Source organism: Pristis pectinata, chromosome 12 (genome assembly GCF_009764475.1).
Source record: "Pristis pectinata isolate sPriPec2 chromosome 12, sPriPec2.1.pri, whole genome shotgun sequence".
NCBI classification, from domain to species: domain Eukaryota; kingdom Metazoa; phylum Chordata; class Chondrichthyes; order Rhinopristiformes; family Pristidae; genus Pristis; species Pristis pectinata.
Genome location: NC_067416.1, coordinates 55,135,017 through 55,207,105, shown reverse-complemented (window position 1 = coordinate 55,207,105; position 72,089 = coordinate 55,135,017). Strand labels below are relative to the sequence as shown.

The 72,089-nt window shown below is 43.4% G+C and overlaps 1 protein-coding gene, 1 non-coding gene and 2 gene segments (V, D, J or C); all 4 read left to right on the top strand.

Moving 5' to 3' along the window:
- The first annotated feature begins 5,981 nt into the window (after window positions 1-5,981).
- On the top strand, window positions 5,982-6,463 carry LOC127576481 (T cell receptor alpha variable 9-2-like). The segment is given in 2 exon segments: window positions 5,982-6,027; window positions 6,114-6,463. Coding segments are annotated over 2 exon segments (396 nt in total).
- Window positions 6,464-26,939: 20,476 nt separating this feature from the next.
- Window positions 26,940-27,022, top strand: trnal-uaa (transfer RNA leucine (anticodon UAA)). The gene has a single exon. It is a non-coding gene; the product is annotated as a tRNA-Leu (tRNA).
- A 17,845-nt stretch (window positions 27,023-44,867) lies between these two features.
- Window positions 44,868-50,442, top strand: LOC127576480 (immunoglobulin kappa light chain-like). Its single transcript, XM_052026966.1, has 4 exons — window positions 44,868-45,024; window positions 47,017-47,293; window positions 48,064-48,164; window positions 50,063-50,442. Exons 1-4 carry the CDS (start codon window positions 44,868-44,870, stop codon window positions 50,440-50,442), a joined length of 915 nt encoding a protein of 304 aa, XP_051882926.1.
- A 13,429-nt stretch (window positions 50,443-63,871) lies between these two features.
- Window positions 63,872-64,488, top strand: LOC127576479 (T cell receptor alpha variable 12-3-like). The segment is given in 2 exon segments: window positions 63,872-63,930; window positions 64,055-64,488. Coding segments are annotated over 2 exon segments (480 nt in total).
- Window positions 64,489-72,089: the final 7,601 nt, after the last annotated feature.

The window sequence follows — 72,089 nt, the reverse complement described above, 5'->3', positions numbered from 1 at the left end:
CAGATTCAGAGAGAAATATGTTGGAACACCTGATCCTTCTCATCATCATATCATTTCTAAGCAAGATTATTTTCTCAGTGAAAAAAAATCGTAGCTTCTCCTAAATGGTTGAACTCTGATTTATATTGCTCGAATAATAATTAGGTTGCTGATGTTGCGAATTATATCAATGCTGCCAATTTCTTTATATTATATTGTGCTGGAGCCTTCAGGAGACAGAGGAACAGTTTGAAGCTGAAATGATGTTTGAAGAGGAATATAATGCTTCGCTAAAGTGCGCATTGAAAACCAGGGATACAAGCCCAAACTTTTACAGTACAAACATCCCCTCGGACAGTCTCCACAGTACCTGCTTCAGGTTATAGGAAAGAAAGTGTTCAGAGAGAAGGGCAACACAGTTCGATTCTCTGCCAGATTCACTAAAGCTACCAAGATTGCCGTGCTGACGATCCCGGAGGTTGTGATTTCCTACTCAGCCCTGCACCTCTGTGCCATGGGATTCACAACGCGCAGAAATGCGGCGGACTCAAACAAAACCCCATTCTTATTAATTCCATGAGCCCTCTGCAGAGGGCGCTCATACGCAAGAAACATAAATACCTCAGAAAAAGTGGAAAAAGTGTGCGGGGAGGAATCCTTTCGCTGCTCTAGTAATAACTTGTATCACAGATTAGTGAATGTACAGGATGATTTTAGAGATGTGATGTATGTTTAAAAACGTCCAGTAGCAGCACACAAATATGTACATGTTGAACTTTACTAGTGGCCTGAAATATCCCGTTGCCTCGATCTTGTACTTCTGTTGTTTGCTATAATTAATGACTATTGTCGGTCATACTCTCCTCAATTTCATAACTCTGCGGTTTGAATCACGGGAAATATGTACGACAGTAGACAGGCAAATTTTGAGGGGAAGAGTGTGACCCCGGGTGTGATGAACACATTTTCTAACAATAAAACAGAAGAATACGCACAAAATGCCCTCACAACGGCAGCGATAGCGACGAAGAAGGAAGATTGAGTAGAGTCGATATGGTATGTTAAGCTTGGTTGGCTCCACAGGGAGCAATATCACTGTCCGGGTACTGATCATACAGAAATCTGAGTTGAGGATTGTTTTAACATTAATAACTGATATCCCTAATCCGTGGCGTCAGCGGCTTCGGTCATTATACTGATTAAGTATTCATCGTAAAAACCCGTGTGGGTGGAGATAGAGCGAAGGTCTGGGAGTCTGCCGACAGGACTTGTAGAATGCACATGAACACAATTCCAGGATTCCATCTGTGATATCAATGGGAAATTTGACGGTTCGGGTGGCGACACTGCATCATGGCTGAGAGTGTAGAGGGGAGTTGTATTGTAAAGGGAGTAGGGTGCGGGATGGGCAGGAGTCATGGAGTACCGTAGCACTGAAACAGGCACTTCGGTCCATCTGGTCCATATGACCTGATCTTCTTCCTCATCCCATCCGCCTGCACCCGGACCTAACCCCTCCCAACCATGTACAATGACTGTACCACTCATCGCTGGTCCAGTCAGTCTTGCAAAGAGGGTACCTTTCGTGATAGAGATCGGCGACCAGGTTCCTTGATCGTTCTTTAAAATTCTCGATCTGAAAGAGAGTGAAACACTTTCGAGGATCGATGTGAATTATTGCTGTGGGTTTGCCGCCATCTAGTGGAATTCATTGGAATTTCTTCTCAGCAATGTGGTCTTCGATACGCTGGGGTGATGTTCACTGTTAGAGATTCAGATATTGTGCGAAAAGCAATGTCAGAACGAATTGAATAATCACGATCGATCTGCTCAATATAAGACATGGTGCTCTTATCGAAAGTAACCCTTTGTGTTGGATGCAGCAATGATTATTTATTTCTGGACTCTCTGTATTTAGTTATTCTGAATTTCTATGTGTTATACCTGGAGGTAGTCTAACTGACATTTATTGAGCCTGTGTCAATACGCGATGGAAAAAATATCAGTTAACAAATTAACTCATACACTGGATCATCCAGAAAGAGCGTTTACTTTTTGAGCTTTTTTCTTGAGGTTCCATCGTCCCAATTTCACGGTCTCTACCTCGCCCTTCGACAATGTTGCAATTGGCCTTTTGTATACCGATTTCTGCGGACCATTTTCTCCGATGTCTGACTGCTGTCTTTCTCGGGGTCATCCATTCTCTTTCATTCGTTAGTGCTAATCGACGCGCGAATACGACCTTCTGGACGATTTAATTGGCAGATATATGACTTGAAGGTGCAATTATTTTTAAAACTAGCAAGCCAACTGATGGCGTCACACATTTCCGTGATATTACGAGGCTATTTATGCAGTATTCTGAACTTAGTATACAAATAGTGCGGTGCAAACTCACCAAAGGCAAGTGAGGAAATAACAAAACCAAACTAGTAAATTCCGTAATTCCGTATTATAGATATAACTTCTGTAAAAAAATGACAATGGGGCTACTGGGCAACTTAAACATTGATCAGCCTGACCTAGTGTATTAGTGGAGAAAATGGGGGCTTATCTGACCTGTTTGCTGTTCGACAAAATAGACGCAGGAATTTACTTTTTCACGAACAACCAGCGATCAGCTGAAAATACTGAACTTGGAAAATATGTTTACAAAACAAGGAATAGATGTTGCTCCAAACGTATTGTCTTCCCACCTGCCTTGGCTTTGCTGCACCATAGACATAGAAAACAATCTTCACTTACTCATTGGACATGAATTGTTTATGACACAGAGACGCGCTGTTTCACAGCTAGCGCATCAGCTTGTTTTTAATGGACCAGTTGCTTCCTGTGGCACACATATGAAAGCTGGCAGTCACAACAAGAGTTAAACCGGGTCAGGACACCACGTGAACGATGATCCAGTTCCGCACAACGCGACTGGATTTCCGTGCCACTGTCTGAGCCGCAGAGATCTACATCGCTGAACAGATAACAGCTGTGTCCCAGAAAGGCGCAGCAGTTATTGTATGAGTCCATACACTGTTCCGAACACTGTGAGACTCACTGCACAGTAATACACCGCCGTGTCAGACAGCTGAAGCCGTGAGATGGTCAACTGATATTTCTTCTCCGACTGCAGGACTACGTCAGAAAACCGGCCTTGCGCGAATTCCGCCTTTTCTGCACTGCCACCGTTACTGTATCTCAGGACCGCAAACACGGGCTCTGCGCCGGGATACTGGCGGTACCAGAATAGGTAATAACCTTCCTTAGTATAGGTGCAAGTTAAAGTGACGTTTTCTCCCTCTGTCTCTGTGAGCGAGGTCTCCTTCTGAGTCACAGAATCTGCATCGCACAGACCTGGAATACGTGAAGAACAGCGAGAAATCGATATTAATATTCAATCTCAACCCAACTGATTGTCTGAGTACGAAACGAATATTTTACCAAGTTAATTGAATTTACGGTGTGGACTTCGTCCGCTCGTAGCAACTGGATTTGTCCATCTGGCTATCCTGCACAAGTTTCCAAGTTTACCCATATCCCGACCTCCCTTTGTTCACCACAGTTCATGGCCATTTTATCATCTTCCCTTCTCCCTCGCGTTCTTTTCTGGAATGCATTTCCGTGTCGGTTCGAGAGAAAAGTTTCTGAAAGTTTAGGCTTCGCCTTTCTTTTTCTGGGTGAAGGGACTAAGACGCTTTCTCGCAAGATTAACGTTCCGGAAGGCTTACTTTAAAAAAAAATCCCCATGTAAACACTGACTCTTTAAGTTAACACAAGCCTGGTTCAACAAATGCGCAACGGAATTTGAAGTAAACCATTCTGTTGTTTTTTATTATTAAATTTCATTTCACTGGAGCTGCAAATATTTAGAGAAATAAATCTTCTTACGGATTATGAAGGTTGACCACGTCACAGCTTGTAGAAGAAATCGCATTTTCAATGCCACTGCTGTGAGACCTCGGTTTGTCTCAGAAACCTACAGAATGTCGGTTATGCAGAGCTGCGAACATCTACTGATGTTGGCATGATGTCACTTATTGCGGAGGACCAATGAGAGAGAGGGAATAATGTAACCTTCCTCTCAGTGCAACAGCAGGTTTCTGTTTCAGACAGCTCGGGAATCAGGGCGGAAGTGAACCGATACAGGAAAATCGAACAGCAAATAATAGATTAAATCTAATCTTTTCGAGAACTGCACAATATCGAGTTCACAAGAATGGCTGCTAAATCTCTAATTAGGTCCAGAGGCAAATGAACCGCAGTTCACTGCAAATACAGGTTCATCCACAGATGACCAGAGTGACAACGTGAACACCGAATAACCAGACAGAATACCTGATCGCTAAGTGACGTGGGAGTTACTTTGACCAATCGATCCAGGTTCTGTTGACAATGATTGGTCTCTGATTTATCCCCGAGCACTGGTCACACAACAGACAAATCAAATGACAAGTGATATTATCAGAATCACTGTTGTTCTAAACGATGACCTCTGACAACGAGACAGAATTGTAGTCAGAAAGGCTGGTCATGTCTTCCGGTTCAGTGATGACAGAAAGCCCAGAAGGATTCTCGATAAGACATTGACCGTGGTTTCCTGGAAACAAGCGGACAGTCTTTCAGCCATCTTTCATTTCAGTGAATTATGTTCACCACGTGCTGTACTGAAGCTTGTTGCACAGAGACTGTACTGCACAGAAATAGGAGCTGGTGTCCTTCACTCTGCGGGAGTGATCTGCCGGATTGTTAGGTTTCTCTGCGGAACCGTGCCGCCCGCGATCCTGTCCTGATCACTGGTACCATTTGACACTTTCTGTAAATTCCCTCGGAAAATTGTCTGCATCAATGCAGGTATCACGCCACTGCTGTAGAGCAGGGCAACGACGCAGTGCCTCAGTCAGTAAAAAACAAATATATGGGCCTTCTGTATTAACCTCTTTATTGCTGATGTCACTGCAAGACGCGTGAGATGTAAATATAGTAAAATCGAACCAATGCTATTAAACATTATACAATGGACATTCGAACATAGCATCATGAAACAAACTGTGAAATAGAAGCGCATACATTAATACAACTGATTTTACATCGTCAAATTATTCGCGTAAAATATCACAATAAAAGCAATACAATAAAAAAAGAACGTATCTCAATTCAAGACCACCTGAACCACTTAATCTAAATTCATATTTATTCCAACAAGCACAATATAACAACATATTTTTGAAGAGCTTCAAATACATCGACATTGCACGTTCACTAACATTTAATGTGCCACTTAATATTATTATTTCCAAAATAATTTTGAAGCATACAGATAAAGGTCACATCCCCATATCCGGTTCAGAATGAAGTCCATGCCGATCGTAATTAAAGTGCAATTCGTCTTGATGTCGCGTTGTATGGACTTCTGTAATGCGACTATTGGTAGATTCGGGCTCTGAATTGCGTCAGTCAGAGTATGCTTGATTTTGGAATGATCTGCCAGAAAACGCAGTTGCGGTTTGTACAATAACGAAGTGTAAAATACATTTTGGAATATCTTTGGACAGGAAAGGTTCCGAGGATACGGCCAAAGGCGCGCAAATGGGTCTAGCTTAGATAGGCACATTGGTAGGCTCGAACGAGTTAGGCCGAAGGGTCTGATTTCTTTCTATATTACTGTATGCATCTGTAAGATGAGGTAACATCTGTGAAACAAAAAGTTAATCCTGAAACAGTAACTCGGTATCCCTATCCACTGATTTTGTAGAGGTTTTCTCTCATCTTCTGTTTCCCTTTGGTGAAGGAAATAATTTGGAATGAGCTCACGGTTGCCAACGGAGCCAACCCGCTGCGACGTTGATTGGCCCATAGTCGAGCACCGCTCGCAGAAAGCAACCAATCGTTTCTCTGCGAACCACCCACCAGTCTCCGATCAACCGTGCACCTGAACTATGTTTGCTCTTAAAGGTCAGAACAGCAACATCAACATATTCTTCAATTTCCTGCCAAACCTTAAAGTAAATGTCATGTGGTCCTTATTTTCTTTGCTGATAATAATGGCCCTTCTGCACGGTGAGTCACAGTTTATAATCAACGTATGCCACGTCCCGGATGACGTTAGCTGTTAGAATCTTCATCAATTTTGTGTTTTCTTGCAGGCTCGACTGCCGAAGATTCGGTGCTTCAGGATCCGCCTGAACTGACTGTTCAGGAAGGTCAGATAGTAACCCTGAACTGTAGTTACCCAGAAGCTGCTGATACTCTCTTCTGGTATATGCAGTATTCTGGCGAATCTTTGAGATATTTGTTGAAAGAATACAGCACGGGGAACGGTGGACAGCGGTCCCCGGAGTTCCCAGACCGATTCTCGGCTGCTGTGAAGAAGGGAAGTAGGACGGTTCCTTTAAATATATCTGGGGTTCATGTCTCCGACTCCGCTGTATATTTCTGCTCCATGACGCCCACACTGCCACGGAGCTCCAGAGGCCTCCGACAAAAACCGACCTGAGAGATACAGGTAATGCTCGCCAGAGGGCAGCAGAACCATTAGGTGTGTCGCTGCGGTGGGTGTCACAGGAAGCAACAAAGCGAACCAATTATCAACAAGAACGAATGTGTTTTGTGGGCTTGGAGTGCGGCGGTAGAGCGTCTCGGGCGGAACGTGATTGCGTGTCTGTCTTGGGACGGATCTTACTCTGACACGAATTCGTCTGTCGTCAATGAAGTTGGACGTGCCTTCTTCTGTGCTTCGCCTAAGAACACTGCTCCTGGATTTACGTTTTAACTTCTCCTTTTCCACGAATGCGACTGTCAGAACTAGAATAACAACTTAAAAACCTTGACAAAATATTTCACCATATCTGGCAATTTATTTTCATACTTATATATCTGTTGGCCTGAGTGATCATCTCGAGAATATCGGCATCTCTCTCTGTCTCCTCCTAGCTCTCGCTGGCTGATGCGTTGAGTTTTCCCTCCTTTTCTCAAACATTGTCTGTTTTTCAAGAATGCGACGCCACTGCCTCTGAGGAACAAGCACAGTTCCATCCAGAACGCCGTAGCTTCTCTGATGCCTGCTTTGAGTAACTTTCTTGGGTGTAGCCGTGTATTTCCACGTACGGATTGACGTTTGATGGATATAATCAACCTTTCTTCCGCTGCGGCAGAAACATGCAGCTCAGAAGACCCAACGGCTGAAATCCATTTGGTCTTGCATTCAATGGTCCCAAATCTGAAGACAGAAATAGAAAGAAATAATTTCAGGTCAGGTCCTGCAGCGCGGTCCGTAAGTCTCATTTCACCCCCAATTTATTTTTCCTTCCGACACATGAGGCAGTTTGGCCCATCGATCCTACTATGCCTTTTCTCATGGTAATCCCATTAATCCTCGTCCGCCAATCTGTTCCCTGGAACGCTTTCTTTCTCGTTCTTTCTTATTAAGTCTCCTCGGATTATACCTCCAACCACGTGCACTACGGACATTTTACTTGTGCCGATTAACCTGCAATAACTCTGTTGCATACGGATGTTGACTCGAACACAGGGGAAATCCCACTCGCTTCCAGGGTGAAAACGCAAACTACACACAAACATCACCGGGGTTAGTATCCATTCCGGAACCGTGAGATAGCTATACGACCAAATGCGCCTCTCTACCGGCGCCCTCCACAATCCGATATCCGTCATTTCATTCATATTCAATCTTGACGATAATATCAGGCTTGAATAAAACAAAATAAGCAATGAAGCTCTCAACAGTCGCTCGCAATAAATCCTGTCAGGTGGAGGCCAAGTTGTACAATTTTGTTCTCGAGCATCAAAATGGCGAATTTAAATCCACCTTCCACTCCCCGGCCTAGATACCATCTATGTCAGTGCCAGGGCTTTTACCATACATTGCTACAACTGTGGTGGTCGACAGATCGGTCCCATTGAATGCGAAATACGTCTTATGTTTACTTCCTGTGTCGTTTGTTCTGTACATTGTTTCTATAAATGCAGATGGATTAACAGTGGGCGTTGGAGGCTGTGCCGCAGTCCTGGTTCTGTTGCTGCAGAGTTTAATTTGGATTTCCTTTTGCTAAATCCCTGAAGATCATCATGGAAGTACGAGTACAACGGTTGGGTCGTGAGGGTAATGTGCTGGTAGTGGCACATGGAGGGATGAAGGAAGTGAATTGGACTTCTGTACCTCTGTAATAAGCGACGAAAATCACTTAGAAACCACACCAATACACTCAGCACCAAAACTTACTTCAATTTCAGCAGTAAAGTCGGTCTTTTTTTATGTCGACTCGGAAGACTTCAACTGTCAGTGTTATAATTCAGTGAGAGAGGGGAGAGAGAGGTGGGAGGGAGGGAACATTTTACCCTGCACATTGATGTACGCTGTTAACATTTTTGTCGTCTTTTGCTAGATATGATTAAAAGACACTGAAACCTGCAGAGCGTTGTTAAATTTGTTTCGAAGCATGGAGCGAGAACACAACGCTTAATCTGAATAAACACTTGGAAAGCTCTGCTGTTTCATGCTTCTATTCTGCAGTTAGTTTGAAAATGGAAGGTATTGTAATGTTGGCAAAATTGATGAATACCATTGAATTCAGAACTCTTTGTCATAACGCTCAGGTCGGTTTGCAATGACATTTTGTTGTTGAATGAAATGAGAAGCTGATGATGTGACTGAAAAGTTTTCCAAATCCGGAGAACTCTCGCAGTGCCCCAGTAAATGCAACATTGACTGAATGGTCAGTGCTAGTGCTTTTGTTCATTTCGATAATACTGAAGGAGTGAGAACCTGCTGCATTTCCAGGTAATCATTCTCATGATAAAGCTTACAGCAACGATCCGTGTTCCGCAGAGAAACATACATTATTTCCAGTGAAGTCTACTGGAGCAGACGAGTTTTCCAGATCCTGAATCGAGTCTAATCCACAGCCGTGAAATTGTTGAATTCAACCCACTTGACTGGGGGTGAACACAGGAAGGAAAAAAAAAGGTGTATTGCGATTGCGAAACAAGACCGTCTCTGCATGTTGAGGCTTTGCAGCCACCGTATCCCAGGCGGTTTGGGCTGCCTGGTGAAATCAATCAGAAAATATTCCATGCAATTTTTAGATAAATTCACTGAAAGAAATCCCTTCATTTTCTTGCTTCGGACATGACAGCACCAATACTTGGATGTCGACAACGATCTCTTGTTTTGGCGATTGGTGAAATATGACAAATTTAAAAAAGTCAGATCAATATTCTTCCATCTGAGGATTTTTTTTTCATTTTCCTTCCTCTCGTTCTACCTATTCCGCAGATTATCTTCAACATTTATGTTTTAAAATTGTTATAACAAGTCGATGAGAATTGCTCCACAGATTCGGCCTCCTTGGCATGGTTGTACTTTGCATCGCAAAGAATATTTTATTTGCGGAGAAAGTAACCATGCAGTCCATGGCCTGGTCACATTGTCTTGAGGAATATCCACTGCCGTTGAAAGATGGTGGTACGCCTATATCTCCACTGTGATATCAGGGCTGTGAGTATGCTTTTGTTTCATTGGATATGCTCTCCGATTCCTGCCATTATGATCATGCATCTGTTTGGCGAGATGGCTCTTTGCGACTATTTTACAGAGATGGAGCCGTTATTTTAATGCTCCGCCACATTTTTTCGCACCTTTGTTTTGAGGGAATTTTGCATTTAACCTCGGATAAAACAGAAATTCTTTCAGATTCTTTTATTTTCAAAACTTTCAGTCGGACACTATAATCTTAGGGTACCTAAATATAAGTGTGGATATTAAGGGGTATGAGGCTGTCTCGGTTTATGTATCGAAGCATTGTGTTGCTTCATATTGTGGGTCAGAAATTTAATCTTGACATGAGTGAATCGGCATGCTATTCTAGATGGTAATGCCGTGATGTGCTCCCCATTCTTTTGGTTCCCAGTCACCTGGTCACCTTTGTCACAACCACCTCACTTCTTGCAAATTAATCAACCGCCGTCCACAACGCCCCACTCCCTAAGTCCAGGTGCAGTTGAGAACAACTTCACGATTTCTACGAGTTGACACCGGCACTAATCCGCCCCGCCCACAGTTCCGCTGCAAGGCTTCTTGGCTGGATACTGCTGCCGCGGATTGCTGGTAGGTATTTTTTGGAACTGCAGGTCAGTGGTGGTTGCAGATCCCCATTTCTGCTCGGACGTTTGGTGTCCAGGACGACAGAATTGCAGATACAGTGAGCAGAAGTCTGTCTTTTTTATCCACCCGTTGCAAATATCTACAATTACGGAATAGTGCGATGCCGGAGGCTTACAATGTGAAGTGAGTCAGAGTTTGGGAATAGTATTCATTTCCTTGATTAAATACATAAGAAAAAGTCATATACGGAGACATTCATTTCAAAAGTAATCATGTTCAATTGAAAATGCTCCATATTAAGAAAAATGTCAATATTCATTCTGTTATTAAAATTTTGCTGACAATGAACGGAACTCTTTCACAACCTTTCCCCTTCTAATGTAAAAATAAGCTTCAGTCGTCACTCTGCACACCTTTCCTGGAAGCTAGGGCGATGGTGCAATTTATCACACCACTGTGCTCATACTTAGAGTCATAAAGAGATTCATAATTGATAGAAACATGCACATCGCCACATCGTCTGCGCGCCCATCATAAATCAGCCATGTAATCTTTTGAAAAATACGCCTCTTAATCGCAGATCCCACTACATTTCGCTGAAGATTCTACCTCCAATCTACACACTTGGGGAAATGTCAACTGGTCCATTAACCTATCGACCCTCCCGGCTTTGGGGTGTTGGAAGCAATCGTGGCATCCAGAGGAAATCCATGCCATTTCAGGGAAAACATGCAAAATCTGCCCTGTCAGGATTTATCCTGATCACTGGAGTTATGAGAAAGCAACTCTACAAGCTGTGTCACTGTTCAGCTAACATGCAAGGGACCAAAGATTTCACTCTCTATTAGCTTTTACATTTTCTGTAAGACCACCTTATGTTCAATTCGTGCCTTTCCGCTGTTGGGCGAGTCACTTGGAATACTCAGCCTGTCTGTTTCCCCAACAAGAACAACACATTACAGGCCCAAACTTAGTACTCTGTGTTTCATTCTGGTCTCCGATATTGGCCCAGCGGCTCTGACGTCAAGAGTTTTAGAACAAACTGCCAGTGTCTTGATTGGGCAAATAAGCGAATCAGGAACACAGAGTAGTTCCGATGAAAAAAATATCATGATATGATTGGAATCTCAACACTAACACGTTCACTAATCATCCAATGAGAAGCTCGATATCAAGTTACGTCTGTCATCAGTTGATATGGAGGTAATTCTAAATGTTCCTGTGCCATTCGCTATTTCCAGGCTCATAGACTTCACGTGGGTTAGAATGGAAAAAAGACACGTGATCTAATTTTGTGGTGACATTCTTCACTTGCATATTATCATACAGCGTCTTCTCTCAGACACTTGTCAGTTCCTTGCCTCTCGACAATTACTCCAATATTGATGTAACCCATCAGTTACTGATGGAAAACATCACCTTTTGTTTGCTTGGCTGCGGCAGATTCCTGAGTGCGCTCGCAGTTTAAATTATTTTTGTGAAACCTCAGGGGGGAGGGGGCCTCGAATTACAGCATATTCAGTCTTAAATAAGGGAACTAAAACAGTACACACGACTTCAGGGGAGATCTTATCTGTACACAGTACACTTCCAAGAATATTTACCTGTGATTATTCTCCGAACCACAACAATAAAGAAAAATGGCTCTTTGTCTTTTTCTTTGTTCACTGGTCTTCGCTGCTTAGCAATCGCGTTTCATGATTAAAAATACATAGAACATGCTGCACTCCGTTCACTTGCTGTCTATCACTGTTCAGATCATAGACTGCCTTTTGATTGATCTCACCAAATTCCATGACTTCTTTCCCATTTTAAAAGCCGTTTGCTTAGGTTGCTCACGCATGCATCAACCTCTGCGGATTCTGCCACAGATGTGGTTTTGTTGACTCTCCTTTCTGCAGTGCATTTCGACCTGATTATTTCTTCATCAAAAATGATGCCTTTCTAAGGTTCCAGGTCGAAGCCGCTCGTTAAGCTACAGGGAGGGTGAGTGAGGGTTTATGCGTTGATCGGGTGAAACCCGTGTCAAAGATATCCTCCGAACCATGACTCCTGCAGCTTATTCTTATTTTCTGACGTTCCTAGTTATTAAGAAAGGTTTCCGACCTGAAACATTCACTCTGTTTCTCTTCACATAGAAGAGGGCCGACATGTTGAGTGTTCCCAGTATTTTTATGTTTTATTTCAGATTTTCAGTTTTTGTCGAATTTTTGAGTTTAGCTACGTCAGAGTGATTGTGACAGTCATTAAAATTTCAAGACGTGTACAACAGTATGGATGGTGTATGATCTGACATCCCAGGGAGCAGGTCTCCTGGCCCGGCATTACCAGAGACTGTTTGGAGCAATGTCACATTAAATGAGCACGAAACATCCTTATTTTGCGACATTTTACCCAATCCTTCTGCAGTCTCCAGAGAGGGAGACGTTCTTTGAGCATCTACTTGTTTAAACTTTATCAGGAAGTTACAGACATCATTGGGATATTCGCGCATTCTACCGATTTTGTGGTGAATAAATTGGAGATTCGCCATTGGACAACTTATTATCTCAGAAAGAAACAGAAATAGAAGTAACATCCGTCACTCCACCCAACATAGCGGGAAACACCTGAGAGCGCAGGGGTTACAACGGGATGAGAAGCACGGTTGCATGATTCAGACTGCCTCGCAACGAGACGAGGCCAACAACTCAGCGGGCTGTTGGCGGAGTGAGGAATGGCTGGATCTGCGAGAATCGGAGGTGACCACGGAAGTGTGATCGTATAAAAAAGCTTTCTATATAACATCCGGATATCAGAACAATCCTGTTTATCGTTTCAGTTTTATGTCATTGCAAGATGGCAGAAACAGTAGAATAATGATAAAGTGATCTGGAAGCGTTGTAGTAAAGTGATAGAGTTCTGGCATTGTGGTGTGATAGTGTGGGGGAAGGGATGATTGTTCTTGAAACAGGATTGTATCGGAGGATTCTGAGGTGTTTCTCTGTCTGATGCCGGCAGGTTCTTGAGTTGAGAGCGCCATCTGGTGAGCGCATTTCTCGAGATCGATTATATTTCCACTGCAGCGTGGAGCTCAGGGCAAGGAAATATACGGCACAGTCAGAGATCGGCATTTAGTCAATCGTCAGTTGAGTGGTCATGGAAGTTTATTAAACGGGTGGGTGAATTGCTTATGCGGAAGACGGTTCCTGTTTGCCATCCTTCTCTGCAGGTAAATCAAGCCGCGTAGAATCATCAACCTAGTGAATCCCACACAATCTCGCTCTTTAGTCATATACATCTGAGACTTCCCATTCTCAAGTAAATTCATATTCACAGATGGAATTCCTGTGTCATTTCTGGAACTGAGTTACGGATTATAAACCACTTTGAAATGTCTACTCTGCTCTCTATTTTTTCCGGCTTTAAGTTTATGTCCTCGAGATACTGGCCTTTGTGTCAGTGGAGATTTGTTGTGACCAATATCATCAGCATTTATGATCTCCATGATACCTTCCTTTATCTCTGCTGTACGGAGCCACAAACACCTTCGTTGAGCTATTCACAGAGATTAATCTCCTCACAACAGATACATTGCGGGCAAGTTCGTCGCGCATCTCGAATGGCTTGCATTAATTCAAAATAAAACACTCTCTCTGCACTCCATCCACAACGTCCTCAATGATCTCTAACAAAGAACGTGGAAAACCTCGGCCGGCTTTTTTGACATAACATCAATAACGACCGGATGGATTGAGCTTCAATGTCGACTGTTGAGGGTATGTTTCTGATTGTTGTGTTCTAAAATATAAATTGCCCCCTCCATGTGTCACAAATACAATGGCATCCTCCATAACAGGCCAGAAGAGCGCGTCAAAATCATTCACTGGAATTCGAAAACAACGTGGAGAAAAGAACAGCTGCCAATCCTGATCACCGCTGAGTGATGGCCTGCTGTGGCGTCCCCTTGTGAACTGTTGATGGAAAGGTGCCCTGAACAGACCATGGGACAAATCCTTTCGTACTTGCTGACATCTTACACTCCACTAGATGGCGAGCTTCACCTATGTGCTTTGGTTATCATCGTGGCGCCTGTTTTAGACGGTAATTATTCGATTTGGTGTTATTATACTTGCCACCAGTTCGAGGTGAAAAGCTTTTAATAGCGGTTGGGCCAATGATAGATCGAACATACCTATGAGGTGAGCTGCAGTTAACAGACACTCGGCTAAATACAACCTCAGGCAAAATTCGGACGCAGGGGCACAAGTAATTCAGGTATTTTCCATATTTGACGAGCTCGCCCTCTTGTGAGAGCTCATGGAATTGGCAGTGATGGGTTTTTGTTCGGGTCCGCTGTGTTTCTGTGGCAGTGTGGGCTGCATGGCACAGAGGTACACGGCAGAGTCGGAGATCACAGCGTCGCGTATTGTTAGCTCGGTAATCTTTGTAGTTTTATTGAATGTAGAGGAGATTCGGTCGGAGAGATCGCTATTTCTATTCAGTGTCCCTCCGAAAATCCGAATAAGATAATCCGGAGGCTGTCCGGGATATTTGCTATACCAGTAAACATATGGGGTTGGATCGGTTGTTTTCAAGGTGCATTTTAGTCTGATATTACTTTCCTCTTCGAAACTAGTTTCACCGACCGACTGTTCCACTGAGTCTTGGTTACTCCAGTCTAACAGGAAAATAAAGAACAATCAATTAGTCACGGTCATTACCTCGGAAGTTTTTTTTCATTAACATAAATATCGAAGTAACAGGGATTGCGAGAAGTCTAAAATATTACTGAGAATAAACTTCCTACCAAGAAGTGACAGAATGATGAGAATCAGCGCAAGGCGGTTGTTCATGATGACGCTTCCTGGGCCTGTAACTCTGCGTTCTGGTAGCCCCTGTCGAAGCAGAAGTACCGATCACTCCCCGTACTACCCGGCTCAGTCGACCAATAACAAGAAACAACTTACGGGAACTACGCACCAATAAAACAGAGCAGTACAAGACGCTCATATATCAGGAAGCGAAATGTGGGCAGGGCGGCCGCAAGAGTCAAAACTGAGCCCGTTGAGGATAATGTGCATGTACGAAAAGTGCACAGCGCCGCTCAGCTGTGATAAGAAGTGGTGGTTGCTCGAGGTTGTCCGGAAGATTGTGAACAAACTGCGCTTTTTCACATCAAGCCACTGCAAGTTTCCAGATTTTGGACAAAACGAAGGTAATAACGGTTTGTAATCACCACTCAAGTGGATCACAGGTGGACAGTCGGGACAAATCACCTCTGGCATACGATAATTCTCTGCCTATTCCTGCAGTATAAGAGGTTAGTTTCTCTCTGAATAATTTGTATATTTATTAAGTAGATGGGAGAGGCGATTTTGATAGTAGGGATTACTAAGATGTGAAGGAGTCCCTGAGATGCTTGTAACGTGGCCGAGAAAGAAAGAAGATATATTCCAGCAGATGGCAGCAAATCCTCTGGCACTGCGACAAGAGAAATATGAACTCTGTTTCTTATTTCGGCAAGAGCGCTCAGACCAGCTCCCGGAATGTCTGTGTTTCTATCTTTCTCAGGTAAACTAGAAATAAGCTTTTTTGTCCAGTCACCCGATGTCAAAGCAAACTCTCGGGAACGACAGCCTCTACCCCGCTGTTATAAGACTCTTGAACTGACCTCTTGTGCAATAAACGTGAAGTATTGAACTCCCAATATACTTCGCCATGGCCATTACACCGTAATAGTCTGCCTGCACTGCACTTCTTCTGTAACTGCAACAATATATTCTGTAATCCGTTATAGTACTCCTTTTGTACTACTTCGACGTAATTATGTATGGAAGATCTGTTTGGATGGAATACAAAGTTTTTCACTCTATCTTGATATACTTGTCAATAATAAACCTATTACCTTTTACTAAATGCTTCTCTCTAGTGAACAAAGGATAAAATGTCCCTGTAACAAAAATATTTTAAAATTCTTTCCTTGTCCTTTCCTGATACAGCAACAAGAAGGTATTTTCAAATAAAGAAGGAACTGTTCACGTGTTAAAGGTCATAGAAACTACTTTATGAGACTTATATGAAAAATAAAATACAGAAAGAAAGAAAAATACTGAAAATACAGAAGGAATCTAAATAATACTTATAAAGCAACCAATGAACCAATCTATATAAATCCGGACAGAATCTCAGGTGTCTGAAAGCTTTTTGCACAGCCTTCTCTCTTTCCCTTCAGACTGGTCGCGACCAAGCCGAAGGGAATATTTCGATTTGCAACAAGAAATTGACCCTTTATGTACCGTTCAAAAACTTAACTTTCCCCCAAGTAGCTTTCAATTCACTCGTGGTACCAGCCTGTACCTCCTTAGCACATGCGACCTTCTTCCCAAGCACTTAACATAAAAACAGAGACAACAGGTCTGAAGGAAGACATGTCTGTTATTCTTGTCTGCTCTCATGGCTGTGCATCAGTACTCCTGTTTGTTCTCATAACATTACTACATTCGATTTTGATTTTGTCCTGCAACCACAATTTTGAGTTGCACACCACTGCACATAATAAGGAGGAATCAGAAATGACGTTTGAGTAATTTAACTCTTTCCTTACAGTTCCTCTGACTAAAGTGATTCTTGTCCAATGCATCTCTCTGTCTGGATATCATGCTGACTCTCATGTCTCTGAGGATTGCCCTCAGTCTTTTCTTTCCCTCTTTCATCAGCGATTTACCTACTGACCTATTGTATAATCAGCAAACGCCCACATCTGGGGTCGGGGCCCAGAACTAACTCATAGCAGGCATAACTACGTCTTGTTTAAGATTGGACTTGAAGCGAATGCTTCCACTTGTGTGACATTCACAGCAGATAAGATAAGGAAAGATATGTTTATTGGTCACATGTGCAGCGAGATACACAATGAACTGTTCCTTTGCGTAGAATGTACGTGGGCAGCCCACAAGTGTCGCCACGCTTCCGGCGCCAACATTGCATGCCCATCTACCTAACCCGTACGTCTTTGGATTGCGGTAGGCAACCCACGCAGACACGGGGAGAACGTGCACAACCCTTACAGACAGCAGCCGGAAATACAGACAGCTGGAGTCAGCACGCACGTTGACAGAAGGGGAATAGGTCACTTTACCTGCGCCTATACCAGTGCTGCTGATTATTTATTCTGGCACAGTTCGTACTCAGGCGAGTTTGAGGTCCGGAGACACGTCAACAGGTGCACTGAACTTCACGCGGACTTCGTAAAGGGCTGGTTTTCTGATATAGTCCAGGGTAAGAAATGGAGTTTCGATTCACAATTCCGGCGCTGCGGCTGTCTGACATGACGATGTATTACTGTAGTGATTCTAACAGTGAGGTAAAGAGACAAACTTTTTTTTTTACAAAAAACTGCCGCTGGTTTATAGGGCACAGCTGCTGCAGTTGAGGGCGGTTTCCAGCCTCCGGTCAGACACTGACTAGGGAATACACTTTGTGAGCTCGCAGAACCTGAGCAGAAGACATGCGGGCTTCATATAGGAGTTCACACCGAAACATGTCTCCTCATGATTGTTTCAGTAATACTCTGAATATAAAAGTGTTTGTTTTCAGGTTATGTGTCTCAAGAAGCTCTCCTCTTCTGTGTATAATTTAGAAATGCATTGGGATCAACAACAGGTTCTCAGAGAGAGTCACTGGTTCAGCTGAATTTCACGTCCAATGAGCAAAAACATATTGTATGTTTTTTTTTAAAGAAACACTCTCTTCTGCAGACAGAGAGAAGACAGGTGAGGAAAATCTGACATTTCATTCTTCATTGAAACATTACCCTTTCCAATTTCAGCTCCCTCTCCCCCATCTCCAATTGAACATGGACGTAGATTCCCGGGACTATTCAATGTCAACCATACAGTTGCTTCCGATGCAGCGTCCAGCAACGGATAACAGATTTCTGTCTCCAATGGAGATCGGTCAGCCACGTGCAATTTGCGAAAATCCACTGCTACCAATCATTTATTTTTAAAATCTGGAGTACTTCTTTAGCAGTTTTTAATATGCAGGGTTAATGTTTTGGACTTATATCTCCTTCCTGTACCGAGAAGAAAATTGCATTAAAACATCAAGTACATTGATTTGAAAAACAAGTTACTTATCATTAATCTTGATGTTTCAAACATGGTCAGTTTTCTGACAACATGACGAGTTGATGAGCAAAGATGTATGGTCCAATGCTCAATAAGGTCCTGTGTTGTGTGCCCGGCCACGTGACCAAAGTATTTATAGACCGAAAGGTCACAGAAGGAAAATCCAGAAAAAATGGGATGAGCAGTCCCGAACTGTGAAAATGCAAGGAAACGTCATGCAGAATCACTGAAGGGAATTAGTGCATATAGTACATTCGAACATTTTAAGTTTTACGTATTGTGAGTTCATTACTACTTACCAGCATTCTTTTACACTTATATTCAGTTCAACAGGAGGGTGTTAATTTGTTTAGATGTTCCACGCAGAACTGCTCAAAACACTTAAGTGTTCCGACATTCATTGATGCAACATCCCAGTGCTGCTCAGGGCAGCAACTATTCTGACATTAAACAGAATCTACATCCTGACTTGCTGAGATTCTGAGTATTTGCACTGCAAGTTGAACATTTCTTTGCCTAGAACAAATTGAATCGACGGTTCCAAACGCGTTGCGACGTTTTGTTTCTACGTATTTTAAATAAGAACAAGGAAGAGTCAGCAAATTGACTCTGAACCTGACCGGGCGGCGAATTTAATTGGTTGCTATACTCTTAGCGTCTGAAATGAACAACCAGATGGAATTATTTCAACTGTCGATTTATGACGCTGCGCATCTGGCACCGAAGTTTTGACATGTGCTTGGCGCGTTCTGTGTAACCACAATGTCTATGGTATCCATACGCCTCAAGGCGCCGTCACAATCAGTCGCTGAAATGAGAAAACCCAGTGGTGAAAGAGGAGCCAGCGGCGAATTCCATAACCGCGGAGTGAGATCACTATGTTTACGACTGTTGCTGGAAAATGACCTGAGAGGAGAGCAGGATCATTTACTGCTATCGTATTGTCTTTCCCTACCCCCTGCCATTTTACATTCTCCGTTATTGAATAATTTACATGTTTAAAACATTGGCTTCAGCTTCGGATTCATTTTTTCCTTTTAATCTAAACCGCACAGATCAGTAAATGATCTCGCATGCTTGTGAAAATATTTGCAACAATTGGAGATTAGAAGTGCCTTTGTGATGTATGTTTGGATCATCTTCGGGTAACAGAAAGTCTCAATGATCTCTCAACGATCCGATTTCACTTTCCTGCGTCAGATAAAATTTCGGCAGGCAACCCAATTCTCTTTCCGTTTTTTGTCGTCTATCCGTTCCCTTAGGTGAGTTCGCCCTCTGGAGACCATTCGCGGGATTTATAAGGGTGGGTTTTTGTTCGGCCCTCTGTGTTTCTGAAGCAGTGTGGGGTTCATGGCACAGAGGTAGACGGCTGAGTCGGATATCTCGGCCTCGCGGATCGTCAGCTCAGTGGTTTTCGTCTCTTTATAAAATGTAGAAGAAATACGGGAAGTGAGATCGCTATTTTTCTTCAACATCGCTCCGACAAAATGAAGCAGGTACTGTGGAGGCTGTCGGGTCCGTTGACTGTACCAGTAAACATACAGGTTTGAACTGGTTGTCTTCAAGGTGCAGTTCAGTGTGATATTATTTTTCTCTTCAGAGGTCATTTCAGCCACAAACTGCTCCACTGAATCCTGAAGGCTCCAGCCTAAAAAAAAAAGAGAGTGAAATAAAAGTTCAGTCACCATTATTACCTCAATTACCCTGGTCATCGTATTTTTACAACAGGAATATTATGCTCTACAGATGTCAATTGCAGTCTTGCATTTTACTGGTAACTAAGTCATTACCGAAAAGTGATATAGTGACGAGCAGCGGCGCCAGTTGGTTCCACATAACGATCTCTGAGTCTGCGGCTCTGAAGTCCTGGAAACCCTCTGTCGGATGAGAAATATTGACACTGCGCCCAACTGCCTTACCGCCGCAACCAATCAAATGCTGCGGCTTGACATGACAACTCTCCAATAACAGAGGACAGGAATGACGTTTAGACCGAGAGTAGCAAACGTGAGACATGAAATATGATTTCTCAAGACACAAACGTGAAATGCTTTCACGGTAGAGAACACTGAGCAGATCGGAGACGACATGAAAGACCGGGATGTGCGCAGCGCCGCTCAGCGGCCACCTGAGTTGATAGATGTTGAAGAAAAGACTGTGACCAAATTGCGCTTGCTCACTGAGCAAATACCTGCAAGCAGAAAGCGTGTCGGCGAGGCGAGCGTTTTGTACCACAACACAGTTAATAACAGGCTAAAATAATTTCTGAACTGGATTTCTAACAAGAGACGAGTGAGAGGTGTCTTAACTGAGGAAAGGAGAAAACATAAACCACCGCAGTCTCAAAATAATTTGTCCTCAATTTCTGTGGCTTCAAAGCCTTGTTCACCTCTGGATGACTGAATTGATATTTTTGGCGGTTAGAGTGCGATTTAGGGGTATAGTAGACTGGGGTAACTGTGCAGGCAGCAATCAACTGAATTTGTTATTACAGGATGAAAATGTGGGTTATTCCACCAGATAGCAGCCAAGACTCAATATCCACCAGACATAAAAGACTTTTCCTACTTCTACAGATACGGCCTAATCCTCTGAGATTGTGCTGCTTTTCACGTTTGATTTTCAGATTTACATTATCTTCAAATTTCGTTTAAATACTGTCAACGTTCGCATCTTGAACCTCCGGCTTAAAAACGGAAATTTGCAACACCGGCTTTATCTACAATGGAGCAGAACGCTTGCGGGTTTTCTGATAAGTTCCTTTTTTCTGTCCAATGCCCGGTTTTGACTTCCAAGAAGGTGAACAGGCATGCTGATGAAACTAAGCTAAGCTTCGGACTAAAGTGTACCCACTCTTCATCAACCTCAACATTCTCTGCACCACTGCCGATAATTCAGCAGTCAGTGAGCCCGAGACCTCCAGATTACAGACCATCCCGCGTAAAAAAAACATCTGGGTACCGTATCATATAAGAGGTTAATTCCGTAAAACCTTCGGTCCGATCATGGAACACAGAATTCTGTCATTGTGGACGTTGCATCTGTTCGGGTTCAGAAACGAAAGACATATTGTTGGAAATGTTTACGAGCTGGATCAGACGATGATTCCATGACTTCGTTCAAAGTAAGAGATATTTGAAACTAGTAATGTTGTTTGTCATTATAAGTAAATAATGAAAATCTTCTTAAAGATAAACTACCTGAACTGCATTCACGCACGAAATAAAATATGTACAATAATAAAAATGAAGTACTAATTCACTTTTCTATCTAATCTATGGGGTTATAAACTCCCATTGAAATGTATTTCCCATTCACGGAATGACGGAGAAGCCCAGCGCAATCAGCTCCCTGCACATGTCTCAAGACCAGCGGTGAACCTGTGTGAGGGAGCTTTGGCATCTGTCATTCATCCTGTCCCAGAATAACAGCCAAATGTTCCATTCGCAAACGCTTTCTCAGCTAAGTACATTTACCGCAATTGTATTATCCTGAACGTCACAAGAATGCGGAATAATTGCAGGAATTATTTCAGCAAAAGTCTGAAGGCTTCGTAGACAATGGTTAATAGGTGCCGGAACCAGAGAAGGAAACAACAGAATTCATGGACTGGATCACCGACTACTGCGCGAGAACCGTATCAGATTAATTCCTTCCTGCTATGTGACGTCACTCTGGGGTTCTCTGTGCTTTCTCGCCGATCTTTACAAGTGCTGGGGTATGATGGAGATCCGGCCACTTATCTGTGGGACGTCTCCAAATAATTGACTTTAAATTTCGAACACCGGCTCTTTGTAGCATTCTGGTCATTGTTACATTTCTGTTTGCTACAAGCAAGCTGGGCGTCAGTAAACTACCACTGCTCACAAGTCCTCCAGTGATATGCAATTCAATTACAATTAAGTGGCGGTAAACTGCTTTGAAAACATCCATGCACTTAAAAACACGACTTTAATAAATGCTATAAAAATTAAGAAATAATAATTCATTTCTTCTCTGGGAAAATATTGTTGAAGAATATGTGCCCTCTCCTGCCTCTGTCCACATCACGGTATGGCTGCAGGTCCCAACATGGTTTATCTTGCTACGCTTTCACTCTGACGTTATATTTCCCTCTATATCAGCGGTTTGCAATGATCCCTGCAGCACAGAGTGTTTCACAGATCTCTGTGTTCTGCAGTTGTGTGTGTCTGCATTTCACGCGATGCTGAGGTTTTTGTACCGCGCGCTACATGCTCTGTATCAGCCTGCTGTGCGCGGACTCAGTGCACAGTGATTCAAAGTCGTATTGCTCAATAACAGTCACGAGATCGTTCCCGGCTGGTTTTCTTGCCACGATGGAGAGAACCAGAAATTCATCCACCTGCAGCATTCGCTTTACCCTGCTCTCCCCAAGTGTGTCTCTGGAGCAAGAATTTCGGGCCTTCTGGGAAATGCCAGTACCAGTATTCGGTTTGCGGACAGAACTGGAATATTCGCAGCTTGATGTAACGGCGTAGCCAACTGGAGACGATTGCCGAGGCAGACTCTGGAGGCCTGGGGAAATGGAATCTACAGGAATTACAGGGGCAGATCCTTATTTATTTACTATTAATTATTGGAGACAGCGTCACACATCCGAATAATTTCCGTTTCACATCAGTTTGCTTCATTTCAGTCGTATACAATGGATTCTCATTTTCTGTCGTACAGAAGCAGAAACACAATGTGAAAACCAAAAGGATTCGCATCGCTCTGTCTCCGGGAGCAGACGGATTATGTGAAGAGTAGCTATATCCGACGGCTCTGGATTGTTCCGGCAGAATGTCCCTCAGAGCTGGGTTGGAAGACCTCCGTGGGTCGGTGTTTGTGATACAGGTTGGTATGAATGAGAATGAGAAGGGCCCGGTCCTTAAGATGGTGCAATGTGATGAAAAGGGTGTTTTAAAAGGGGTTCTTCAGTGCCGGCTCTGCGTTACACTATGTGCTGTATTTGAAAGGCCCTTCTACATTCCTGTGATGTATAGTGCAAGGGAGTCGGGTGGAAGTCGTCTGGAGCTCTGCTTTGCTCCTCAGTAATGGCCTGGGAGGTAAACAGAGGACTATATGTTTACAAAGGTGGGATGTATGACAGGCCACTTGGATCGGCAAACAATATCCTCTGCCATTCATGTGTGCGGCTTGAGGCCGCAACGGGGTCGATCTGAATGGATTTTCTGAAACAATGACATCTTGATGAGGAACACCGAGATTGCAGTTGCCTGCAATCACCGACTGGGGTGGGATGCGCTGTCTCTGAGCTGGTGGTCAAGTAGAAGTGAGTGGATGACTGAGAAGATCGTAGAACGACAGAATTAAAGGGTTTAAAAGAATATATTCGACAATTGAAGCATCAAGAATCATTGGTCCTGTAGTAACAAGGATCTCTGAATTAGGAGCACGACCTCAAGCATATTCTAACTTTAAATAAAATCGGGGAGATCCAGTTCCCTGATTACTTCATAAATTATCGTAGTGACCAAAATTCTGTCCGTCTCAACCATTAGTATCCAGCGAGTACTGGTCTCTGGGAGCGATCATTCCAAAGATTCGTGGCATTGAATCGTTACCAGATATCACACCTGTCAAAATTAAGGTTTTACCGACTAAAGAGAGAAACTTCTCTGCGAGTCACAGTCCGAGTAGTAAATTGCAATCAGACTTCCTGAATTCTTCCAAACTGCAAATAAATCTTTCCCGAACAGCTCAGCTCCAGAAATCAGTCCACACTTGATGGCCTTCCAGAAAATTGGCTGGGAGATAAATTCCAATACTTTTTTAAACGGTGGAAGTTTGATTACACTGGGAAGAGACCAATCCCAAGAATAACTGAATGACCTTTCCCGCGTGTAAATATTTTGTAAACCGAAGAGATGCAAGGACAAGTTGAACTCCTGTCTCCGTCAATGGCTCTGACGTTTGGCTGCTAAGTACGGAACGGAGCCATAAAGCCACTTTGCCGGATAATCCTTTTGCGTGTAAGCCTTTCAATCCTTGAAAATAGCCCGGCTTTCTTTCTTAATCATTTTACCGATCGGCCGCTCTGAGAGGAAACTATCTCTCTGCACCCGGGAGACAGGTACAGTTCTCTGTGCTTTGCAGCTCTCGCTCTTCCGCCCCCGTCTGGTAATCACAGGGTGTTTCAGCTCAGAAACTGTGCTCGATGTTGAATTTCAGTATCAGAGAGAACGAGAGTTTGAATTTATTTTGCACTGAAATAGCGTTTATTTGAGGAAAGTGGAGCTTGTAAGCAGGGATGTGGTTAGACATTGAGCGCGTCTTGGTCAGATCACAGTGAGTGAGCCGAACGTTTATGATCTACGTCTGAATGGATTGCTCCCCAGTTGGAGCACTCTATTATATTTTTGGTCTCTCATTTTTAGTGACATGAAGGATTTTGGAAGAGACTTGACATTGAGGAATGACATGCACTCTCCGCTGGTGTTTGTGGCTTCATCGCAGGAATCAGTGACGGGTGGGTGAGATCTCCTCCTGATGCGAACAGATTTATTGCTCAAACAGCTCAAGAAACAGAGTTAGGTGTTGAATTTAGCACAATTTCAGCCAGGTAAACCTTGCGCATTCGGCAAACAACCATAGGAATGAAGATACAAGATACTTCAGATTTTACTTGAGTAAACTTCAGTCTTCATGTGCAAACGCGTAGCTACAGCATTTCCAATCAGCGTGAAAGTAAGAAATCACCATGCTGTCCTGAGTTTCATTGAAAAAAAATCTGCTGACTGCGAGCTAAATTGGGAAACATAGTATTTCTTTCTTCTGTCCTTTCTTCCAAATAGCACCACACGTGAAAGGTCATTCGATTTTTTTATTCTTTCTTTGCCTTTGTAAAGCATTATTTCTTTTTGAAGGGACCTAATGTTGAAATTAGCCTGGAGCCAGAGAAAGGATACAGCGTTACGTGATGTTATAAAAGGGGATTTCAAGATAGGACAATGTAGATTTTTTAGTTGCTTTCTTTGCAAATCCTTTTTTGTATCCACGGAACTTCAATATCAGCCTCCTTCTGAGAATAAAGACAGGTGACCTGCTGGTCACATTCTTCTGCCAGTGTGAGGCGGATTATACGGCGCCTGCTAATATTACCTGCATTTAATGTGTTATGCAGAAGGAGAGGTGACGAAAGCAAGTCGAGTTCTCCGGCAATTTAAATCATAAAGCTGAATATTTATTAACGATCTGAGATACCAACTGAATTGATGGAATAACCAAAAATGCGTTGTAAAAGAGAAAGCTGAAATACCCTCGGGCGAAAAATATTCCACCTTTGTTCTTTCAACTGTCTACCAATTGACAGTTATAAGCCTGAGATTTGCAGATAATTTAGCAGCAAGGAATATTTGGTAAAGGTGGTGGAGAGGCAGCGTTGAGTGATGTGACTTCTGAATCCAAACGCAGACAGACGATCATAGAATGTGCAATTAAGATGACAGATCTTTTTTAGTATGTTGTATTTCTCCCCAAAAAAATTCACAAGAATTCGAAGAAAATGTCAGAACAGTAGCCGTTGACTCCAACACCTTCATTCAAGACAATGGCTGGCCTTGTAAACATCAGCTCAATTTCCCTGCATTTCCCCATATCCCGTCATTCATTTCCTAGCCAGAATTCTGCGTCTCTCTATCCTCCATGAGCTCAGAGACCGCTTTTCAGTAAACGAAAACAAGAACGAGTGAAATGAATTTCAATCCTAAGTGGCAGATGAAGCTTCAAAGTTACTGCACATGAGTGAAATTGTTGAATTCAAGAAGATGCATGCTGGAGAGCAGGCATGGGGGACAGGATACATTGCAGTTTACCCTACGTGGAAGTCAATGCGGAGTTGAAGTTGAAAGCATTTCGTCCAATGGTCAAGATTCGGTTCTCTCACCATTGCGAGGCGGGTTCGATTCCCAGTCAGGGAAATAACGTTTCTGTGTTATTTTTTTCTGGGACCAAAGTTGGATCAGTTCCCGCCGGCTAGCTGAAATTTCAGTGACTCCACCAGCAGTTGAACAGTCAGCAACGCATCAATCCTGAAGAGGATTTGTGTTGACATTCCTGAAATTTACAAACTGATAGCAAACTTTCTGAAACACTCCCTCTGTTTCGCTCTTCAGAAATGTTTGGGCGACCTGCTGAATATCTCCAGCATTTTCTGTTTTCGATGCTGATTTTAGCATCTGCAGTTATTGTTACTTTTGCATGTGTTGCGAAATCAATAGATGCAGCATACGAGGGAAAATAACAGAGCAAGAATGCAGCACGATCGCTCGGATTACGGTTGCGCTTGAAACCTTTCCTGCAATGAAACCGGATCGAGTTGCAATGTTCTGGGTTGTTTGCTCAAACAAAGAGACGCACAGGGAAATAAGTCACTTTCAAATGCTGAATGTTCCAGTCGAGAAACCTACTTGATTTAGAAAAAAAACGAGGGATGATCCCGTTAACAAGAGAACGGGACAGTGTGTACAATGTGTTCATGTTAACTGAGTTGAAAGTTTTGCATCAGAAAAGTAATAAAATAACTGCAGAAAATCAGTTGATGTGAATCATTCATCCTTGCAGGCTCTATTTGTGACCATTATTTAAACGTATTTTTTCTCACATCCCTCTCCTTCCCAAAAGGAATATCTTTCTTTTGTCCCAGACCAGGTGAATTGTATATTGTGAATTAAAATTTTCATCACTAGAGATACCTACTCGGCTCGAATGACAGGACCAGGATGGCCGAGTGGTTAAGGCGTTGGACTTAAGATCCAATGAACGAATGTTCACGTGGGTTCGAACCCCACTCCTGGTAATTTGTCTGCTGTCCTGATTTGAGTGACTTTTATTTTGATAGGACGTGGTTGTCCTGTTATGAAGCTGCGGTTCTCTGATGGGGGAAGGAAGTGATGCTAACTGAAAGCAGAGTATATGTACGCTGAGTTACCCTGTCGTTTGCAAAGGAAGATTATATTATTGACAATAATTTTCCTAAGGCTTTTTGGCCGCTGTTAAAAGATTACATCCTGACATAGAAATATGTTTGCTGTTCCTTCTGCGTCGCTGGATCAAAATCGAAGGTCTGTGAATCAAGAAAATCACCTAGGCTGGATGTGAGTTTATAAATTAAGCAATTTTGTTGCCGTCTGTTTCCAAGATGCGGCTTCTGGCGGTGCTTCCGTTGGTTCTGCTCCGACTCATGACCGCACTGTCGAGCAATCGGAAGTTTCACCGCCATTTCCGGAAGGAGAAAATGTAAAACGCATTATCCAGTCCATATTTAAACGTGAACGCCGGTAAATAGAATCGAAATACAAAAGTGAAGGATGCCGAAAAAAAGGGAAATTAAAAGAGAACTACTTGGAACCATCCCGCTGGTCATGAGAAATAGGGAGAGAGAAGCACTGCAAACATTTCAGATCTGTGATTTTGGATTCCACTGATGCAGCGAATCAATCTCGCCACGGCAGACACCCGATTTCGGAAAATAAAGTTAACACGCAAACTTTGTGACGAGCTGTTTCTATTGCTGTGGACCAGCTCCAAATTAATTGAGGACATTACCTTTCCAATAAAGGTTTCAGAATGCGTTCAGAAACATGATCAGCGAATGCGATACAGTAATGTGCTCCATTGCAACGCAGTTCCAACTTTGAATCTCAGAAAGAAGCTTTCGAATAAAACACAATGCAGTGTGTACCGCTGAGCAGTACATCAGGACCGCATACTGGTGTGCACATGGAAGCTTCTCCACAATCTTCCTCGCTGTTCGGGAGGCACCAACCTGACTACCAGAATCGAGCGATTCAGTTTCGCAGGAATGCGTTGCGTTCCATAGAAAGACATCCAAGTGATGCATTGACGACTAAATCAAAGAAGAAGTGGAAGTAAGAAATGTATTGCTCTTGTTTGAAGTATGACACGACATCTGTCACATCGTTATCCGGCAGAAAACGAAAGTCTGGTTCATGACCACCGTTGAATCTGACGGCAATCATGTGATTATGTCAGAGAGAAGGATCAATGTTGACACAGTCATCGAATATATTCAATATGTCGTCATGTAAGAGATTCTTGGTCTGGCTGTGCCTGCCCTTGCTACGCAGAACCAACAGTTCAGCTGACTTCTTGGGTGAGAACGTCACCGTATTTACCTCAGACAAAGACGAGGTTCACCTGTGATTACAGTTCTTTGTTAGAGTGGTTTCTGTCTGTATCAGCCACCCCTCTGTGATATTGTCTCACTATTTTCTTCTTCCTTTACATTTATGCGTTTTTCTTCTTTCTGTGAATGGAAGACAATGGCCTGCCTGGCACGTCTTGCTGCGCTACATTTTGCAACTCTTACATTCAATTGTTTGTGACGTTCTATCTCGATTCTCGCTCTCTGTCTGCTCCCATTCACTCATGGACCAGATAACGTTATTCATAGTTTATCTCCATAGTTATTCCGATTTTACCCGATGATTGTCATCTTTCAACCTCCCTGCAGGTCAACAAGAGTATTCTGTGTTCCTGGCCAGTCCTGACGAAGGACCATCGACTTGAAGCGTTAAATCTCTTTCTATTCTCACAAATACGGCCTGACCTGATGAGTATGAACCGTAGTTTTTGTTTTTATTCTGGTTCCTAGAACATTCCTCCAGTTCCGATGATCAGCCGCCGATCAAGTCAGTCGCTAACTAACCTGTTGAGGACTTACCAGCATTTTATCTTTGACGACTGCCTTATACAACCTTAAATGACAATGTGTTTCTAACATTCGTGATTTACACCAAACAATCGCTCAGTGATCTACAGAGGACTCTAGTTGCTTACAGCATTGGGTAATAAAAACGTTCTATTGCCCACATTAATGACACGTGCATGTCTTCGCGTGGAGGATGCTTTTAGATTCTCTAAATATCAGGGCTATGGTAGAGAATTTACCAAGTTAAACAAAGCCGTATATTTATACTGTCAGCAAGAAAATAAAGCTAGAATAAGATCATACCTCAGTTCGTATCACTTAAAGACATGCGAACAAACAGGTTTTAGATCCAATGTAATGTTAAGCGATCACACTCGTAAGGGCGACATCTCCTGACTCGTGTACCTGCTGCTCAACTTTTGAAATATATAATTCAATTTATTCTCCCAAATTTCACGTCTGTTGATATTTCAGTCAAAGAGGCCGCAGCAAAACGATGTATGTACGTAGCTGTGAGATTTTTGTTGAAGCTCATGTGCTTTTATTGAAGTTCTTGTACACTTACTCGCAGCTCACTCTTTAATGGTCTCAGTTGTCCACTTATGAATATGTTGTTATATAATTTTAGTAATTCTAATTTTCAAATCTCTGTAATTTTCCAGGAAATTTTACATATTCAGTCTCGACCAGAGACTATTCAATGGCACAGCCGATGTAAAGTAAACTTGGGGACAACACTAACCTGGACAAAACTCAAACCAATGATATGAAGAACAAGAGTAGCATTGACATATTCTATTTATGTTGGTCCACTCATTTCTCCGTGGTTAACAAAGAGTAAGAGGAAAATTATCCCACGCAATACCACTTCAAACAAAATAATAAGAGAGCAGTAAATTTTTAAGGGACGAACGAGGTACAGCAAGCACTGGGCGTTTATTGGGGACATTGCACGCATTACAACAGAAGGAACTGAATCTGGTGCTCTGTTGAAGATGTTCCAACGGCCAAAGTAGGTCAAATTTAGGCCAGGAGAGAGGACAGGAATTCCTGTCGGCAAAGAACGGTGCTGGTGTTTGGCATCATGTTGGACAAGGTCTGTCTTGGACTGTGTGATTCAACGGGTGGTATGATCTGATCTGGAGTTCTGTTGTTCTTCCCGTATCTTTCCTTTCAAGATGATGTGGATCAGCAAGGATATAAATAAGTGCCAGTTACTCAGGGTGAGTTAAGTTATTGGAAACGGATGGTGCCGAGCTGTAGGAGGGTGGAAGCTCAGTGCTGGCAACGTGAGAGTTGAGATTGGCAGCTCTCAAAGATACGTAGCAGAACAGGTTTTCCAAGCAGATGAATTGTGACAATGAAAGGACCGTTAATGATATTGTGGATTAAATGCGCAACAGAATATGTGGACCAAGTGAATTATGAATCTTGTTTTTGTGCAATGTAATGGAAACAGGCGTTGTGCGGAATATAGCTTCCCACGGATATAAGATTAGCATGTCATGAGGGAAGTTTTACCGTGTGCGCAAGGGTCCAGCTGCCATATGAACCTAGAATTTGTCTGTTTCATTTGAGATGCTGTAACATCAACAGGATCTAGCTCCTGTGTTCTCAGGATGAGTAATATATGAACAGAGACCAAATCGAGGATTCCACTTAATTTGAAGAACACATTAAAGACGGTTTCAAGAGACCAGAGTATTATCAAAATAAGTTGTGCCGGTTTCATCGGGGCCACTGTAGTGCGATGCGAGAGTTTGCTTCGCCATATTAGGAGAATATTAATTTTGCCTGGGTCAACTCTCGTTGACACTGTTGTCACATGGACCACTGTCTGGCTTTTTGGCTTTCTGTGTACTGTGGACAATATTTGTGTAGCGGGCATAGGATACCAAGTAATGTAAGCCGAGGTAGGGGCTGCAGTATTAGGAATTAACGAATTGTAAACAGAAGCTGCATTAGTGTCGTATAGACCCGTGAAATATTAAGGTTAACTGAATGATATGGAGCCATCGACCACAAAAGCAGAGCTTTTGCCCGTTGTTAACTGGATCGTTGAAATTGTGCAATGCAAACTGTGGTGTGGTCGAGACTGCAAGAGATGAGCTTTAAATGTTGAGTGACGAGGTTTAATGCAATTGGGAAAAAAATGGTATGACCGGTGACCAGTGTCATAGGGACGAGAGAAACATGATTACAGTCTGTAACAAGTGTGCCAACGATGAATGATATACAGGCCGTGATTGTCCTCAGTGTAAGTGCGATGAAGATTGTGTCTTCTGGAAAAGTGTGCAATTTAATTCATGTAGCTACTGTAACCTTGTACTGAATATCGTCATTAAAACCAAAACGATTTTATTTCTATTCAATTGTTCACTGCTTTTTTCAATCTCAGAAACCAAGGCATCTTTTCCGGAGATCGGGGAAAGTACCTTGCCCAATTAAAGCTGTATTGACTGATATTCCTGTTTGGTGTTCACGAAAGCCAGTGAACTCCTCTGGTTATTGGTAGTGATGAACAGACGATCAAAGGATGAATTGAGGACTAAAGGATGAATTGAATCTGCACGTGGTCTTCCGCCATTTGCCAATGCAGCCCAAATGTCACCCTTTCCTGCATGCTGGGCATGTCTCACTTTTAATTGCTCCGAACACCTAACTAGCTGTGTCTCACAGAGGAGCAACACAACGTATGCAATATTTCTAAGCCGGAACAAGACCAGGATAACATTTCCCGTCGCAGTGCTTCTCTTCAGACTGCAAGGTTCGCAGTTCAGGCCCGGATTTTAGCTGTTTTGAAATTGGCCCATACGTCGTGCTGCAATGAAAAGGACCCTATTTGATTTTTTTCACAGAAAGGCATGTCATCCCGACCTGAGTGCATCAGATTCTCTTTCAATTAACACAGCGCTTGATAATCCCTGGTTTAACTGGTTGTTGATGCAATCTCAGATGTAGCAGCATGATACCATATTTTGATTCATGTTACACGGGTACATTCTGATTGTTTCTTCATTGTGGAAATACACAGTGGAAAATAACTTTAAACTTCCTTTATTATACTGGCATTCAGTATGTTCCCATTCTCGGTGAGTACTTGAGACCTTTACCCAATCTCTGAACTGTATGAAGCCCCATTTTATTCTTCTCTCATTGCCAGAAGAATATCTGAAAAATTAACCGCTGCTGCTGGATCGGTTGAAGGTTTGCATCTCGCTCTCCATAAATTTGTACTGAATCGGAGGGGACAATTTTATTCTGTTTCTGTCTCTCCGCCTTCTAATATGGGACTTCCTTTTCTAAGATTTGTTACATGAATGCCTCCAGCGCGCCAAGCTGTGCTCACGGCGGAATTAAACACATAAACAAAATTAGTTATTGATATGCCTCACCTGACCAGAGGGGGTATTTTAAGATCATCGGAAGCTGGTTCAAAATGAACTGAGATTTCTTGAACAGTAATATCAGACGTTTTGTGCAAACAGAACAAACTGTCATTTCTATTTAATAGAAAAACCGGGAACATTGACGTGTCTGGTCTGCGATTTGCCCAGACTGGAGAAGTCTGGAGTCACCGCGGTAATATTTGAAATGAGTCCTTATTCAGAATGCACTAAAATGCTCGGCAATGTATACACAGCCAGAATTCATAAGCAACATCATATTTATATTTTACGGAGAGCAAATCTCGAATAAATATTACTGTGGACAGGAAACGACTGACACAAGTGGACATGTCAAAATGGCAATGGTTCAATGTAATGGCAAAAGCGGAAACAATCTTAACAGGGACCTGTCTCAACAGTACTTCACCAGTCCGTGTCCCGGTTTAATTTAAATTCGGCCTGGTTTAACATGTTACTGCACTAGTTCGTGCCAATGCTTAAATTACACCTGGTCCTCTCTTGAGTTATACAGTAACTGCAACAGGACTTGCGGTGATTCACATCACAGTTATAGTTTCTGTGTCATTACGGCAGTTGTACTGCCACTGCTTAAGATATCCTGGGCTTTTGGCTGATGTTTTTATCCGAATCAAGGCTTCATCTGAGCTATCAATGTACTATCCACTTGACAAAGGTAACACTGTCTCCGAATATACTGCACAACACCCGGTTTCTAAATCTGTTTAGGCCTTGTTTCCGGTCACATTGCATTTAATCCTGCGTGTTATTACTTCAGTCCCTGCCACAGCTTTAGTTAATTTGGATTTTGTCAATGTATTGATTAATTTGGGCCATTTGAGCAGTATATTTGCAGATTTGATTGTTCATTTGTTTTACCGAAAGCGTTCTTTGTATAAATTGCACGAGGTACTGTGTTCGTTAAACTTCATTGGAGCCGAACTCTGTGAATGTTGCTTTGTCCCTGATTATATAGCTTACGTAGTTATTAACATTTACTCATTAGTTTTACTGTGTTTCTGTGAATCGTTTCTGTAATTGTTATGACACTAGTTATGTTGGACCAGACTATCTTGCTTTTAATTCTGCCAGACTCGCTCTCCTCTAAAATTACACTATCCCTCTCCTCCTGTTATATAACCTATTGACCAGCCATCTAATGTAAGTAACAGTTTGTACAAGTAACTCAGAAACAGACAGGGAAGCAGGCTGAAGTCTCATCCGAAAGGCTCAACTCTCTCGGGACATTGCCCGTTGTACCGGCGCTGAGGCATCAGCTGTATTTCTGTGCTCCAAAACCTAGAATTGGAACCGAAAATTTCAGACCAAATTTAGACTTGACTCCATCGGTTTCCATGTCCCATTTCCTTCAGCGCGCGCAATCACTTCACCAACGATCCCAAATGTCTATTGCAGTACGGCTTAACGATCTTATTGCGCATCAGTCATGAGAAATTCCATCAACAGGTTTCGATCCTCATCCATAACTTTAATATACACAATCCATGCTTTAATGTTTTCATATATACCGTTACCGCCTCCGCTGAAAACATACAATGGTCGTGGACCAGTTTAAATGATCGTTTTTGGAATACAGTGTCCACGTATCAGGCTATGCTGGAGATTGTCCTAATCAGGCGATCATTCAAAACCTGTGGTGCTCTTCTGTGCAGTCATGGTGCCATCAACATCGTGTGCTTTCGGACGCAGTGCACAACAGGCTCTGCACAACTCAGTCAGTCCGTGAGGCAAATGATGAATGAATATTGCATCAGGAGAATTAATACTAAACATGCAGACCCTGGCTGCAACCGGCACAGCACTAAACCTGTGCGAGTTAATCAGTTTTCCCCTCAGTAATGCGCAGTGCCGGCTCCTGTTGCTCAGGTTTCCCGTTGTCCCTCAGTCCCAGCTCTTCCTTGGGAGATTCGTTCAATATTCACCCGGTCCTTTGAAAGCGAGGATAAAACAACACAACGATGATTGTGACAGAGGGAGATACTCTGACAACATTTAAGAAATACCCAAATGGGCACTTGAATTGTCAATGCATTGAAGGTTATGCACCAAGTGCTGGTCTGTGGGATTAGTCTAGATGTGGACTGAGTGGATGGAGGGTAATAGAATCTCATCTCCCAGCCTTCTGTGCTGTGGGGAAAACACCACACTCCTGCCCCGTCTTTCAGTCATCCTGTTTTTCTCTGTTGAAAAACCTCCTTATGAAATTCCTCTGGACCCCCTCCAGTGCAGTCACATCTCCGTGGAACGAAGTGATCGGAACTGTAGATAATACTCAAGCCACCCCTGAACAGACGTTTTGCATATTTCTGCCATAACTTCCTTGTTCTTCTGTTAGATATTCTTGCGCCTTCCGCGGGAGTGATTTTTAAGTCCAGATGCATCAGGGGAAATTTTGGTGAAAGAACAAAAGCTGGGTGATTGGTTTTATTGGGCCTTCTCGTCGCAGAGGATTAAACCATCAATATTGTCTCAGCAACGATTGAGTCACACATACTTTCGTCCATTTTTTCGTGACAACAACCTGTATGTGCTCGAGTTATTCTCTATGTCTGCGTCTGTTTAGTTGTCCGTCTGTGCTTGATGGTGCAGTCATATTCTTGAAGTTTGCGCATTTCTCTCCAACTCGCTCTGTTTCTGTTTCTGTGAAGCGTGGGTCTGAGTGTCCTTGTGTGTGTTCAGTCTGTGAGGTTAGGTGTATTTCTCTTACAGCTGACAAGCGACAAAAGAGGGCGCCCTCGAATCAACTTCTGAGTCCATTCGTTTGAAGTATCTTCGGAAGGGTGCCCAAAAATCCTGCGCGTGTTCAGCTGTTTCTGACGAAGCATCTTCGATCTAAAACTTTATTTCTCTTTCCGCAGATTATACTTGGGCTTGTAAGTGTTTCAAGCATTTTCATCTGTTATGTGCATTCATATTATTTATAAATCTGTACATTTTCATCTATCTATTTATTTACTTAATTTTCTATCTATTTAATTATCTATTTATATATGTGTGTGTGTTTACTTTTTTACTTGTCTGTCTGTCTGTCTGTCTGTCTGTCTGTCTGTCTGTCTGTCTAACTATCTATCTATCTATCTATCTATCTATCTATCTATCTATCTATCTATCTATCTATCTATCTATCTATCTATCTATCTATCTATCTATCTATCTATCTATCTATCTATCTATCTATCTATCTATCTATCTATCTATCTATCTATCTATCTATCTATCTATCTACAGTATCGATATATCCATCGACTTATCTATTTGTTGCTCAGTGTCTGTGGCTCCTTTTCCCATTGCTTCCAATGCACCGCCCATTGATGCCCCTGCTCACGTCCCAAGAGCCCGACATCTTTCTCCGGGAATCCGCTCTCCACATAGGGGTGGGCACGAGGAAGTTGAAGTGAGTTCGCAGTGATTGTCCCGCAGCTCTCTCTGATTATTTTACAATTGGTTGAATTTCAGAGCGATTGACCAATCCGGTGTTGTGCCGCAGCTGCCGGGTCTTCTTATTAATGAAGCCAACCGCTGATCTGAGTTGCCCTTGTCTATATATTCCAGGGATGAGCATGCAGAATAAAATTGTATTTCCTGCCCGTCTCTACATCAGGAACCATGAACTCCTCCTGTTCATTGCTGATCCTAATGGCGCTGTTGCCTGGAGTGTCTCCTGTGCGTGACCGTCACGCCGAACTGTTTGAACACCCATTGTTTTCTATTTTGAAGGAGCTAGCGGTGAAAATGCGGTTTCCCAGGATCAGCCTGAATTCACAGTTCAGGAGGGACAATCTACAATACTGAAGTGTCCACACTCGACAACTACTGCCATTCCTTACATCTTCCTGTACATTCAGAGTCCCTGGAAGATGCGAGACATTTACTAGAGATTCGGCAAGGACGGAGAAGATCGCTTTCCAGATTTCCCTCCCTGTATCTCTGCGGAATTGGACGCGGAGAAGAAAATAAATCCTCAAAGAGTCTCCGGGTCCTTTGTCTCTGACGCTGCCGTGTATTACTGCGCGCGGTCTGAGCACCACACTCTGTCAGGGTTGCAGTCAATCCGTAAAGAAACCGCCGTAGAACCATCACCTTCTCTCACTATATGGGATTTGCGGCCGAACGTTTGGTCTCTTGACTGAAAAGGAATCAAAATCTGTAGATCATTGAAGGGCGACGACAAACCATGCTTTGAAGTTATGACACAGATGAAACATATGAAATGGTGATTCTCCCTTTGTGCCTGTTCCGACGATTTACCTCAGCACTGTTTTTCACACGAGCCCCATATCCACTGATTCCATGAATATCTCGAAATCCATTGATGCCCGTCTGAATTTCCACAAACATTCAGCTTCCACGGTTGGGCTGTGACTTCAATATATTCACCACTTCCCGGTGAAAGATTTCCTCCTCATTTTAGTCTGGAATGGCTGTTCCCTTATTTTCAAACTGCGATTCTTGGGTCTAAGCAGACCGTTCGGTGGAAAGAAAGATCAGCTCACCCTGTACAAGATAAGACCCTGCAGGATTTTTAAAGTTTCAGTGGCACAGTCTCGAAATTTTCTCAGGAAATCCATGTCTGCTCTTCATATTTTCTTCAGACGAAAACCTGGTCATTCAGGGAACAACCTGGTAATCTTTCTCTCCTCTCTATCACAAGTGTACCTTTGTTAGGGAAGAAGAGCAGACTTCCACAAGATACTCCTCCTGTGATGTCTTCAAGGACCTGTTCAACTAACGTGTCAAGATTTGCCCTCAATGATGACTGCCATAAAGGCTAATGCATCTTTGTCTGAGTACGTCGTCACCATTTTAGGACTCTGCCATTTTATAACATGCTCTCCCGTATATCGATTGTTGGAGACTGTGGTTGTCAGAGAGCGTATCCTTTTCCTGGAGTCCTGGACGTCGCAACCAGAACCAAATAAATTGCTTCCATTCTTCACTGCACTATCAAAGTCCCACTGATCATGAGATGTTTTAATTTGATTTCAAGTTGTGGACGTGAATTATTGTTTCTTATTTCAGAGTTCCGGCGTCCGTTGGTTTTCGCTTTCACATGTAATTTCTCTTTCTGTCCTGGTCCGAAAGAGAAAAGATCATCGCAAGTCCCGCCCACATTTACATCATGAATTGTTGAACAAAGGAGCTGCAAGCTGATTGGCTGTGTAGCAAGTAAAATCAGAGGTGCAATAACAAAGGGGTCACGAGGTGATTGGATGAAATGGAGAAGGAAACGCTAGTCAGCTTATTAGTCGTCACCTGCTCACTCTGTTAAGAATATCCCAATCGGCAGGGAGGCCGCATATCTCTTTGAATCCAGCTGAAGTCGATTGTTTTCGTGGCCGAATTCTGTTGAAATCCGCCATATCCTTCATGCAGCGATGATCTCTGGTTATTTGGTGCTGACAGCGGCAGCGCTCTTAACCGGTGAGTTCTCCGCTTGCACAGCATTGCGCTTCAAAGCTGCATCACATCTTATATTTAAGCTGCTTGGTCTTTCAGACCGAAGGTAGTATTGGGCGAAGGGCACATTCTGGGGTATAAACAGGGTGAAGTGACTTAGTTTATGTTATCTTCGTCCGCATTCTTGCAGCACACTCTCGGGGAGACTCCATTTCACAGACACCGGCTACAGCCACAGCGAGCGAAGGGGACGATGTCAAGTTGCACTGTAATTTTTCAACCGCAGATGATAATCCATATCTCTATTGGTACCGTCAATCTCACAGCGGAGCCCTGGAATTTCTCATCCAGAAAAGCAAGTTCAACGAGAAGGGAAACGATGCAGTGGAGCGATTATCTGTCACTCTCGAGCTTTCGAATGGAACCGTCCCGCTGACTGTGTCTGAAACCCAGCTGGGAGACTCAGCGGTGTATTACTGCGCCCTGAGACCCACAGGGGCACGGAGCGGAGCTGATCCTGTACAAAAACTGTGTGCACTATCAGAGACGGGTGCAGCTATGAAGAGGTGGGGTGTGTTTATTCGGGTAGCACTCATTTTTCTCAGTGTGCGGCTGTGTCGCTGAGTAATTTTCTGCCGTGTCCTCGCCCTTGGGTTTCTCGATGATAAACTGTCCTCATCTGTCAGTAATGGGGAGATCCAACTTAATGCCACCGTTGCTCGCTCTTCCAATCAGTGCTCGCTTTCTGACCAACTCGGTGCCCTATCCGGCTTTCCGTATGTACCATACATGGAGTAAATGCTGGATGTGTAACAGATGCTGTTTATCCGCACTTAGTTACTGCTCCAGGCACTTATAACGCACGGAAGCTGAAACACTGGGCCCAAGAGACATTGACCTAAATATACAAAATAATGTCATGTAAAATTGTACTAAATCATTACAATGAACGCGGGTTATTGAGCGACATATCTTGAAATTACGTATGAGCAAGGCCAGGCGGAAGAAATAGATTAAGCTTTATGAACAAACACAATGATTGAAGGAATTGCACAGTCGGTGAGTGAACGGCAGTGCTGCGGAAGTCTCGGCCACGTGATGTGAACAACTGCTCTGGGATTGGTTGGAAAAGATCATTCCCGGCTGTTCTTGAGTCCGGAAAGGCCCGCTATAGAAAAGCGGTTTGAAAATAATATATCTGTTCAATTTCTCTGAAATGGAGTGGGCCGATCTTTTTAACGACGCAAAACTGGAGATCGCATTTAGTCCGCTGATACCGGTAGATATCGGCATTTGGAAGGGAGCATGGATATTTCCTTGGGGTATTATTTCGTTTCCTTAGAGACTGGAACTTTCTTCAGTCCAACGGATCGGGCGGGAAGCCAATGTCAGTCGGAATGCAATTTCTTGTCAAGGAGGACAAAGCAGAAGTTGTTGGTACATTTAAAACTGATGGAATACCACTACATATTATAGTAAAACGCTTTACTTTCCCCCATAAATACGAGGATATGTGTGATGTAGCGGGGGCTGTGAATCTTTGTGTCTATGGGAACAGAAGGATTGAATATGTTCAGTCCGAATTTGATTGACTTTTGGGAAAGGGCCGAAGCATGGATTGTTCGCAACCAATCAGGGTTCTAAACTGAAGCCAAATTCTGATCAACCATGTATTTAGTGATTAGAGGAGTATCAACGTGGGACCGAATGGCTTACTCGTGTTATTTCTTCTTTTTTACCTTCTTGCCATCCACGAATTCTCTCTCTTTCTGATTGGGACGGGGATGTGATACCTCCATGGTCATTGCGTTGGGAAGAAACTTCCAATTTTTGAGGGCACCACGGCATTAAAGGCATGTTTTGGCGAAACGTGTCTTTTTAGAAATTGCAATTGGCAGATGCGTGGTTCTGGGCTGGTTTTAATGGGCATTGTCACTTCCCTGTGTAATTTAATTGGGCATTAACACTGATGCTCTGCGTTCTGTTAGAACAGAAATGCCAATCGCCGCCAAACTACACTGCTCGTCAGAGCAATGGCTACCGAATCCCAGCGGCAGAAATCACTGCAGTAATTCAGAACGATTTGCAGGAAACGTCAGCTGTTCCAGGAGTGGTCGAAGAATCAAAATTGGATGAAAATATTCGGGACATGGGAAGCTGTTTAACGCCACTCAGCTTCAGCCGGAACTACGGGAAAAGAAATGGTCGAACTTGATGAAGAGCGATCTGGAAAAACAGATGATGTTCTTTGTGCAAGCGGCTGCGTTCGAAATGAGGAAATGAAACAAGCAAATGGATCCATCTGCAAATATTCAGTAAGAAGCGTTTGCTGAACGATGCGCTGACCACGTCGACCGGCCTCGTCTACTTTTGACACTTTCCTTTCATATGTTAGGTAATATTCAGAAAATTTAAATATTATGTGCTTCAAAACTTTATGTAGAAATGCGCATTCTGTTGAAAATGCATTGAAATAAATTTGCTCTCTGCTGGCTATTTTGTCAGGCGGAAAAAAAATCATAGATGCAGTATGCTTGCCTTTGTGGCCGCAGAGTGTCGTTGTGACTAATCTCATAGGCGTTAATCAGCCCCTTGAAATCATCCGTGTTCTTTGCCGGACCGATGGCCTGAATACTTGTCCAGGCTTCCTCTCGCAGGTGAAGACTCGTACACCAGATACCATTCTGAATAAGCCCCCAAACACATCCGCAACGACTTGCCGTCACTGAAATTAAAGTCTTCTGTCTGCGTTTGATGAAAATAAACCCGACTGTGTTCATCTTATAAAATATCAGCTTCAATGTATCGCCCAAAGCATTTAAAAGGAATGAGCAGACGGAATCAGCTTGATTGTCGGCTGTTTTGCATGTTTCTAACCCACCTACTTTGAAATATAATTTCTGCGCTTGGGGTGACAATTTCAAAGACATTTTCCATAATACGCCAACAGAGGGTGCAGGAAACATTCACTGAAAATTAGAAAAGTGCGTGCTCAAAACGCCTCAGCCGATCCGAAACCCTGCTGAGTGAAGGCATGATTGTGCGCCCCTTGTGGACAGTGGAGGGAATGGCCCTGAGCAGAAAACAAGGCACGTCTTTCTGCTCAAATTACACTCCAATAGCGATTTTGCCTTCATGTAAATGCCTTGTGTACAGTAGTTACGTCGTTTTGCATAGTAAATGTTCATTTAAATAAATGCTGCCCTCAGTTATAGATATGTCGCTGTTGTTCGCAGTTATCTATTTGGTGGACGTGGTTCATAGATTTTTTTTCCAAATATAAGTTTCGTCAATTTTGTACTCAAACTGACAAATGATTTAATTTCCATCCTTTTTTGTGAGGTACTTCTTTTCCACTGGATGAGGTCGCCTTCTGCCGAGCATTTGCAGGATTACCAAGCATGTGTTTTGTTCGGATCCGCTGTATTTCTGCAGCAGTATGGGTTCCTGGCACAGAGGTACAGGGTGGAGTCGTTGTTTGCGGACTCCACGATTGTTAGTTCGGTAGGCTTGGTAGGTTTATCGAAGGTGCAAGAGAATCATTCAGCGAGTTCGCTATTTCTGTTTGGTATCCCTCCTGTAATCCGAAACATTTTCCGTGTAGGCTGCCCGGGACGCCGTCTCTAGCAGAAAACGGACGGCTTGCCGCTCATTTTGAACTTGCAGATTAGTCTGATGTCACTTTCCTGTTAAAAGGTCATTTCAGCGACCTATTGTTCCACTGAGACTTTGAAGCTCCAGTCCAAAAGGAAACGACATATCAGTCACAACCATTACCAGAATCAACCCAATCATCAACATAGTCTTTATTGTTCCAAACGTAGTGATATCAGCGATACAAAGATCGCGGAACGTCTAGAAATTAACTGGTAAATAAAAACGTACCGAGAAGTGACTTACTAATTAGAAGCAACACGAGGCTGTTTTGGATTTATGTTTTATTCCAGTATCTTGAGGAACATTGAATTGTACAGCAAGTACTTTGATTGGAAAGAAAGTGATCTATCATTCAACTTAAGTCTGAAACTCGAGCTGTTTACAAACAATGATATAGGGTCCATTAATCCGCAAGGTCTGGGATCGTGTGTTTGGCCACTAGACCAAATATTCAATGGAACGACAGGTCACAAAATGAAAATTCAGGAAAAAAATGACAGAATAAATCATGACCTATGAATTTAATTCATTAGACCATTTTATGGTTTAAATGTTTTGAGTTGATTGTAAATCACTGAAACTTTAAACCTGATATTCAGTTCAACAGGAGCTTGTTGATTTATTTCGAGGCTCCACAAAAAACCGCTCAAAACAATAAAGAGATGCAACATTAGGAGAGATGCAAGATCCCAACTCTGCTCATTGCAGTAACCGTTCTAACGTTCTAATTGTCGTTAACGGCCTGAACTACCGAGATTAGGCGCCATTCGTATTTTCCCTTATCTCGGATAAATTGAGTGCGATAGTCCAATGATGTTGCGACATTTTTGTTCTTAGTTTCTTAAATAAGAACACGGAAATATCAGAAAATGGAACGGGAGCTGAACGGCAGGGCTGTTGATTGGCTTCTCCAGCCGAAATGTCGGAAATGAATTAGGAGGTCGAATTAGTTGCAGTGTCAATTTGTCAGGGAACGGAATTGACTGTTGTGTTTCGAAATGTAATCTACACGACCTGGATAACCAGATTTCAATGGTATTCTCGGCACAACGCTGCAGGAGGCGTCCAATTCGATAACAACGTTGTGAGAAAGGAACCAGCGATGGCAGGCACAGCTGCGGAGTGAGGTCACGGCGTTGCCGACAGTTTGTGGAAAAAGATCTGACGGAACAACGTCACTCCCTTTTTCCGAAATTTACATTCTGTGTCACTGCAAACGATTCAACACGTTGGCAACGTTACAACACTGATGTACACTTTCGGGCGCTAATTTTCGATTAAGTCAAAGAACAATGGATCAATAAATCTATGTAATCTATTTTTCGAAATAGTTAGAACAAAGAGAGATGGAAAGTATCTTTGCAACGAACGTTTGGATAACTTTCTTGTTAAAGAAACGCGCAATGACATCTTTCAGCGGTCCAATTCCACTTTGCCACCTCAACTACAATTTGAACTCGGGGAACAGACAACAGAATTTTTCGTCGACTTTGAACACGGTGAGCACTGGATCCAGTTCATTTATAAAGTCCATAATATCTTCGAAGAGACTTTAACTAAAACAAAAATCATTTTGACGGTAAACAATAGTTTTTTCTAATATATATGTATGTATATATGTGCGTGTGTGTACTAAAATATATACAGATAAAACATTCTTACAGTTAACGATGGATAAATGTGGAAGTGGGTGGGAAGGGTGGTCACGGACTCTTAAACACCGACAGACTGTGAAGCATTACTTCATAAAACAACCGTGCTCCTTCTCATCACCACAATCACCTCCTTTTACTTCAGGGACAACATGGATATAGTGTATGTTGGTTATCTGTTCCATACAATGCCGGGAGGTTCCTTTAAAATTGGAGCAAATAAAAACAAACCTGCCGGGGAACTCAGCGGGTCAAGAAACATTGTTGTGTCCCCTTTAAAACTGGAATTGGTTTCTCATCTGCGCTTGAGAAGGTTCACGGTAAAGAGAACCCATCCGATCTGATGCTTCCATGAGGCCCCGAGTAATAACTCACAGTAGTTCTGCGGATCAATAACTCGTCTTCTTATTTAATGTGCATGCATCTTCTGAATTGTGACGATGAAAGATGGGAGAAGTGAATTTAATTGCATCCTCATTCCGCATCTGATTCAGAAATAAAATGCTGGAAATGCACATCTGATCGATCAATTTCATTGATGTGGAATTTTATCGTGACAGTTTCTTTAATGTACGGAATTTAGGAAGCGTTGAACGGGCTGTGAAATTGTGAAATGGTAAACAAAATATTCAGGTTTGGCAGTGAGTGTAACTCCGGGCTGAGAGTTATTCGCACATTGAGGCCTCTCGCGTCCCCTCATAGTGCAGCGGTCCGCCTGACACAGACACCACAATCGATCCGCTTTCTCATAAACTTATTTGATAAAGTAAATAAATACTAATAACGGCTCCGCGTTCGGTTAACATCACCCGCGACCCACTGAACCTTAACTCGCTGCATCCAGCACGGAGTAAAAAAAATATTATTATTATTACTGCATTATTAAATTTATGATGTTTTAGATAAAATATATACTATATACTAAGACAAACATTTGACTAAATGACGCCAGATGAGAACTGTACGCAACTGTTCCGACTTACACACAAATTCAGCCTCCGAGCAGACTCAAAACCGGAACTCGTTCGTAACCCGGGGACTTCCTTTCCTTCAATTGCCTTGAGTGTGTTCGCCCTCTGGCGTCTGATCTCGGGATTTCCAAGGTCGGGTTTTTGATCGGGTCGGCTGGGTTTCTGCATCACTGTGGGGTTGATAGCACAGAGGTACACGGCGGAGTCGGAGATCACGGCCTCGCGGATCGTTAGCTCCGTGACTTTCGTGTCTTTCTCGAAAGTAGACGAAATTCGGTCAGTGAAGTCTCTATTTTTATTCAGTTTCTTTCCGACAAAATGAAGCAGATATGCAGGAGGCTGTCCTCGCGGCTGTCTGTACCAGTAAACATACGGATTTGAATCGGCTGTTTTCAAGGTACAATTTAGTGTGAAGTTACTTTCCTGTTCTAAAGTTATTTCAGCCACCGATTGTTCCACCGAGTCTTGTAGGCTATAATCTGACAGAGAAAAAGAGAGATTATTCACCACCACGATATTGATAAACCTATTCATTGTCATTCTCTTATCCGAAGATCAAGGCGACCATTATCAAGGGAAGTCTGTCATTTTACCAGGAAAACATCCTTACCGAGAAGTGATGTAATGATGAGGAGCTGGAGCAAGTGATTCCCCATGATGATCTCTGAATTTCCAGCTCTGCATTTCGGAAACACCCTGTTGGACTAGGAATATAGACGCCATGTGCTGCTGCTCTGCTGAGCCAACCAATCACTTGCGGTAACTCGTGATCAGAACTCTCCAATGAGAAAGGGCAGAAAATATGTGGGCGGGGCGGCCACAAGAGTAAAAAAAAACAACTGAGCGGATCGTCGTCAATGAGAAAATGCGAGATGTACGCAGCGCTGCCCAGCGGCCAGCGGAGCTGGCGGTTGTCGAAGGGAAGAATGTGACCAAACTGCTCTTGGTCATTGCACAGTTGCCTGCAAGCAGAAAGGATGGCAGCGAAATGGAGCTGTTGTGCAACAACAGAGCAAATAACAGTGTTTAATCCTATCAAAACTTGACGACTGAGAGAATATAAGCATATTGTTTGACAAAAAATGCAGAATCATTAAACAACCTCAATCTCAGAAAATATCGCCGAAAGTTTCTGTGACCTTGGAAGCTACTGCATATCGGAATGACGTTATTCATCATTTTTGGCGTGTGGGTGCGTCTGAGGGATTTAGGGGACAGAGCTGAAGGCGGAGGCCCTGAGTGGGGGCGCTGTGCAGGCGGCAGTCAACGGGACATAAAGATAACTTGGTGAAAATGTGACTTCTTCTACCACATTGCAAAAATGAAACAGTACCTATCAGACCAGTAACACCGACACTGTTTACTCAGATGTTGGCTGATCTGCTGTGAGTTTGCTGCTTTTCATATTTGCATTTCAGATTTCCAACATGTAGCTTTTCATTTAAATTTAGTTTCAACCATCGTCTCTTGAGCCTACGGCTTCAAAACAGAAATGTGCAACAATCTGCAAGCGGGTAGTACTCTTGCGGCTTTTACGCGAGTCCATTCACTACAGTGTCCTGTTTTCACGGCCACTGCCCGGCTTCCTGGCTTAGCAGCCCTAAGTAAGAACGATTACTCTGGAGACGGGTGTTTTCTTTGCTCCTGCGACTCATTGGTTTGGGATAGATTGAAAACGCGGGAAATTTCATTGCGTCCTTCTTGTGATCTTTCCTTTCACAGTTGAATACGCACTCGTATCCCAGTACAGAACTCCAGGATTTCATTTTATTTTCCAGCCAATAATCTCGTAGGCCATGAGGCGTGCAAAGACTTATGCAGTTGGGCTCTCCTGCAAATATTTAATTCGGCTCTCGATGATTTTCGGATATCTGATTGGAAATCAACATTTGGGAAGTAACTGGCTGCGTAGATGAAAAGATTTCTTTCTTTCCTTAGTTTCTTTTGCCATAATTTCGTGAGAAGAAGTTTCCAGGTAAGGGTTCTTCTCTTTTGAACGAATTGACACTAATTTTTGCAAGTATTTGTCCCAGAGGCCTGTGCGTATTCTGGCATTGGATATGCAATTTTGAGATAGACAGATATTTGTTGCTGGTAGATTCAGTGGAGTGGGAAGGGTGCTAGATTTCCCCGATGTCACTGGAATTTCAACAGGTTTGTGGAGCCCAATGACCTTGGCCAGCTGTTCATTCCCAAGCTTTTTTTTTAAAAAAAGCAAATGACACGTGCACCTTCAAACCCGATCATTTCCTTGTACCCCCTTCGTTCATGTCGGTCCTAAGTGATTTTCTCGCTCTGAAACTCGCCGCAACCCTGAGACCAGCGCAGTGAAAACGTCAGTCAGAGCCATACAAGATCTCAGCCCCACTGTGCCCTTGCATTGTCCTATCCCGGACAGGACATTTCCCGCCGCTCCAGCTGCCTTAGGCCAAAATGCGCTTCAACAAACAAACAATCCTCGTACTTACCCCTTCCGGCTCATTATTGAAGATCAAAAGGAAACAGTCATCTTCTGCTGAATAAAAACTCCACCCTACCCCCACATTGGATGTCAGTGGAATATAGGAGGGGCATTCACATCTTGCTGAGAGACAGAACGCAGAGCCGGCACATTGAAGGGTCATCTTTTAAAATTCTGCTTTCTTCACACAACACACTTTTCTGGAGAGGGAACCTTTTAATAATCGCTGGAATATAATCCTCTGCAAGGCTAAGTGATCCACTGAGGTGTTCTAGCCTAGTTCCAAAGGCGGGAAGGCGGGCTCAAGCAGAACGGTGGGCTCGATCTCCCGTCACACAAACCACCAGAGACAGAGTGATGAGAATGCTACTGGTTTTGACCCTCTCACTCTCTCTCTGCTTTAGATGTGAGTACCGTTCCCACCCTCCAACACTGTGTGACTTTTTATAAAACGGTCCTGGTGCATTACGAATTTCAAACACTGTCGGTGTTTAGCCCCGTTGTATGGTTCGCCTCTGAAGCCCAGTCACTCATGCCTGTGTTTAATTTCCAGACTCCATCAGTCAGTCGGTGACCCAGAGTCCGACATCTGCGACCGGGAAGGAATGTCAGTCTCTCACCATCACCTGCCGTTTTCAGCCTGGGTTAACTGGTACATACAGTTTTCAGACTGGACAGTTCTTCAAGCGTACCCAGCCCGGGGCAGAGATGCAGCGGATTTATAGAACGGGGCGATTTGTTGTGTGGTCTAGGAATACAGAGATGACATTTACTTTGGAGATTCGGGACCTGAGAGTTGAAGACAGCGCCGCCTATTACTGTCAAGCTGAGTACAGGTGGAAAACACAGCGCTAGGCCTGGGCTTTCAGTGGTACAAAAACCCTCAATGCGGGTTTTCCCAGCAACAGATGAAGGATCGGAGCCTATCTACCGGTAAAGCCCACCGACCCGCCTCGCCCCGCCTGCCTCGCAGTCTGGGTTACAACGCGATTGGATTGTTGCAGTTCACACACTGGGCTTACTCACTGCCGAGTGTGCGCGGATTGTGCCGTCATTCCTTGAACTGGATGTGATGGACGGCGTCCTGGAATGATTTATCCCTCTGCTCAATATACAACTCCGGATGGGTTCCTGCTAGAACAGCTGGAAACGGGAACCGCAATCGCTGAGCTCTTAATTCCCGCCCATTCGACTACCGAGTCCCAGGAGTAATGAATCTGACATGAAACGCTGTGTGCATCTTGGGGCATCACAGTGGAAGAGAGCCGAGAAAAAATAAGCTGGGTGCAGTTAAAATATATTTTCGTGATCCGGAAGCTGAATTATATCGCAATTGTTCATTAGGTTGTTTTGTGTTTGCTTTTCAGTTGATTTTCATTACAATTTACAGCTTGGAGTTCTTTTCTCCCTTTGACATATGGCTCCAGGTTTTTCAACGGACCATTGGTTCGTGTCCCTGGGTTAACTTAATGAGACCTATGTTTCTCCCAGGTAGCAGAACAAAACCGCCTAGGATTGCGGAACGCGGGATATTGTTTGATGCCCTGAACACACTGGAATATTTGGGGATAACTGGTGACGTCTGCGATTAATTGGTGAGGGTGGTTTTCTCACAGCAGAGACTGAGAGTCGGTTCACTGTGCTACACGGAGAGCATACATAAGATATATGGAGCTGGGACGATGGTGACTGTCACAGCCGGTAATTATATCAAAACCTGACTTGTGTCGTTCTATCCTCGCGAATATTCAGAAATAAAAACATTAAATTCCAGGACAACTCAACAGGCGACGCAACAGTTGTGATTTTTGTAAATGACTTGGATGAGCAAGTGGAGGGATCTGTCAGTAAGTTTGCAGATGACACGAAGGTTGGAGGTGTTGTGGATACTGTAGAAGGTGGGCGGAAATTACAACGGGAAAAAAGCAGGATGCAGTGTTGAGCGGATAAGTGGCAGAGTTCAATCCTGAAAAGTGTGAAGTGATACACTTTGGAAGAAGGAACTTGAAGGCGGAGTAGAAGGTTAATAACAGGATTCTGAGCAGTGTGGAGGAATAGAAGGACATTGTGGTGCAAGTCCATAGATGCCTCAAAGTTACCGTGCAAGTTAATCGGGTTGCTCAGGAGGCTTATGGTATGTTGCCCTTCATCAGTCGGAGGATTGAGCTCAAGAGCCGCGAGGTAATGTTGCAGCTCTGTAAAACTCTGGAGGGCCCCACTGAGTATTGTGTTCAGTTCTGGTCACCAAACTAAAGGAATGATGTGGAAGCATTCGAGAGGGTGCAGAGGAGATTTACAAGGATGCTGCCTGGGTTACAGAACATGAATTTTGAAGAAAGATTGAGCGATCTAGGGCTTTTCCCTTTGGAGTAACAGTCTGAGAAGCGACGATAGACGTGTATAAGATTATTAGGGGCATAGAGTGGACAACCCTCAGGTTTCTCCCAGGGCGGCAATGGCCAATACCAGAAGACATCAGTTTAAGGTCAGAGGAGAAAAGCTAAATGGAGATGTCAGAGGCATGTTTTATACACAGACAGTGGTTGGTGCCTGAAACGCTCTGCCGGGCCTGGTGTTAGAGGCTGATGCAATAGCGAAATTTAAGCGACTCTTAGATGGGCACAGAGATGTAAGAAAAACAGAGGGTTATGGGTTGTGTAGGATGGAAGGATTAGATTGATCATAGAATATGTGTTTATATAGGTCGGCACAACATCGTGGGCAGAAAGGCCCAAACTGTGCTCTATTCTTCGATGTTATGTGTTCTAGTTTCGCTATTTTATATATGTGTTTTTGCAAAATGGCCCAGAGATGGGGTACACAAAGTGAGTCCCGTCTAAGTGTGTCTCCGGGAAGAGACCGTATCGAACAGCCCTGGAGCAGGCTGATTGGAGATGGTGGTTGGCTGTAGGAGTTGCTTCTTTCTCTGGTACATTGCTGCCGACTGTGTTGTAACGTGCTGCGGGAGTAAATAACTGAACATGTTTGCATAATTTAAGTGGCGAATAGTTGAAAAGATAAGATTTTCCTCGCGTTTGTCATTGCCTTAGTAACAGGAAACTTAGTGACAAGAATCAAGGGTAAACATGGAATATTATAGTATGGAGAGAGAATCCGACACATTGCCCACATTCCGACTCGTTAAGTACTCCATAATTATTCATAAATCCATAGCTTCACCTAGTGGATTCCAAATTTACCCAATGGCACAATTGGAATTGCAGTAGGATCTGTACGGCACCATCCGCCCCCTCCAGACCTGAACAAGTGTTCTGACCCGAAACGTTGACTGCCTGCTTTTTTCCACGGATGCTGTCTGGCCTACTGAGTTCCTCCAGCATCATATTACTTTTCATCTACATTCCAGAATCTGAAGTACTTTGTTTACCCTCCAGACCTGAAGTCAGCGATGATTTGATTGCAACAAGTCGCTGGATATCAACTCACCATTTGGTTCATTTTACCAACGTTAACGAGTAAAATTGACACCGGTTTCCAGTAATGCCAACTGACGAGAAACCGAGATCCACATATGTTGTTAAATATCAGCCTCTAGATAAAAATAAAGCCATCCGAATCTCCAATTTTAATTCCTACAGATTCCCTTTCTCTGATGTTCAAGAATCCGCCTCTTCAAATTTCTGCTGCTGGTGACACCGTTAATTTAAGCTGCGAATATTCTGGTTTCTGTCCTTACACCGTACACTGGTACCGGCAGTTACCAGAACAGACTCCGGAATTCCTGCTCCAGAGACACACCACAGGACAGCAGGATAAGGGAGAGGTTTCCGGAGGGCGAATTTCTGGTTCTCTGGATCCTAGCAAGAAAATCAGCCAGTTAACGATCTCCAAAGTGCAGTTCGGGGACTCGGCTGTGTATCACTGTGCTCTGAGTTCACGAACAGCACAGTGTTACAGAACAGGGAGAGAGTGGTTCAAAAACCTCAGCATGGTGGTTTACACAAACACAGCGCTATAGACCACGAAGAGAGATGTATAACTTCCTTATTGTGAGAGGAAATATTGCAGAGAGAGAGAGAGAGAGAGAAACGGATGGAGAAAGGGAGAGAGACAGTGAGACAGACCGTGAAAGAGAGAGAGGGGAGGCAAGGGAAAGAGAGAGAGAGTTACGGACAGATAATGTGAACATAGGGAGCGGACTCTCTGGTATATGCAGAGCTGGGTTTAAGGTGAAATAACCAGGGCCAGGGACTGAGTGATTCAGACAGGGACTGGATCTCGCTGGACAGAGAGAATGCCAAGTAGGTATAAACATCTTCAGGACTTTGTGTTATGCTGTCAGACAGAGAGGGCCCAGGTCATATCCTGACGGGGCCCTCAGATGTGTAAAGAGTTCAGGGACATGTAGTTATATTAACAGCGACTGGGTCTGGCATATTAAGGGCGATATATGAATACAATATTATTCTCTGCAATCAGAGACAATATTTACAGGGGCAAGGGATCATCTGATAAAAAAGGTGTCTGGACCATGCATAAAGAAACTAGGCCTGGTCTGGTAGAAGCACACACTGGGCCGTCTGTGACTTAAACGGAGGCATACTCATAAATCATGTGTCCGCTGATCATGACGAATATGACGTCTAAGATGTAAAAGACTCGTCTATGCCAGAGAAACACAGGAAACGGAAGGACATGTGCTGAGTGCCAAAAAATCTTGTGCAGCTTGACAAACATTGAAGTGAAATAATCTGGTCCTTGACTTTGTATGGTGTCGGTATAGGGCGTATGCGGTTTAATACAAGGAGAAGCGAGGCCGTTTGAGATAGAAACTGGGACAGAGACTTATTATATGTATCGAGAGAAGTGGTCCAATGTGAGATGGACAAAATCATGGCCTCCTTTTATATTAATCAGCACATGTCTGGGTGTAATAAAATCGTGGAGAGAGGGTGGTGAAATATTTGCAGATACAAGACCCAACGTGAAAGAAACAGCTGGATGAATTTGACTAACACAGACAGAGGGAATGTGCAGTAAAATATACAGAGTGAAAAGGCTTTCCATGATATCGAGAGCCACAGGTCCGCGTGAGATATAATCGGAGACAGAGGAACTTTGATGCATGCAGAGGCAAGGCCCAATATATAATAACTGGAATCGGCCTTTTTGTGATTCACAGATGGGATCCATGACTATGCGTGGCTGTACTCCCAAACCCATTCTCCACAGTTAGATGTGGCAGGAGGTGCATGTGAACATCACCATCCATATGTTACCTGCCAACTTCCACACCCAGTTTGACTTGGAAATATATCGCCAGTCCATCATGGTCACTGCATATGAATTCTGGAACTGCCTCCACAACAACAGAGGACTCTCGCCAGAAGGACTGCAACCGTTAAAAGGGGCAGCTCACCACTGTCGGCTGAGTGGAAATGAAGGATGGACAATAGATGTTTCAGAGATTTCCCTACACACACAAAAAAATGAAAGACTGGCCTCACAGATCATGGAATACTTAAAGGCCTCATGTTTAGGAAAGGGAGAAAGAGTACGGAACAACAAATACAACGATCGGGTTCACTGTGAGAGAACCAAAATCATGCCTAATGCGAATCAAATGTGGACAGGTCTGGACAAGAAGTGGTGAAATATTGCACAGTCCTGGACCAATCTGATATAAAATATTGTGGGTCCGTGTGAAAAAGAGACAGAAAATTACCCAATATTATAAGTATGTGAAGACAATGTTACAAAACATGTACGCATGTATGTACACACATTTGTGTGTGTGTGTGTGTGTGTGTGTGTGTGTGTGTGTGTGTGTGTGTGTGTGTGTGTTGTTCCGGGTCTTTTTTATATATCAAGGTACGTCCTTCCGAATTATATGCACAGAGGCTTTATCAACAGCCAATGACATTGGTTGGTGTTCTTGTAACATTTAGACGGAGACAGGGTCCAGGACAGTATAAAACGAATCACTGCAAAGATATAAATTCGGGCAGAACGTTGTAGAATATTGACAGAGAAAAGGATAAGATGGGGCCTAACAGACAGAGTGTCTTATGAAATATAGGGAGATGAAAGGTCAAGTGGAATGCAGCTTCAGACTAAGTCCAATGTGATGTAAGTAATTGTGGGGATTGGGCAATATGAGTGGAAAAATATGACGTAACAAATAAAGAATGAATACGCTGTGATAGTCACAGGTTCAGCACCCAGACGAACAAAACAGAAGAACAAATGGAGATTGAGATAATGGCAATATATTGAGAGTCACAGCCCAATGTAATAATATGAACTGAAAACGATCGTGTATTAAAAACACTGACATAATTCAGTACAATATACAGAGCACAGGACACATTGTGCAGAGCAAATACACACTGGTCCTTCTGTAATACAAAGACAGTGTACAACATACCACATACAGTCTGATGGGCTGCATTGGTATGGACAGGAGCAGAGAACATATAAACTGAGATTGGACACGGAAGCGAATGTGTAGAGACAGCGCCTAATGATATAAGGGGAACAGGGCCACTTGCTATATACCAACAAAGAAACGGAAAATTTTCTCCAACTGAACGTGCTCCATTTTTCATAACCTCAATATGCGACTTAGCAGTTCCAATACTAATACATCACAGAGACCCATTCGACTGTGTCAATTCTACAGAGGAGGTCGTGGATTTAATTTTGCCTCCCTCACATGCAACACATGCGTGCAACAAAGAGTGTGAAGACACAACAAACTGGCTGCTGGTTCAGCAGTTCTGTCAAATGAGGAGCGGTTGTGTATTTTAAAAATGGGGGAAAATGAGGGCTGTCGCCATTACAACTAAAACCTCTCTGAGGATTCCAGATCGTAGATAGGATGGGATCATTTACCCGGGCTGAGGACCCTGGGACTTGTTTCCACTGTCCCAAAATAAGGCGAAAGCTATTCACATACAGAAATGGGTAACGATGTAGTTACTGGAAAATGTTTTGATACTTTGGAACTTTCTACTTGGAAACCTCTGAGTACTCAGTGCATTGAATGTCGACATCGACAGGTTTCTGGATGTTACATGAGACAAAGAACGAGACGGTAGTCTGGGACCATGGTGTTGAGAGTAAATACGGTCATAACCTTGATTATCTTCATTTAAAGTCACTGACCTTGAGAGTGAATCTCAAGCGAGATTTTCTTTCCGTAGACCCTGAAGGGAGAGACGTTGTTGGCCAATCTATGTGATAACAAACTACTGTTCAGTGATCTTCCGCGGCCTATAACGTTAACGTGGAGCGGATAAGAAACATCGGTGCATTGTGTGTGACCGAGAACATTTCTGATAAAGAGTATTCGTCCTGGTATCTTAAACCTGTTTCTCAGGACATGGCTGATTTAGTACTTGCCGATATAACCAGAAACGCAGCCTGAAGATGGGAATAAGGTATTTACAAATACTATCCATCAATTTACGGGTATCATTGTAATAGAATTTACGTAAAAACAGGCTTTCTCTCCATTATCGTTAGACTATACCCTTTCTTTGTTGATACGTCACAGGGCCCAGTGTCTGACCATACAGGCTGAACACTGCAGCAGCTATACGACAAGGGACCGGCCTCTGTTTGTGTCCCACTGAAGCCTGCCTGTGTTATTCCTTCCTCAGAGTAGGCCTTGGATTTATTTTCTCTGGGCCCTGCACTGTGTGGCCGGTCGCTCTAAGAATCATTGCAAAATATAATGTGTTGTTCATTGTCAGCGCAGGGCATGCCTTTGTTCAGGTCATCTAAATCCGTCCAGCCGAGCTGTTGTTTCCACAGGTGCAGTCTTGCGGTATAACAGCACATCAGTCGGCGATATAATTCCCACGGGACGTGGACTGTTTTACAACTGCACTTAGTTTCAGCTTGTTCGTTTCAGGTGTATTTGCAGAGTGTTACGTCACTGACAACGTTGACATCTATTTCCATCCCTCAGCTGAGGAGGCTCCTAAAATTCCCCACAGTAATGGGTCTGGTAAAACATACAGGCCAGATCTGGTGCGGGTATATTCTCCTGAAGGGATTAGCGATCCAGATGGATTTACATAATATGCAGTGGATATACTCTGGGTATCCACCGAAGCACTCTGTGACTGCTCCGCTGGACTAACAACCAAATAGACCTAAAGGGGGAACGGCAGGTGGGTGGTGAGCCGCCTCTCCTTGAGAGGACCATTTGTTATAATGGTTGGAAGCAGATTTTGTTCACAGCTGGCACCGGATGTGGGAAATTTCTGCTTCATGGGGGATTTGTGTTGAGCGGACGAGAGTGAAACTTGAAGCAGTCTCCTGGAGATGAGCTTGGTCTGCGGGACACAGTATTCTTCACACCTCACACCTCTGGAGAAAAATCTGCTGCATGAAACGTCCCTGAGCCACACTGTATGTGTCCTGTACGCATTCGTACCAGCGTCTCCGTGTTCAGGATTACTTCTTCTAATGCATTTCAATTGAGCATTGACCTCACCCGTTGACTGAGCTGTGCAGTGTCAATTGTATACTCAGGGTCCTTAAACCCATCCTGCACCACAGGTTCTCATCACCACTGGATGGCACGAGAAACTATGTGTGATGAACTGGGCAGAGTAAACTTGACCATGCCGCTGCCCGGTGATGCAGCCCCCAAGCCATAACGCTTGTCAAATTAAAAGACCTTTATCTCAGAACATCGCCGGTTGGATGGCAGCAGGGTCCAAAATATTACCGAATTTTCACGTGTTCCGTGCTCACGTTGGAAAATTAAACGTACGTCAGTCAGCCTGAGTGAACAACACCACCTAGTATACGAGTCAGCTGTCGACAAACTCTCTCTCTCTCACACACACATGCAGAATTTCTCTCCCGCTTACGTACACCACACACACACACACAACACACACACCACATGACACACACACACACTACACACACACCACACACATTACACACACACACCCCACACACACACACACATTGGTTGACACACAAGTGCGGGTGCCCTGACCTGACGTACTTTGGACCAGTTTTACATGCAGGTTACCACACTCCTTTCGCTGGTGCTGATTGTAACATGGAAAGCATTTAAAATGCCGACTGAGTTCGCCTGCCTGCCTGAACAAGATTTCCCAGCAGCAGACGCGTCATTCCATGCGAGCGAGAAGTGGCCAAGACTTGACGTTCACACCTGAAATGGAAAAGGGCGCATTGGTGAACTTGTAACAATGGTAACCAGCTTCCCCAATGAGGAAGCTTTAAAATGACACGATAAAATCAAGTTAGAGATTTTATTTCATCAAATTTCAGTCGCCAGTGAAACCAAGCAGCCACTCAATCGATGAGCACGAAAGTTAAATTGATATTTTTTCGTTCATGCGTGAACTCTCTGATTTTCTGGTGATAAGAATGTGAATGGCAGAACGTATTCTTCTTGTTATTATTTTGTCCTTTCTATCAAGCAAATTCAATGCCCTCTTTCGAAGTTGCAGATAAGAATATGGAAGTAATTCACAACATTTTACTCAAATAACGAATTCCGGTCACAATCTGTTCGTACATCATCTGCATTGAATCGCAAAATAAAGTACTTCTGGGACTAAAGAGTTTACTGTACGTCTTATCTACACAATCGACTGTAATATGGTCGCTTCCACCACGAAATGACAATGTGGATGGTATCAGCTAGATGCTGGTATCTTCTCACCAAAACTGGGATATAAAGGTGGATCAGTTCAGACTACCAAGCTAATTTCTCCGAAAATCCTTTGGGATGTTGCAGGAATTCCTATTCTCAGTGTTCCAGACGAAAATAAATACGCAGGGGCTGCAGGAAGAATGAATTACCTTGCACCGCTTGTAAAAGACTGAACGAGCCTCCCAGCGCCGGCAAGTCAAGTTTGAGTGGAAATGTGAAAAGCGAGATTACAGAAACCTAGGCTATTTTACCCGGCTGTCAACGATCAGATGGGATTTTAAAGGATATACCGATGGAATAACTTGGCAGGGATCAGAATTAGATGATGCATTTTTCCACGTGGTTTTCGAACTTCAGTCAATGATTTCGAAGCCCTCTAGTGGCCTAGTATGGAAAACGCCTTTGAAATTGTTGCCATCGTAGGAAACGTTCTCTGAGAAGTCGACCCTGTCGCTAATTCCGTACGCTAATTCCTTTCGTTTGTTTGACCTGGGAAGTGAAGTTGATATTTTATAAGTTACTGGTTGGACACCACTTTGGTTGTTGTGATCAAGTTCACAGAGAGGTTTTAATTCAAATGACCCAAGTTATTAGGGATACGCTGGGCGGCTTCTCAGAACGGTGACAGTTGGGAGGGGTTTCCTCTGTGTGAAGAATCCGGTAGAAGTGCTTTTAGGACCTCTGCGGCAAAGATTATGGGCAATTTCAAAGGGATTGTTAATGCCAATGAGATTGGTTACTGTGAATCTCTACGGACCTAAGGGCGGGATCCAGAGGACGAAGGACATCAATGCCTGACAAAGTAAACAGCAGAGACGAAATTTATTTCAAATAGGTTTAAAATCGGCGACGTATTTTTGGATGTTTTATTATGTAGCGATTGAAGCACAATTCTGTAATCATACTGTGACGATAAGCTAACTTTCAAAATGGAAGTCTCATATATGGAGAAGGAAGGACGTCGCGGTCCATGTGTCAGACAGCAGATGCCGCTCAATGAGAAGGCGCATAAAGACATTTATTTTGTGAGCTTCCTCGTCCTTCCACTTCGAACCCGGTGTATTACACAATGAACTGTAGCAATTTCTCTTCAGTCAAAATCCTTTATCAAGTCTCAGCCATTTTCCTTTCCCGCAGCTCCAGGTAAAGACCTACCCAATTCCCATTGCCTCCAATCCAACTTTTCACTCTGCGCTAGCCCAGCCCCGCACACGGTTGATGGTTCCGTCTATTCTTTCCGATTCATTGCTGTGTTCGCTGACTCACGATCTCGGTTGCCTTTCACTCACTGGTTCTCCAATGCATTGACTCAGTAAGTTACTTATGATGCTCGCGAACACAATATTTCCCAGGATGTTTTGATCGGTGCAGCTGAATCTATTCCCACTCTGCGTAACGCTGTTGTTATGTAAGTGCGGGAAATTTTGCTCAATAATTTGCGATCATTTGACTTATTCCCATTGGTCCAATTACACTTCATATATTTTACTTTCTCAGCTCCATGGCCCTCGGACCGAGTACTGCAGTCGCCGTCTGTCATAACCGCCTGGAGCGGAGAAACTACACCTATGGCACATCCAATATTTATTCCATGCACTTAAACATTAAGAAAGCCGTGTAGGACCTGCAGTAGGTATCAAGGCGACCAATGGCTGCGAGAGAAAATATCGAAAGCTTTAAATTAGAGTTCTGAACTGCGGAGAGACTCTGAAAGTTTATTTTCGAGACTCCCGAGTGCGCGGCACACCACTGTGTTAATGCGCGACGCAGCCGCACACGAAGAGGAAACCCGCCCGGCCGCGCCCAAACACCTGCTGTTTACAGTTGCAGCCGCGTCCGACCGCGCTGAGAGTTTTTGTGCAAGCTGAGCCACACTCCGTGTCTCTGTGGGTCTCAGGGCGCAGAAATACATAGCCGAGTCTCCCAGCTGGGTTTCGGACACATTCAGCAGGAAGGTTCCCTTCGAAATATCGAGGGCGACTGAGAATCTGCCCCCTGCATTGCTCCCCTTCTTCTCGCTGAACCGGCTTTTATAGAACAGAAGATCCAGGGCACCGCTGAGATATTGACGGTACCAGAATAGTTCCGGATTGCTGCTGCCAGTCGCTGTAAAATCACAGTGCAACTGGATTTCGTCCCGTTCGCTCACTGTGGTTGCAGCCGGTATCTGCGTAACAGAGTCTCCCCGACATTGTCCTGCAAGAGCCCGAAGCGAGAAGAAGAAATCATATGATGTCACTTCACATTTTCTGTACACCATAATCTGCCCCTCGCCCATTGTTATTCCGCGGATTGGTGACACAACTGCTTAAATATAACGCATGATATGTTTCTGAACCGCAGTGCAACAGGTGAACTCACCAGTTAAGAAAGCTACCGTTGAAAGCAGTAAATAAAAAGCGAACATGTTTCAATTAATTTGATGGCGGGTTTCAGCAGAATTCTTTGGGGAACGAAATCGATTGCGGCCCGATATTGACTGACGAAAAGCCTCTCTCCTGTTTGCTATATCCTTGAAGAGTGAGCAGGTGACAACTAATCAGATGACTGGTCCTTTCTTCCCAAATTCATCCAATCAAGTCTCAGCCCCATTTTTTTTTATCTGCCTTCTGAGTATTCCGGCACACAGCCAATCAGCTCACACCTCCTTGTTCAAACGCGCACGACGTAGCAATGGGGGCATTACCGGAGATTTTCTCTTTTGACAAGGAGAGCGATAGAAATTAAACCTGAAAGCGAAAACTGCAGATGCCGGACCTATGAAGTATGATCCAATGATTCAAGTCCACGAATTGAAAATACTGTTTCAATGTCTCATGAATAGCGGGAGTTTGCCGGCGAACGATAAACGGGAGCCGTTAATCTGGCTCTGCTATCCATGTTCAGGCCCTCAGGAAAAGGCAACGCTCTCGCACAACCGGAACCACCAAAACCCACCAACAGAATGGGAGTTTATGAAATGGCAGAACCAACCAATGGGGGTAAAGTCATCAGGCAAACGTCGTGTTGTTCTTTATGACATGAAAATTTGGTGAGCAGGTAGTGTTCAACAGAAACTTGACGGCATCACCTCAGGACTACTTAAGTGCAAGCCTGGTTACCCTGTTTCAGAAGGGTTCACCAGCTTGTTTCCTGGATGATTAGTTTGTCTTTTAATGGAAAAATAGGGAGAATAGACCAGCACCCCTTGAAAGAATGCGGGACGATGACATTAGAACGTAAAATTCCTGCAGGGACTAGTCGTGTTGAAGTTGAGTTGATGTCCGCCGCACCAGGGTGTCACGAACCAGGAGTCACAGTTTGAAAGTAAAGTATCGGCCATTCCGGAATAAAATGGGAAGATAATCCTTCCTCCAGAGGATGACCACTTTTTGTGAATCATCGCCAAATGGGGCGATGGATGATCAGTCTTTGGGGATATTCAAGACGGTCATGGAGGGAGAAGACCAAGACCTGCATCTGTTTCAGATGTTCTTAACTGCTCATGTGTTTGTTCTTCAACTCAAAGTTTGTAATCTCCCCGAAGAGAAATGCAGCATTTTATTCGCATGGGTTATCAGTGACAAGCTTGGCCCCAAATCCCCTGGGTCCCAACCCCAGATAGAGGCATGTTATGATTTCATGGAATTCAGACGGTAAATTCACTGATTAAAAAAAGAACACCTCAAAAAGAGTACTGAGAGCAGTTGTCAACGACCTGGCAGACGGCTTCATATCCAGACTTTAGGTTGATTTGTGTTTGTTTTTATTTATAATTTAACATGTGTTTTTTTAACTTGACCACTTTTATTTATTTATTTATACATTATTAAAATTAAATGAATGCTTTTAATTGATTTAACGTTAAAATGATAATTTAATTGAATAATAATAATGAATTTCAAAACTAATAATTTTGAAAAAAAATTGACATTAGGCTTCCTATCCTTTGATATTCCACAACGTTTTGACACTTGCATATATTTTGCTCGTAACTGTTGCACTCCGTTCAGTCACTGTACATGTCGCACTAATATTTGTTCCATCAGGCGAATTCCTTGATTGAAAGAAAGATAAATGACCTGAAGCATTAACGCTCTTTCACTCTCTTCAGATGTTTTTCGATATTGTGAATATTTCTTTCACTTTCCGTTTTATTGAAGATTTTCAGCATTTGCAAATTGAATTTGTTCATCTTACAGCAAGTGCAATCATACTATTCTGCTCCTGTTTAAATTTGCTGCAGTCATTGCTAAAATAACAGTACTCCCGACCAAACCAAGGCCAAACTCTCTCTGCTTGGAGCAGCGGCTATGAAACAGGGCCCAGTTTCTTCTCTTACTTTCCTCGTCCAACTTCCTCCAGGTGCATACGTTCATCACTTTACACTGGTCACGAAATTGCTACAGGAAACCGCTGGAATCATACAATTCCCATGGGAGTAGCCCGAATCTTCTTTCATATTACGGTGAGGACTGTTGCGTTCAAGACAATGCGGTTTTAACTGCATTCGATCCCACGACAGAAAGTGCGATATTGTTTATATCATATGCCTGGGCAATACTGTTACGGACTCGGTGAATGTCCCTTTAATATAGAGTTAGTAGTAGTAGTAGTAGTAGTAGTAGTAGTAGTAGTAGTAGTAGAAGTAGTTGTGTGTGTGTGTGTGTGTGTGTGTGTGTGTGTGCGCGTGTGTGTGGCGTGCTTACGTCAAACAGAAGATAAAGGACGTAATGACGTTGTTGAAGAAGTCAGTCGAAGTCGAAGAGGGAGAGAGAGAGAGAATAAAGGGAGAGAGACACCAGCCTGCTAGTTACTCTATCGATGGATGAGAAACAATAACTGTGTCTGAACTGCAATCCACGTATGGAAATTGGAAGTAATCCGGTGGAGTTCACTTTGTTGCTGACCTGTAGAGGAAACAGGTATTTGTCTGGACGGCCACGATTCAGATGTTTTTCGGGGTGAGGAAGCTACTACCGATTAAACACTGAGGTGTCGTTTGGGTTCCATCGTGGAACATCTGGATTTTGTAATCACTATCTCTATGTTCTCTACACCTACATCTTATCTTCAGACAACTGTGGTTGTTGAAGAAGCCTTTGCTCACGTTTCACCTTATGGCTTGCTTAACTAAACTTTAAGAACCATTACTGGACTTGGGAGTTTGGGACTTTGCCACACATACACGAAGAGTTTAGTTTTTGGGGTTAATGTTCAAGGTTTAACATTTTTACTGCTAACATACTAACATTTTTACTTTTATTTTTCTTATTATCATAAGTTGTGTTTAATAAAATAGTTTTTTAACACTGACTCATGACTCAGTGTGTTTCTTTTGTTGCTGGTTCGTAACAAAATGAAACAAGAAAGCTTAACGAACCCAAAACAATTTTATATTACAATAATCATTAATTTATTATTAACTGTTGATCATTATTATACGTGTATATTAACACACTTGATAGGACACAAGTCCTGCTGCATTAAACCCACTCACTGCTCCAGAAGAGTAGGTCCAACAACGCTCAGTGATTGTGGTCTCGTACCAGTGCCTGAGTCGTTATCAGAAACAGCCCTCAAAAACCAACAACAGTGCAGCAACAACGAGTGTCAGTGTTTGTGTGAGGATTTAGCTCGTTCCCATCACTGTGAGACTCCGCACATCGCCGTGTCAGAGAGCCGCAGCGCAGGAATGGTCAATGGAATCTCCCTCTGGGACCCCTGAACTGTATTAACAAACCGGCTTTGCGCGTAATCTGTCTGAAGATCAGACCTGCCCTTAATTCTGTTCAGTCACTTCCATAAAGCCGTAAATTTCGGGCTGGCCGCTTGGATAATGGCGATACCAGAATAAATAAAGATATTCACCGCTGCAGGTTCAGGTTAAAGCGACACGTTCCCCCTCAGTCCGTATGAGCGCCGACACCCGTTGAGTTATGGCTTCTGCGCCTTTCAGACCTGCAACACGGGAAAAGAGTAAATACTCTCAACTTGAAAATTGCAATATAATGGTGGGATGATGCACCGCATCGATCAGATAAATGTGAACAGACTTCAACACAGAGAATGGAATAGCATCTCTTTGTATCCCACACAACTTACCACAATCCTTCTTCACGACAGCCGATTGGTTTGGCCCTCATTCCTGTCCCGTCTATCTCTCACGTCATGTTTTGTCCGCATCAGATGAGGAATATCAGATCAGCGGTCGCTGAAAAATTCAATTACAAATTCAGGTGAATGGTTTCATTGGAATATAATGAGAATGTAAAATTCAGCATCAGATGGGGTAGCGTAGCGTTCTCTCCAAGTTTATTCTGTCGGAAACCTTACAATATGGGTGGTTCCGACTGTCAACCCTCTTTTGAGAAAATGTATCATCCCTTTGGATCTTTCCTCATGGCTAGAGTCTCACGGATTCAGTGAAAAAGAGTTGTTTTGCATTTTCCCTCTGAATCTCCGTTACTGGGGATCTGGGATGGTCGCTGTTCACTGACACTTTTGTGATCATTTAAAAACACTTGCCTTCTCACCGATAATGAATGTGACGCACAGCGCAGCGAGTGCATAGTGTCGCATTTTACTGTTCCCAAAAGCAAGACCTTTCTTGTGTCTCAGCGTCCTGCGGGTCATGAATCAAAAGGAGAGGAAAACGTCCAGTGGGATGGTACAACGTCAATTCCTGCAGCACACCAATTGTCAAGAAGCTGTCGTTCTGGATTTACGTGGTTAGTTCTGGGTCTCTAACCCAGATCGGGGCGTGTTATGATTGCACAGACTTGAGGTGGCGATTTCGCTGAATAATATCGAACGTCTCAAAAAAAAAACACTGAGCGTAATTCTCAAAGAGCTGAGAGCCGTTTTGATATCCAGACCGACACATCCATTTGACGAGAGGAGCTTCAGTCCGAGCAAATTTACCCCTCGTTGATCAGAGTAAAGCCACTTGATTTTCAGCTGAACAGAGTGTCCGCTTCGTCACCAGTTCCGAGGAGAAAGACCTTACTTTCCGGTTTACTTGAGAAAGGTATAAACACAGAAATGCTGGGTCTGGCAACTTCTGCGGAAAAAAAAGAGTTAAAATTGTTCGTGTAGCAATTACAAGGGCTTTGCTGCCACCTGGTGGAGAAGATCTGCTTTCATTCCCGGCAATGTTGCATGCAGCTCAGGGCCGCCTTCACGTCCCAACAATGCCCACACACGAAGTCAACACGTTCATCTGCCTAATTAAATGCTAAGTTATTCGGAGAAAGATCTAGATTTATGGACTTCAAGGATAGACGGCGAACTATCGTGCGCCGGAGGTGGTTTGCTGGTTTCTACTTTTCTATATCAAATCTAGCGTTCCTATTCTCTGCGAGAAATCCACTTCCGAGAGGAGGAAAGACTGTTATTAATGCCGTTGCTGCGCCGTCTCTCCGTTTCTCTGCCTCTCCTTCAGCTGGTAGTCGCTGGCTCAGTGAGGTAGTCTTGTCCTCAACAACCTCCAGGTGCCCCACCCCTCATTTCTGAGCAGCGCAGCGCAATTCACTTCGACACACACGGTCTCCGACGCGCTGTTTTCACTCTTTCTGTCACCCCGCCCACAGTTCTTATCTTTCTGTCGGTCTCAGCGCTTTTTCTGCCCTATGTCTTCAGAGAGTTGATACCGTAAGCTGCCGCTTGTGATTGGTTGGCTCAGCAGGGTAGTGAAACCTAGGTATTTGTACTTCTGTTCCCAGAGGACGACTCTCCTCTGTCGCCGCAGAAGTACAGACGCAGGGAGAATCATGAAGAACGTCCTCGCGCCTCTCCTCATTATTCTGTCACTTCCCGGTAAGAAGTTTCTTCCCAGAAATAGTCCAGACGTCCATTGATCTCTGTAACCACGTCATTTTTATTGAAGAAATCGCGATGTTCGAGGCAATGATTGTGACTGATCTGTTTCTTTTCCTTTTAGACTGGAGTATTCAAGACACAGTAGAACAGTTGGTCGGTGAAATGACTTCCGATGAGGAAAGTAATGTCACCCTGAACTGCACCTTGCAAACAAACAATGCACTCCCAAATATTTTCTGGTACAGACAGCGCCCCAGGCAGCCTCCGCAGTACCTGCTTCGGATTATCGCAGGAACACTGGACAGAAGTAGCGAACTAACCGACCGATTTTCTTCTACCTTCGACAGAACAACAAAATATACCGAGCTGACGATTCGCAAAGCCGTGCTCTCCGACTCCGCTGTGTACCTATGCGCCATGAACCCCACACTGCTGCAGAATCTCACCGAACTCGAACAAAAACCCACCATGCGAGATTCCACGGGGCTCGCTAGAGAGCGAACTCACCCAAATGAACAAGAAGACAGAGAAAAAAAAGGTGAAATTCAAAGTTAACAGAGGTCGGAAGGCTCAACTGGATGATTTGAGTGGTCAGTGCGAGTTTCTCTCAGCAGCGGCATGTCCAACTGCTAGTCTTGTCGATATTTTCCCTCGTTGATAGCTGTAACTGTGTTCAAACTCACTCTGCGTTGAACAGATCTGCTGTGTTATTTAATTTAATCGAACAATCAGGCTCGGATCTGACGTTACCACAGCGATCAATCCGAATGCTCTAACCTTTTGCAATTATTGGGAGTGAAAGAAGAAAAACACAGGCGAAGGAAGCGCCCGTGTTCTGAGAAGATCATTTTCCCCAAAACAGCCATAAGGAGACACCGTCTAGTGACCTTACTCAGCAGAAATCACGTGGCTTCTGATTTCAGTCAATGATTTAAACGCCCTCTGCTGGATTATTCTGCAGAATACCAATGATATTATGCATCAAAATACTAACGTCAGGTTGTTTCCGACAAAAATTGACATCAAGATAATTCCATCCAAAGAGTCTTTTCAAATGCTATGACTTAGGTAACAAATCAAAATTCATTTCGGGTCACGTTCCGTTCAGTTCACTGAGCATCCTTCTCGTTGTGAGAATAAGAAGGAAAAGATCGCAATATGGTTGAAATGATCACATATTCAAGTCAAAGCAAAGTGCAACTGGCAATGCAGATGGCGAAAACCCAGGATTCACTGCCCTGCCAAAAATGCACCCCAATTCGACGTTTCAATTGGGGTGCATTTTTGGAACAGCGATTATAATAATTCCGTAAATTTTAATGTAGTGATGGATAAGGATAAATCTACACTTCAGGTGAAAGTACTGGAACGGAAGATGGATTATTACAACTGTATTAGACAGTAACTGAGGAAATGATACTGGGAGCAGCAGTTTACTACAATGAATGCACTGGGTTATGTCAGGTGCCTGGGAAGTGCACCAGTGAAAACAACACAGGCTTGCGCTGCCCTCTGGTGGTAGCTGCGTGTAACCACGGGTCTGCTCCGTTCTTCACAGAATGACATGTCAATCTATTCAGTGTGAATGAACTTGCAAACCGGATTGTCATGTAATAATATCCAGTTTTTCTGCGGACAAATTCAGACACATTTTCAAGCCAACAATATTATTCCTTCCGTTCTTCATTAATATAGTTAATTTAAACGTTATTTCGTTCGATATTCTAACTGAACAAAGAATGAGAAACGTGCAGGATGGCCAGTCAACGACATCAACCTATCCCGCATTCTTAGAACATCTCAGCAGCGGGACTACACTGAATTAGCCCGATATCTTAGCATCAGGGAGTTCCCCACTTTCACGATGAGGTAATAGATGTGATTGTTGTCACGAGCAGTGCTTCTGCCAGCATTACTGGACGTCGCCGATGAATGTATGTCAACATGATCTGGCACAATAAACATCTTCGAACAAGGAAGTCTCCCTTTGCGGAGTTTCGCCTCAATGTGACGATGGACATACAACGATGTAGCGGTCATTTCATTGCCTTCACTTCAAAAAGAATTATCAACCGTTTGTGAGACCTGTGATATCGAAGAGAACAATGTCAATGTAGACATTGAAATTGTGCGGAATCATCAGCTATCACCTTTGTTCTTCAGAGCAGAAAACATTTGATGTCCTTTGAGTTCGGGAAGTCTCTACGAGAGATATCCAAGAAAATGTCTGTTTGACCAAATGAATAAAGCCTCCATATCGTCCAGCTTCACTGTCTCCAATGAGTCGACTCACAGTCACAACGGAGACAAGGCAAATATGATTAACATAGGAGTGGAGCTTTCTGTAATATAAACAGAGAAAATGAATGATGTAACATACATGCAATGAATCTCACTATTGATATTCACAGCACTGTGCCCTACGGGATAAAATTGGGAAGTGAGACAATGGGGAATATGGAGAAAAGCCGGGCCAATGTAATAATAATACCGGAAGGGGACTTGTGTAATAGAAGTACCGTGATAGTTCAGGCTAATATGCACAGAGAAAGGGCACACTGTGATACAAATAGATCAAGGATCTTCCGTAATACAGAGACAGGTTGCAACATAATTTATACAGAGAGCAGAGCAAGAGTGATAAAAGCAGGTGTAGAGATAGGGCCCCGCAGCACATTCATAGAGGTAGAGTCTGATGATTTATTGAGAGCAGTGGGTCGTTGTGACATACAGACAGTGACCGTTTGCAGTATAACTCACGTAGAACCAATGTGATATCAACAACTGCAACACACAAAATTCAGGAGGAACTCAGAGGGTCAGTCAGCATCTGTGGAGGGAGATGTACGGTCGACACATCGGTTCGAGGCCCTTCATCGTGTTGGAAAGAAAGAGGAGAGCTTGCCAGTATAAAATGGTTACTGATTCTACTGGCTATCTCCCAACTTTCATTCTATTCCTGATGATCAGTCTCGACCTGAAATGTTGACTGTCCATTTCCCTCCAGAACTGCTGCCTGACCCGTAGAGTTCTTCCAGTATTGTGTGTGTTGCTCCAGATTTTCAGCATCTACAATCTCTCCTGTGTCTCCTGAAAAAAGAAACAGGCACAAGCCTCGTATAATATAGACAGTGTGTCCAGAATAACAAGGCATATTCCAATATAAATATACTCAATGAATTTTGTCGTCTGAGCAGGGATATCATTCAGTGTTACTCATTAAGAAGAATCCCTGAAGAAGCTTATGAGGCACAGGCCCCAGTGCAACATGAGTAGTCAGAGATAGGGATTAACATTGTGTCCCATAAACCACGTCTTCCCCGACTGTGGAAAAGTCCGTTGTGCCCACATTGGCCTCGTTAGTAATCCCAGGCCCTAATCCTTGATCCATAGGGATTGCACGAACAGGAAAAGACAATAAAATGGAGAATTGTGCAACAATACACGGGCTAGTGTAATAAATATTAAAAAGGCAGGCCCGATCAGACATAAACTAGTCCGTGTGGGAACTATGTGCTCACAGCTCCACCCACTGGACACACACTGTGCCCTAAATTCGACCCAACATCCTGCAACAAACAGTAGACAACACAAGAGGGCGTCAGCTGCAGGGTCCTTGTGCCTTACTTGTGAATGGAAGTTTTCCTCGTTGTACGAAATACTGAGAATCCGCAGTCCTAATGCGTGAATAGACTGCACGCCCAGTACACTGGCGTATGTGAGGGTTCGGGGTACTGACGTACAGAGAGTGAAGAGAGCAATGCAATCACAAGACTGCTGGCTAAATGGATGGAAAATCTGACTGGCCCCATCATGGCAAGAATCAGGAATATTCAGCTGTCTCTCGTGTGCACACACTGGATTACAAAGAACATTCCAAATTAAGTACGTGAATTGTTTCACAAGAGCACAGTTGGAACTTAAAGATTACCAGCAGAAATATCCAATCAGCCCATATTTATTAAAATAGAAATAAGTCCGGGTGCAATATAAAGAAGCGGAAGGCCTGTAAATGGAGAAAGCTTCTAGTTTAATTTAAAGAAATCCTGTGACTGTAATAAGTCAGGCTGGACTCACTGTGATGTAGACATGCAGAACATGGTGTGACAAAAAGAGATACAAGGTCTAATATAATACAAGCAAAGACCTGGTCGCATTCAATAAAACAGTAGGTGTGACTTTATCTTCAAGAAGCAAGAGATGTCAATACTTATGCAATAGCATAGTGTATGCACTGTGAGTAGGACAGAGGCAGGGACAGTCCTTGGAAGCTGCGAGCATTGAATACCCACAGCGACTCCGGACGAGCACTGGGATCAGAATCTCAGGATATTTTTGACAATCTCAGAGGCTAATCCCACTTGTTTTGAGCAGAGACGGGGTCTGATGTCGTCATAGTTAAATCAGGACAAAAAATAACAAACAAAGTCATGCGCTACTGAGCGAATAACAAAGACAGTGTTTGACGCAATGCCTCCAGAGGGTGATCCTCCTGCAACTTTGGACATAATGCGTGTCGCATGATAACAACACAGGCAGTATCACTGGCAAACATGAAAACGTAGATCGTGGTGGGATCGGGGCCTATTGCTCTAATGCAAATAACAGAGCTAAGCCCCATGGAAATCACAAGAGGGAGACGCCACCGAAATTGCTCAAGTCACAGTGCAGAGAATCGGAAAAAAAGATGGACCTAGTCAGTGCTTCTCCCCAGAAGAATGATATCAATTCTAGAGCGGCGAGCGTGGAATCGACATTGATGCTTCAACTCCGATACCACTCAGCAATGCCCGACAGAGGTGGTGTCCTTCAAGTGAGGCTTGTGCTCTCTCTGTTTCTCAGTGAGCTGTACAGGTTGCGACTTCTCTTGGTCAGTTCAAGAGCATATCTCCCAGGAGGGACGTGAATGTGTCATTCGTGAGCGAGCGAGTCGAGCGTAATTAACAAAAAGTAAAATATCACATTATCAAAGAGTAATAATTATGTTCACATCATCAGAGGCAACTCGATATTTACAGTGTTATGTTCCAGTTTATTTCAACAAATACACGACCTTATACAAAGAACGCCAAATATAAATTAATTAAGAATGACTTACATTTGCAAACAAGAGGCAGGTTCATGGATACGTGGACAGGATATAATGTAATATAATCAGTGACATGGACTGATGTATGAGACCAGAAACAAGGCTTCAATAAAACAGGTTTTCTTCGTAGAAAGATGGGCTCTGTGCTGGATAATATATTCAGAGACACTATTAGCTTTGTAAACAGTGGTTCGTGCAGTGATAATTCAATTAAGTCCTGTTGTGATATAAACCGTGACAGAGCCTGGTATCGGCATAAATCAGCCAACACTCTGAGTATAATAAACTGAGGCAGGGCGACTGCTAAAATATCACAGGCAACACCAAGTGTGATAGAAATCAGCTCAGGTACTGTTGCAGTAGTAGCTTCGGTGTCATCGTCGCAAGAACAGGTTCTAACGCAGAAACATATATTGCTAGACCGAATTTAGTTTAAGCCAGGACACGAACTGGTGCAGTAATAGTGAGACAGTGCCATGGATTAGATTGCTCCGCTGTTTACAGTGTACTATACATCTGCCATTTTGACATATCCCCTTGTGTCTGTCGTCTTTTTTTTGTTCTTTGTAATATTTATTCGACAACTGTCCTCGTTAAAAATCTGATATTTATGGGAGCTTGCTGCGCATACATTGCCTGATATTTTACGAAATTCTGATTACTGACACATTTTTAAAATTGCCGAAGTGACTGCAAACTGATTTACGACATCAAGGTCCGCGACAGGACATGGCGAATTTGAGACCTTCTTTCCAAATAATAACGGTCTGTCGGACTGTCCTCTGACGAGATAAAAGTTACCGAGTTCAAACATGTTAAATGCTCGTGTGAATGGACATCCAGTGGAACATTAGCCGATTCAAACTGATTTCAGCAGTGGAACTCACTGAACCGACGCCTTAGCCTCCCGTTATCTAATTCGAGACAAATCAAAGCTTGTTCTGTTTGCACAAACTCTAAGGTTACTGTCCGAGCAATCTCAGGTAATTTTGCACCAGCTGCCAATATTATTAAATAACCCCTCTCATCAGTTGACACAAGTCAATAAGGACCATTACGAAAGTGTTTATTTCTGCCATGAGCACAGCTGGACGCAACTGAGGCGTTGATGCATATCATCTGAGAAATAGAAGTCCCAGATTAGAACATCGAGAGACAGAAACAGAATAAAATTGTCCCCGCCAACGCAGAGCACAATTACAGAGGGCGGGATTCAAATTTTCAGCTCATTCAACTGCAATGTTTCATGATTCAGATATTCTCCTCTTGCCAACAAAAGAATAAAATAAAGGTGATATCCATGTTCAGATTGTGTAAAGATCCCCAGTGCTCGCATTGAACAGGAACGTTCGGAATGCGGGTGTGGTGAAATACCCTGCACTGTCGCTCTCTCTGCATGACCCCTTTCATCGACCAACTTGTCTTGTCTCTCAGCAATGGCTTTACACAAATGATGGACATCTGAGGGAAAAATATCGGCAATCTCACGCCTTGTGCATTTTGAAAATGTGTGTGCGGCAGGATTTTTACACTAACAATTGAACTGTACATTTTAAGATTAGACGGAAAATCATTCGAAATGTGATCCATGTTGGAATTGAACTGGAAATGTTTGATGAGACGGTATGGAGGAAGTTTTTCACTCTTTCTGCTCCACGCTTTCACTACCCTGGGCGTATTTCTGGAGGCGTAGCCGAGGGGGTTTTACTATGTAGGCGATCCATGCGATATTGTGGAAGAAACGGTTTTTGGTGTGCATCCCACATCATCTCATGTGATTATGTTATGGGACACTGCCGGGGTCTTACTTTGAATAGGCTGCGTTCCTCCCATGTCCCATGAGTATTTAAGGAAAAGTGTTGAGGCAGCTCCGTTACGCTTCTCACCAATGCTGCCCCTGCCTGAAGGTGGTTGATGGGACAGCGTCAAGGAACGTTTGCTCCTAACCTAATGAAGGCCGACCATGCCCTGGAACTACCTGATGGGATAGATGGTGGGAACATTCTTCTGCATATCAGCAATGCTTCCGTGGGATGTCAAGTGAGAGTGTTGATGGAAATAACTCCATCTAACCTGTGTTGTCACTGGCCCAGCCGTGACTAGAAAGGAAATGTTGAGAAAGCTCAGTTGGGATCACAGGGTTATTTCATTTGCATCAACTTTTAAACTAGTTGATATTTGTTCTGGAATAATATGATATGGTCAACTGAACACTTAATATACACTATAATTTCTATTAACGGGATGCAAATGGACGAAGGAATCAGTTCTGTGAATCGCAACAGTCAGGGGTGGAAGACAGGTGACTGGTTCAAGAGACGAAATGGAGGACGCCCTGAAACCAGCACTCTTCAGTAAGTCACACTTCTATGTCCTCTGGCTCAAGATCATGCGTTCCAGATCCCAGTCTTCATTTGTGGAGTTTGTTCGTGTTATCCATTGTAACCATGACCGCAAATCGCTGTCAATCCCAGCTGCCCAATGTCCACTCACCCAGAATTCAAACCATTAAAATTTTAATCAGAATGTTACACGATGTAACCAATTGGAATGTTTGCTGGTAGTGTGAGAGATCTGTTGCTGGGTAGATATTTCCCTTGATGGGTGCATTTACAACAGGTGGCTTTCTTATTCTGAGCAGCGGGCTGCAAAACGCATCGTTAATTTGTCCGCACACTATCCACAGGTGTTTCCGTTCAGTGATATCGTGAGCTCTGCCCATCGTTCACTGTGACATGTTGGACTTCAGCCACAGAGTATGCAGGAGCGAGGTTGACTGAGTGTGCATGTGCATAAAATTAAATGCAATCAGCCTCAAACTGTCAGTCCATTAATCATACCTTTCTCCTGGAATCTCATTAAGAAAAAGGAATCTTTACGATCCCATTTCTGGAACTGTACAACAATAAACGATTTGGGGGGAGGGATGAAGCGGTAATAAACGAAGACTATTTTACTCTGATTTAATATTTGGTCTTTTTGCAGTCTTGCATATGACAGTGGGGCTTGCTTGCAATCACAAATGTTTAGGATGTACTTAATATGAAGGAAAATAACTAAGAGCGTC

Coding starts and splice junctions, on each gene's coding strand:
- LOC127576480 (XM_052026966.1), top strand. CDS start 44,868: ATGCGAGATGTACGCAGCGCTGCCCAGCGGCCAGCGGAGCTGGCGGTT. Junction 45,025..47,016: donor CAACAACAGAGCAAATAACA/GTGTTTAATCCT, acceptor TTTAATTTCCAG/ACTCCATCAGTCAGTCGGTG. Junction 47,294..48,063: donor GCCTATTACTGTCAAGCTGA/GTACAGGTGGAA, acceptor TTAATTGGTGAG/GGTGGTTTTCTCACAGCAGA.